This window comes from Nelumbo nucifera, chromosome 5, assembly GCF_055504915.1.
Source record: "Nelumbo nucifera cultivar China Antique chromosome 5, China Antique-T2T, whole genome shotgun sequence".
Taxonomy (NCBI): domain Eukaryota; kingdom Viridiplantae; phylum Streptophyta; class Magnoliopsida; order Proteales; family Nelumbonaceae; genus Nelumbo; species Nelumbo nucifera.
In genome coordinates this window covers 42340713-42409879 of record NC_142653.1, presented here as the reverse complement: position 1 = coordinate 42409879, position 69167 = coordinate 42340713, and the positions used below count along the sequence as shown (strand labels likewise).

The following is a 69167-nucleotide window of genomic DNA, read 5'->3' as shown; positions in this document are numbered from 1 at the left end:
CAAGGAATCCACCCATATTTACTTCCTTTGGTTGGAACTTGGAACAAAGAGGAGGTTGAAATATCTCTAAAAACAATATGCTTATAAAAGTGCAGTCTCTAAAAGAATTAGTGTCAATTTATTGGTAAGTCTCTAAGAGCATTAGTTTCAAGTATCATATGGGTTAGTTTAACTATTGGTAAGGTATGGATATAGACAAAAGATATGGAAACATTGGGATACATTAGGGAATGCATACAAATCACATAAATACATTAATAACATTAAATCTAAAACAGAATTATCTATGAATAAGTTTTTTTACAAGTATCTATCAATAAGTATTTCTTTTCTTTTTTTGATAAATAAGCATGAATTAGGTTTAAACACATGAGAAATACACACTTTAGTAGGTTATATGAAAAGAAGTATTACAATCAACAATACTAGGACTCTAGAAGATGGACATATCAACAATAATTATGACTCTATTTCAACTTTTATAATTATAATTTTCAATTTTTATCAAAATTTTGGGAAACTTTATTTACTTAGTGTTTTTATATAAATAATAACTCTATCTTTTCAAATAATAAATATATATGTTTTTATTTTTAACATATAATCATAAAATAAAACATATAAATCATTCAAGGTAGATAAAGTAAATTATTTTTATAATTTTCAGTTTTTACTATTTTTTTGGAGAAAATTAAATCATAAATTACTTATTTAAGTTTTTATAATTATATTTTCCAATTTTTATTAATTTTATTGGAAAAAATTATTTAATTAGTTTTTTATATAAATAATAATTCTACTTTTTCAAATAATAAATTATTTTTATAATTTTCAATTTTTATTAAAATTTTAAGAAAAAATAAATCTTAAATTATTTAAGAACAAAAGCTTTAGAACACGTCTAAAACAAAAGACAATGAAACATAAGAATTATGTAGGAGAGCAATGTGTCTCTTATTACCCGGTTCCCGAAAAGAAACTTACAAGGGATTTATATAGCCTAGCCTTAAAGTCCTAACCTATTAAGGAAAAGACTAAATCCTACTTAGTTAAGGAAAACCGAAAACCCTCCAAATCCTACCAAGCTACTTACCTAGCTAAGGGAAAACAAATAATTAGAGAAATCAACTAATTCTATTCAAATAAATATCAAAAGGAAGAAATTCAAACAACCATAGTAAGTATGTCTACATCATTCCCCTCCACTTTGGAAGAACTCGGCCTCGAGTGCTCATCAAACTCCGGGTACAGTGGCTCCTCAGAAACAAATCAATGACATTGAATGTGCTGTGTATGCTCATGCCCTCTTGTCACAAGTGTTCCCTTTGTCGTGCCGTCAAGTGCCATCCATCGTGGTTATAGTCGCCACTTTAGTGTCCAAGTGTGTGTCATGGGTGGACTATGCATGTACTTTTGTACGAGGGGATTGTCAATGGCATTCTTGTAATTACTTAGTATGATTTTTCATCATTTTGATGTATTTTTATGTCACTCCCCTAAAAGCTTAACGTACTCTTTGAGGGAAGGTAGGTAGTCAAGTGAATCAAGAGCATGTAAAGTTAAGCATGAGATCCCCTTGACACTGATCTATGTGCTTATGTTTACCATCCATTAATGCAATACAATTTGCCTTTTGTCTAATTCGTGTGCCATCTTTGTTGCCTTTTTCTTGTGTTGTTGCTTATTGCTTAGGCTTACTTGTTGCATTCGAGTGCCGCACGGGGCCCCAACGACTAGTCCCGTGACAGTTGGTATCAGAGCAGGAGCTCCTACAAGCACATTGGACCCTGTCAACCGCCCCAAATTCAATACAATGAAGAGCAACCGTGACATTGCCGATGACATACTACACGAGCCACACCAAGCCCATGACACCAATGATGCTCCACTCAACGAACCAACCAGGACACAAGTCCTGAAGGGCCGCACAACTAAAGCTAGCAAGTGTGACAAATCGGTCGACCAGCTAGCTAGCATGGACATGCACATTCTATGTTGCGAGGCAACAATAGGTGAGACTCGAGATCAGGTCGACGAACTCCATCTTAACATGGAGACTGTAGAGAATGTTGTGGTGGAGCTGGAGAGCCGCTTCAACAGAGCCCTCCGAGACGTCCACAACACCTTGTAGCAGTCACAAACTAGCTCTTCCCAAAGCAGCCTTCAAGGCATGATGGACAACTTCCAAGAGCAATTGGATGAGATGAGGGCTGAGCTGACAAACACGAAAAGAGCTATGGCCAATTCCACCGATTCTTCATCCGCTCCATCAACCCATATCAAGGTGCGCCAACCAACTCCATACTCTGGTGCTCGTGATGCTCGGGAGCTTGAAAACTTCTTGTGGCAACTTGATCAGTACTTCTCCGCAATTGGCATCCATGATGACCAAACTCAGGTACATACAACCGCCATGTATTTAAATGATATTGCAATGTTATGGTGGAGTAGATGTTGCCAGGACATTGAATGTGGCACTCAGACCCTCAACACCTGGGCCGATTTCAAGAGAGATCAAGCGACAGTTCTTCCCCGAAAATGTTGAGTACTTGGCACGAAGAAAGTTGAAGAACTTGAAGCACCAAGACTCATTGCATGACTATGTCCAAGAGTTCTTAGCCCTGACCCTTGAGATCTCTGACATGTTTGACAAAGACCTTTTGTTCAACTTCATGGATGGTCTCAAACCATGGGCGGAGCTTGAACTACAACGGCGTGGGGTGAAGGACTTAGCAACAACCATGGCGGTGGACGAGCAACTAGTTGATCTAAGGAAGTCAGAAGAGGAAGACCACCAACCATATAGCCCACATACCAATAGCTTGAGTGGGGAAGATCAGAAATCAACCTCTACACAAGAGAAGCCAATGCCCATAACAAGCTCAACAATTACCAACAAGGGAAGAAGCCGCAAGGAGCCCAAAGCTATTAGGGCCACCAGTTCGCTAGGAGACCAACTGCTCCTCCTGCGCCTTGTTACCTTTGCAAAGGGGATCATTGGATGAGTGACTATCCAACACGGAAGAAACTCAATGCCCTCATTGCCAAACTCAGCGACAGTGGAGAGAGTGATGAGGAGAAACCCACAACGGCGCCAAGAGCAGGCGTCCTTCAACTCATCAATGCCATGGTTAAGAAAGAGGCCACATCCAAGTGGCCCACCAAAGCCCACAAGGGGCCGAAATATGTAGACATCACCCTCGATGGGAGGCCGACCCAAGCCTTGGTGGACACTAGGGCCACCCACAACTTCATCTTGCTTGCGGAGGCAAAGTGACTCGACTTGACCACCACCAAACAAACAGGGTGGATCAGGGCTGTCAACTCAGGGGCCAAAGCAGTAGAAGGCATGGCTCGTAGAGTAGAACTCCAAGTTGGGTCATGAAAAAGACCCATCAATCTATTTATGGTACCTTTGGATGATTTTCAGGTTGTCTTGGGAATGGAGTTTCTCGCACAGGCGAAAGCAGCTCTCATGCCACACATAGACAGTCTGCTCATCTTGGATGAGTGTTCTCCTTGCATGGTTCCAGTGACAACAGACTTGGAGGTACATGGGAAGCAACTTTCGGCCCTACAATACTATAAGGAAGCAGATATCCACGAAGCCAGCATCGTGCCTACAAGGAAGACCCCGTCTCAATCATCTCACATCAGCACTGGGATGGGTTGGGAAGTCATCACTAGGAAGAAGTTTCCCCCAAAACCGTTCCAACATCAGTGCTAACATCGACATCAATAGCAGTGCCAGTACCAATGTCAACAGCAGCACCAGCGCCGACATCAACATCAACAACGACACCAACATCAACGCCACGAGCCGATAACACAGAAGACTCCTGGAAGACTCAAGTTGTCTCCAGCCACAACCAGTTCCACTATGACAATCAACGAGGAGAGCGAATACCACCAAATCCACTTAGGTAACCTATCCGGCACCACATTGATCAAGCAAACCCTCATAGGAGCCTTGTGAGGAGCAATCCTTGGGGGAAAATCATCAGGGGGAACAATACCCAAAAAATCCAAACTTTCATTTTGACCTAGTCCTGGCCACAAACTTTCCTACCGCCAAAGCAAAACATCCAAAATCCTACCTTGAAGCAGCCAGGTAAGGACTTAACATAGGGACTAGCCATAGGTTTTCCCACCATCAAGAACACCCTAAAGACTTCCACCCAACTTCATGCTCGGGCCTTAGAAGAGACCAGGTTCGTGGAGCAGCTGAAGAACCCTCCTTCATCAACAGCAGATCTGAGCCTCAAGTAGAAGCCAGTCTTCGAGGATGATGACTAAATTGAGTGGGGGAGACAGTCACAAGTATTCTCTTCGTTGCATCATCAAGTGCCATCCATCGTGCCTACAACCGCCACTCCAGTGTCCAAGTGTGTATCATGGGTGGGCTATGCATATACTTTTGTATGGGGGGATTGCCAATGGCATTCTTGTAATTACTTAGTATGATTTTTCATCCTTTTGATGTATCTTTATGTCACTCCCCCAAAAGTTTAATGTACTCTTTGAGGGGAGGTAGGTAGTCGAGTGAATAAAGAGCATGTAAAGGTTAAGCATAAGATCCCCTCGATACTAAACAGTGTGCTTATACTTGTCATCCATTAATGCAATACAATTTGCCTTTTGTATAATTCGTGTGCCATCTTTGTTGCCTTTTTCTTGGGTTGTTGCTTGTTGCTTAGGCTTACTCGTCGCATTCGAGTGCCGCACGAGGCCCCAACGACTAGCCCCGTGACACTCTGGCAAGTCAATGATATAGACATTGACGCATTGTCATTAGTCCGCCTCAAAATCTTTCTGGCCCCTAACACCGAGGTTGTAAATTATTATACAAGTCATTGGGAAGCCGTTCTTTGCATGGTTTTCAAAACCGGACTGGACCAGATGGTCGGACCAGAAAAATCGGGAACTAGTCATCTAACCGGTTCCATTTTTCCCCAAACCCGCTTTTTTCCCCAAAACCGCTGAAACGATTTTGACCGTTTTTCAAACTTTTTAATTTTTTTTGTCAGAACGGGCCGGCCATTTGAGTCGAATGATCGGACTATTCAAACCAGTAACCGGACCCCTGACCGGTTCAGTTTTAAAAACCATGGTTCTTTGCTTAAGAACACCTAACCATATCGCCTTCCTCGAAGACTTGTTTGCGGCGATGCTTGTCCTTCCACTGCTTGTACTTGGCGTTAGATTCTTCCAACTTTTGTTTCACCTCATCATGCTCAAACTGTATGTACTTTGCCATGTTCAGCTGTGACGTTCAAACTACGAACCTTAGGTAGTTTAAGCAAATCTAAGGCATGTTTAGGAGCCTTAGTGTATACAATCGAGAATCGGGACCTCTCTATGCTACAGGGACAGCATTGTTCAAACACGCCCTACTACTTTTAGTATTGGAGAATGATCTTCAGAATATTCATGGAATTCATCATTCAACATGTTTATACAGAGGGTAATCGGTTAGTTGATGCTTTTGCTAATCTAGCGTGCGATTTGTAGTCGTCAACTTTTTTTTCATTCAATCCTATCTATTCCACCTCATGTTCATTAGAGTTTCTATAGATGAATATTATGGTCTCCCTTACCTTCGTATTTTTTGATTTCCTCGTTTTCCGTCTTTTTGTTTCTATTGTATATATTTATAAGCCAGGAACTTGGTGTATAGCTTTTTCGACGGGTAAGGTTTTTATGTCCTCCTCATAGGTCCTATTCTCTTCATATCTTTAAAAAATTTATAATGGCCACCCCCCGGGAGTAAATTTTGGGATTAAAAAAAAAATAAATAAATAAAATTTTATAATTTAATTTTTAATTTTTATTTAAGTTGAAAACAATCCAAAAGTGGTCAAATATAAATATCATCAAATTAGGCATGGATACACTTTTGTATCAGTACACATTAGACCTTATACACCAATACGTGCAATAAAGCTTGTACTTCAGGTTGGCTCAATTTCTCTAATTCTTCTTGCCAAATATTCTTATTTCCTAAACTTAAGGGTTTTGCTTCTACCTAAACTTAAGGGTTGAAGTAAACTCAAGTGGCGTTTGATAAATTTGAAAATTTAGATCTAAAAAGTTCAAAAGATATTAAATGTGTTTGAAATCTAAAAAGAGGCATAGTTGCTTTTCTACTTTTTAGAAAATCTAAATCCATAAGTTTGTTTGTGTTGGATCAACCCTTTACCATCTGAAATTTACTAATTTTACTATTTTACCCCTAAAACATACAATTTGTAAATGTTGAATTCAATTTACATTATCTCATAAAAAATAATTTTTAACCTCAAAATAATATTGAAACAATACAAATAAAAAATAATAAATTAATAATTACTAATTAATAAATGAAACGGTTAAAATTAAAAAATAATTATTGATTATAAAAATATTAAAATAATTAATAATTTACACAAATAAAAATTAAAATAATTTTTAAAAATTAATGAAATAATTAAAAATTACTAGTTAATAAAAAATAATTAATAACTAATAAATAACACAAGTAAATTTAATAAAAAATATTAAAATAATTAATAATTAATAATTAATAAAAGCATTATTATTATTATTCACCGAATCACCACTGCTGCATGTTGTAGCGACAGTGGCGGTGGTGGGAAGACAAAGGAGGGAGAGAGAGAGAGAGAGAGAGAGAAGACAAGGGGAGAGAGAGAGACGCCACTGGGGAGAGAGAGAGAGAAGACAGCGGCGGTGGCGGTGGTGGGAAGATAAGGGAGGGAGGGAGAGAGAGAGAGAGAGAGTGGACAGAGTGAGAGAGAGAGCAAGAGCGAGAGAAGACATGGAGAGAGCCACCGTTGCAAGAGCTACCACTACAACTTGCAACAGCGGTGGCGGGAATACAGGGCGAAGAGAAGATAGAGCGAGAGAGAGAGAGAGAGGATAGAGAGAGAGAGGATAGAGAGAGAGAGAGAGCAAGAGCGAGAGAAGACATGGAGAGAGCCACCGTTGCAAGAGCTGCCACTACAACTTGCAACAGTGGTGGCGGGAATATAGGGCGAAGAGAAAGATAGAGCGAGAGAGAGAGAGAGAGAGAGAGAGAGAGAGAGAGAGAGAGAGAGAGCCGCTACTGCAACTTGTAGTGACAGTGGCAGGAAGACAGGGTAGAGAGAGAGACCAAGAGAGAGAGAGAGGGATATTTTGGACATTGGGCCAACTTTGAAATGAGTCTGAACACATTAAGAGCCAACCCAAAGTCTATGATTTTCATTTGAAAATCAATTTCAGACCCAGTTTAAGAGGTACAACCAAACAAGAGGTGAGGTTTAAAATTTAGTATTTTCAGATTCAAACCTCTAAAAAGTGCAATCAAATGCCACCTCAGTTAGGTTTTGAAAAGTTTTTCCTTTAAACTTAATATTATTAAGTCCTCATTTGTTTTTTGGGAAGTAGGGGCAAGTAAGTTGATAGGTCCCATGGAAAAGAAATAAACCCATACTCATTTTTTTGTATTGGTGAATCTTATGGAAAAGAATGATGCCTAAGCAACTCATTTACCTAGGAAATGCTTTTTTCAGACTTGTGTAGGTTATTTACCCATGTGCACTCAAAATCGCTAATACATGATGGGACAACATTGTCCCTTCAATAATGTTATTTTTTCTAGATAAATCAGTCATTGTACGCCTTTACTTAGGAAACACTTAACCAGATAAGTGCATTTACCTAGGTAAATCATTTAACGAAACACAAATGAGGCCTAAGAATAAAAAACTTAAACCTCCCTTAAGGTTTCTCCTAAATACAAAAACCTCCCTCTCTTTTTAAATTGGACTAACACCTCCCCTATTGGGTGATGTCATCTGACAATTAAAGAAATGCAAGATTTCAATCAGTGTGAGTTGTTTTCTATTTACAACATCTCAAGAGTGGTGGGCATGTCTAATGAGAAATAGATATCTCCCACTCTACAACAACCTCAAGAACATCGTTAAAAGCTCTTTGTGGCCTGTTTGTTTTTTTTGGATTTTGGGAGGAGAAATGTCCAATGGGATTGCCCATTGAACAAGATACCAATGTTCTTTTTTTAGATTTATTTGGGGACCAAGGAAATTTATTTTCTTTGGGTATCACTTACTCCTTAATAATGGCTTTTTATGGCTAAAATGGTTATTGTCTTATCTACCTGAGAAATAAAAGAACATGGGTAAATGCATTTATCCGGATAAGTAAATGGTTCTCACCAATCTAAAAGGACTCGAGGTCCCACACACATAGCTGATGTATGGAATATGCCAAATGAAGAATGCATTGTTCAATTGAATATTGATCATCAACTAGTAAGTAATGAAGCGTGCACTCTTACTCGATTCATAGGTAGCATGGTGAGGATATCAACCTTTGCACTCATTAATTAGTTAAATTGGCATTAAATGCCAAATAAAAACAAGGTTGATATATGGAAAACAATAGAGGTATGTATTATTTGAATTTTTTTTATTTCATTTAATTCTTTATTAGATTGGTGAAATGTGATGTTATGCCTTATTGAAAAGACAAAGAAATTGATCATAAGTAATATGGGTGAAAAGTGGAGGCAATGGAAGTGTGAATTAAAAGTTAAGGGTTACGATCAAAATAAGACAAAGAAATGATTAAAAGAATATATGATCCCTCGGGTAGGTAAAGATCAATGGCATGACATTGTTCACCACTGGTTATCTTAGAAAGGAAATATACGATTAAATGTTGATAATAATGATTAATTATTATAATTGCTATTATTAGAAGTTATGTAAATAATGATCTCCGGATGAGTATTTTCTAATTTTTGTTTCCTTTGTTATAGAGAATTTGTTTAATAAACAAAGAAAGTCATGTGAAATTGGAAGAGCCTTATTGTATGGAAACAAAGTTCATTCAAGAGAATGCGATTTTGTGTTTTCTTTAGAAGTAATGTTTTGCTTAATAAAAATAAGTTTTATGGGTATTTTGGTGTTACTAGTTAATGAAATATATGTGATTGTAGACTGAGGAAGCCAACGGAGTACTGCCTTCACGTGCACAAATATACATTAACCATCGTACATGTAAAGATGGGATCATTGTGAATGAGAAGATAGTTGAAATAGTGGTATGTATTTCAATTGAATAAATAAAATTTGAATGATGAGATCATATAATTGACTTAGATATATCTTATTATAATATGATTGGAAGAGCCTCAACACAAACAAATGACATAAGCAGAATGGACATAGGTTAACACCCCCTTAAGTTTATAGTTTTAGGTATTGTTTTAATTATAATCTTTAGATTTTGCACTTTTTGACCACACATACTAGATCTGTTTGATTGACCTAGTGTGGCATAAAATGTAGCCAACTCAACCTCCTATTTGCAACAAAAAAGTGGGCTAGGACTTGGGTCTTTCTCATATTACTTTTGTATTTAGTTTTAATTAGTGTCGCAGTCGTATGATTACTTTTGTATTTATTTTTGAGAGCCGTTTTTTAGGGTGGCCTTTCTATATGGTTATTGGTTGTACATGGAGCATACTTGATATTTACTTGTACTTTTTGCCAAAATTAAAATAATACATTACCTCTTTCTCAAAAGAAAAAAAAAATCCAATTCCTGAATGATAGTCACCCAATCCCCCTCAAGGATGAGTGATCAAGGTTCAATGCAGAAAGCCTCAATATAGACTTAAACAAGTCTTACTTGAATGCATTTTTTTACAATATAGACATAGGTTTTGCTATCTCTTCACATTCCAACAAGACTTTAGAAATTTGTAGTTAAACCTCCTATATTATTGTTGGACTTTCCCTAAATTCTCATTCAATAAAACTATTTTCTTAGCATGGGTTACATCTAGACTTGTTCATGGGCCGGGTAGCCTGATGGGCCGGCCCAACCTAGCTCGATCTAAGTCTGTCTTGAACAAGATTTCAGGCCCACGGGCTCGGGCCTAAAATATCAGGCCTAACTTTTTTCGGGCTGGTCTCAGGCTTTCTCAAAAAATCCCAGCCCAAGTCCGAGCCCGACTTGATAATGTATTATATTAATAAAAATATATTTTATATAATAAAAATGCATATATACAATATATTTTCTTCTCTTTTTTCAAGTAATAATGAGACTTTTTATTATTTTTTTAGGTTTTGAGGTCTTTTAGTATAAATAAAACAACTTTTAATTGATTTAAAAAGGAAAAATCTTTTTTTTTTCCAAATTTTTAGTCGGGCTTAGGCTCGGGCTTTGAGCTTTATACTTGGACCGGGCTTGGGCTCAAGACCTAGGCCCAATGGTCAAGCCGGGCTCGGGCTCGGGCCTAAACATTTTCTGTTAATGTAAAGGCAAAGCCCCAACCCTTGAACAAGTCTAGTTACATCCAAAGATATTATATTGGTGTAATTCAAGATGGGTGACTAAAAGAAGAGAAAACTCAAAAGAAGATTCAAGGTGGGAGAAGTCCAAAATTTTTCAAATAGGATAGGAAACCCATGTAATGTTTGATTTGCTTGAGATTAGTACTAATTTTGATTATTATGACAATATGATGATCAGAATTCTATTAACTTGTTAAAAGTCATCAATAAATGTGATCCTAATTTGTTTTTTCATGCTTGTCGCTCCAAGATCTTACCATCAAAGGTTCTTTTATTTTCCAAGTAATTCAACAATAACCATTTTAGCCAAAAAGTCATTACTAAAAGGGGCAATTTTGTCCCATCTATGTATTGACAACTTCACCCAGGTGGAAAAGTTATTTATCCACCTGGAAAATGGGTATTTGATTTTCAAGGAAAATAAATTTTTCATGAACCCCACATAAAATCTGAAAAAAAAAAGAATATGAGCATCTTAGTAAAAAAAAAACCCAAATCCCATTAACCAATTTTTCTCACTCTCAAAATCTAATAAACAAACAGGCCCTCAATGGTTGTTGTTGAATGGAAGTTTGGTTTAAATAGGTAATTTTACATTTCCGTTAAAGAGGAATAGTGTTAAGTGAGAGGCAGAAAGAAGCTATAGGGGTGCTTTAAGTAATATACAAACTAGAGGATAGGTTTTAGTAAAAATGATCAAATAAAGGGTGTGTCTTAAGTAAATTATCCATTTTGATTATAGGACTTGGTTTGGGTTAGAGGAGTGAGGAGATAGGACCAGTGGTTGCCGTGGTTCTGATTTGCCATGTGGCCATCCCTTTAAACACAGTAGACCTCAACTCAGGTAACACTAATAACCTACAGGTGCAGCTTGGGTAGGTCCAACCCAAGCCTGGACCAATCCAGCCCACTATAATACATGCATGCATAATAATATAGAGTATTTTAGTTAGTAATGAACCAATTACATTAATTAGTTTATTTGCTTATGTAATCTTAAAATAGAATTTAATTTTTCTATCAAATAAACTTTCTAATATAATAAATGGAGCATTGAATTCCTAAAGTCTCTTGCAATTAATGACATTTGAAGTATACTCGATTAAGCAAAAATAGCGAATTTATACCTTGGGTATTCCCTAGATGACCTCTCAGCCCTTTTTGACAATATAACATGACAATCTAGACCATTCCTCATATGTAGGATGATTTGGAGTTGGATGGTTGGGCTAACCGTCTCAACTTTCAACTGTTTTCTTCTTTACCATAAATGGATTGTGACTCCTAAATTGGGTATTATAATAATTAATAATTACGACTAAATCCATTTTCATGTCCTAAACTGAGACATCACAGAATCTAATCATAATGAAAAATTAAAAAGAAAAGAATTTTGTTTCTCTAAAGGGTCCCAACTATGAGAAGACATTTCGCTCACATCAGATTGGAATCTAATAAACCTTCTCAACCCTGTATTGCCAATGACAACAATCCACCGGATAAAAACCCCTCCATCATGTGAGGAGCCCCTCACTGATACGTGGCACTCAGGAATACCACATGAAGCCAGAAACCACAGCACAGCAGAATACATTTCTGGCTTTTTCTGCTACATGAGTTAAAACTTTATCGGCATCTTCGTAATTCATCCAAATTAAAGTGGCAATTTCATAGTTATAGCCCATCCAAGGAGCAACTACCGAGCAAGTATAATTTGAAATCTCCATCTCACAAACGGGTGGGAAAGAATTATTCTCTAGATAAGAGGAGAGAGAGAGAAGGGAAGGGTATTTAAATCCTTCTAGACCATTTGATCCTCTCTCTCTCTCTCTCTCTCTAAGCTCAACTTTTGAAGTTCTGATTACTTTCCAGTTTCCCCTGCAAAATAACGAAGTCTGAGCTTTTAGGGATTTCAGGAACAACATACTTTGGCTTATCTGTTCGTATTCGTCTCTCAAAACCCTAAATTTTCGTTTCTTGCAAGTCCAAGATGAGCAGCCAAGTAGCTCCTCCTCCGAGGAGAACCAGCCTGAATCTAAGACGCGGTCCTTCGACCTTGAAGAAATCGGTCCCTGTTGAGAACGGAAACAGTAATGGAACCCAAGTGAAGCCCACCTCTCCTAGCCACTCGTAATTTCAACTACTCTTTTTTCTACTCTGCAACTTCTTTCTTGCTTTGTTTTTGATTGCTCTAATATGATTTCATTGTTTGGGTGGAGGTGTAGGTCTGTTGGTGGGGAGAGGACGGTGAAGAAGCTGAGGTTGTCGAAAGCACTAACGATTCCCGAGGGAACGACTGTTTCTGAGGCATGCCGGAGAATGGCGTCTCGGCGTATCAACGCTGCTCTGATTACTGATTCGAATGCTTTGCTCTCAGGAATTATTACGGACAAGGTTTGGCGAGCACTTTATGTGTATTGTTTGGGTATGATGATTCGTTTCTTCTTTTATTGAATGTATTTGTCTGGATTCAGGACATTGCAACTCGAGTTATAGCTGAAGGGTTGAGGCCAGAGCAAACAATAGTTTCAAAAATTATGACAAGGAACCCAGTGTTTGTCACTTCGGATACGATAGCAATCGAGGCTCTGCAGAAGATGGTCCAGGGTTAGTTTTATTTACTTTATTTGCTTCTTTACTTGTGTCTTTGTACTTATTTAAATGGGTTTAGAGTTAAAGTTGATTCTTACAAGTAAAAGAATATGTAAAGAGAACACTTGGTACAACATGCGCTTGAAATGAAACCAAGTAGTTGACTAATTGTTCTCTGTAAATTCAGAATGGTGGTAACTTAGAGGGCTTATGGAGGCTAAATTTTAAGGAACTTTATAACCGTTTTTAGGTTATTATAACGTTTCTCTGTTCCACGGGGCGGAATGAAATGCTATTGGTGAAATTTGAAAACTTTAATATATTTTCTTTCCCTTTCCTAAACTGTGTTTCTGTTGTAACTTTTATTGCTTACATTTATGGTAGAGTGGATTTCTTTCCTTTTTTTTTATGCATAACAGGTTTGAATTCCCTTTGCGTAGTACAGTATCAAGAAGATTTATTTCATAAAAAAATATCAAGAAGATTTAGTAAGAATTAAATGATAAGAGTACAAGGAGACAAGGAAAGCAACTATTAAACCAAGATACCAGATAGACTAGAGGAAAACATCTTTTCACCAGAATCCACAAAAAATCCCTTAGTGCTAGCCTGAGAAGGTTGATCCCTGTTACACCTCTAATGCCCAACCCTCTGTAGATAAAGAATCAGCTATACAATTAACTGATCTTATTTTTTTTTTTTTTTTGAAAAAGGTAGGGTAAATTTATTAATAGAAATCAGAACCATACAAAGGGCCTCCAGAAGGGAGCAAAGACTGAGAACAGCCTCTCAGTTTACATTACAATTCAAATATACTAACAGATCTTAACTGAGACCCCAAGACCCTAGGCTGTATGCCTTTTACACTGGCAGTCCAGGACACTATCTTTCGCACTGCACCAGACACAAGACAACCTGCCTCCTTTTTCTTATTCTGAAAGATTCTTCTGTTTCTCTCTGCCCATATGGAACTGATAATAGCTGCAGGGACAGCCCACCACACACTTCTAGCCAGCTTAGAAAGGCAAAAGCCTAACAAATCCCAACTCCTTAGCAGATCTGAAACCTGTTTTGGCATGACCCAGGAAATACCTTCCGAAGAGAGAAAATGGTTCCAAATTCCAGCCGTGAAAGGGCAATGGATGAAGAGATGATTGTTGTCCTCCTCCGCTTTCACACATAGCTCACACAACATATTTTGAATCAGAATTCCTCTTTTTTTTCAAATTCTGTTTAGTTAGATTTTTGTCCAATACCACCACCCACAGCAGCACATTCACTTTGAGAGGAGGAATCTGAGTCCAAATTCTAGTAGCAGGAAAGTTATCCAGTCCTCCACTAGCAGCTAATCTTTTGGCTAAAGAGCTTACAGTGAATATTCCATCAGCATTCCACTTTCAAATCCAAGCATCCTCTTCCAATGGGTTCAGAACTTGACTAGAGAGCAAGTCCAACAGGTTCACCACTTGTTCCACTTCCCAATCTTGGAAAGGTCTTCTGAACTTAGGGCTCCATACAATACTATTCCCCATCAGCTTACAACAATCTGCCACCATAACATCCTGATTCTCTGCAAGTTGAAACAAGTAAAGGAACAGCTCTTCAAGGGACCTATTGTTACACCAATTGTCTTTCCAAAATTTCAAGCGAAGGCCTGAACCCAACTTAAGGGACAAGCCACTTTGAACCAGATGGTAGATTTCCATAATTTTCTTCCAAAGAGAGCAACCCGAGGAAGGAAAGTTCAAGGTTGTTGTCCAATCCCCTCCATCTGTTTTATACTTGTCTGCCATTAAAGACCTCCACCAGCTAGTTCTTTCTCTAGTGAATCTCCAATTCCATTTACTCATTAGAGCTTTATTAAAGTCCTCAGACTTCTCACCCCTAAGCCACCTCTTTCTTTCGGAGTACACACCTGTTTCCAACTGACTAAGCGTATTTTCTTTTTCTCCTCCCAGCCCTTCCAAAGAAAATTTCTTTGGAGCCTTTCTATTTTGTTTGCCACTTTGGTAGGGATAGGGAAGAGAGAGAGGAAATAGGAGGGGAGGTTAGACAGAGAACTCTTTAGAAGAGTGATTCTATCCCCTAAAGAGAGGTATTTGGCTTTCCAGGATGCTAATTTTCTTTCCAATCTTTTCACCACCAGATCCCAAGTTAGAGGAGGAAGAGCATTTAGCCCCCAAGGGGAACCCTAAATACATTGTTTGAAGGTACCCAATCTGACAAGCAAGAGCTTCAGCTAGCACTTCAAGATTCTCAACCTTCCCCATAGGGATTACTCTACTCTTGACCCAGCTAACTTTTAAACATGTTACCACTTCAAACCAACTTAACACCCCAAGCATGATTTCTAGTTGACCTAGATCTGCATCAATAAAACACAATGTGTCATCTGCAAATTGGAGTAACTGCACTTTCCCCCCTGGAACTGATTCAAACCCTTTCCATAAGCCTTCTTCACTTTTTTTTTGTTTTTTTTTGATCAATAACAGTACTTTTATTAAAAGAGATAAGAAGATACAACTAGAAAGGAGGGGTAAAATGTCTTAACCCTCCCTTTCAAACCTGAAAAACATATTACAGAATAACCCAAAACAAAATAGATCTTCCCACCCCCTGTTTAGCCAAGGAGTCAGCCGTGGAGTTGGTACTCCTCTTAGCCCATTGAAACCTTATAGTCATGTTCTGAATTAGTTGCTTGATTTTCTTTCTTTCATTTGAGAACTTCCATATGCTGGACTCTTCCCTTTGCAACCATCTAACAGTCAGTTGGGAGTCACCTTCCACCAACTTGCTAATATTCAATTGCTTAGCCCTTTTGACTCCTTCTACAACTGCTAGGATTTTAGCTCTCAGAGAATCCCCCCAACCTATAGGTCCTGAGAACATAGCAATAATTCACCCTTTTTTGTTCCTGAAAATACCACCTATGCCTGAAGGGCCTGGATTTCCTTCACTACTACCATCAAAGTTCAATTTGATGAAACCCAAGTTTGGTGGAGTCCAAACAGGTCTGATATCACTAGACATAGGAGCTGACCGAGCCACTTCTTCCCATTTTCTAATGATGTCTCCTACTGAAAAGGCTTTAAAAAGCTTCAAAGACTTGATCCATTGAGCCACCCTGACATATACAAGTTCTATGAGGGCTTCCCTGCTTTTCTCTTTTTCATGAAATAATCTTTGATTTCTTTCTTCCCAGATGGTCCAGCAAACAACAGCTCTAGCGCACCTCCACAAAATTTTACCTCTCTTCTTTAGACCCCTCATTGGAGTGGAGCTAAACAAGCTTTGCACACTTGAAGGGGAGGGCCACCTGCAACCAAATAAAGAATAGAACCAACACCAAATATCTGAAACAAAAGGGCAAGAGACAAGCAAGTGATAACAGCTTTCACCATTCTTCTTACATAGGATGCACCAGTGTGGGGATAAACACCAATTAGGCCTTTTCTTTTGAAGTAGGTCACAAGTGTTACACTTTTCTAGGATATCTTCCTAGCAAAAAGCACCTACCCTAGGAGGGATGGGGCTACCCCAAACTTCCCGAACTGGAAAAGGAGGCCCAGGTACTGGACTAGACCATGTCAATGCTTTAAAGAATGAGGAGTAGGAGAAGATACCCGAGGGAACAAGAGACCACACCCTGGAGTCCACAATGGAAGGTTCAAGGACTACCTCATCCAAGATTTTAAGCAGATTCGAAATGGGTTCCAACTCAGAATCTCTGAGAGCCCTTCCGAGACCCAAGTTCCAACCAGTAGCGGAATTAGACAAGTTAGCAAATGTTGCTACTGGTTCATTTTTAAACCTAGACAAAGCAAACAAAGAGGGAAACTGCTCTTTCAAGGGAAAATCCCCCACCCAAGTGTGTTCCCAAAAAAATACAAACAAACCAGAACCAAGATCATACCTGATAAATGGAAGAAAAAACTGCAAGACAACATGAATCGACTTCCAAGGGGAGGCTCTTGAAGCCCTAGATGATAGTCCCAGATCCTAGCCATCTGCCTCTTGCCCATGAATACTTAGGATTATTTTAGCCCACAAAGTTTCTTTTTCTTTGGACCATCTCCATAACTATTTCCCTAAAAGAGCTTCATTCTTCTTTCGCAGATTTCCCAACCCCAGTCCCCCTTCACTTTTAGGTCTTGTAACTGGATCCCACCTAACTCATGGTCCTTTCTCTCCTCCCCAGGTTCCCATAAAAAGTCCCTCATTAATTTTTCCAACTCCCTACAAAGTCCTTCTGGAATTCTGAACACCGACAAGAAATATATTGGAAGGTTTGCCAAAGTTGACTTAATCAGTGTTATCCTGCTCCCCGGAGACAAGTAGTTCTTCTTCCAGGAAGCTAGCCTTTTAGTGAACCTGTCAATCACCGGATTCCAAAAGCTCCTTTCTCTGGGATTGTCTCCCAAAGGAAGCCCTAAGTACTTCAGTGGCCAATGAGCTATCTCACATCCTAACACTCAAGCCCTTTCCTCCACCTCTCCCTCACTCATATTAATACCAATCACACAACTCTTACCCAGATTTGCCTTGAGGTTGGTCATTTGTTCAAACACCCTAATCGCCATCTTCATATTGCACACCCAGCTAATCTCCTCTCCATCACAAAACAGAATTGTGTCATCTGCAAATTATAGGTGAGTGATTGGAACCCTATCCCTCCCCACTCTCCAACCACTTATCAAATTTCTGGAGTCTGCTCTCTCAATAAGCCTCCCTAGCACTTCAGTAATTAGGGTAAAGAGAAAAGGGGAGAGAGGGTCCCCTTGCCTAATATCCTGCACAGTTGGAAAGTGATCTGCCACCTTACCATTTACTAACACAGAATAATGGCAAGTCCTAATGCACCCTTTAATCCACTTGCACCACCTCTGCCCAAAACCACAAGACTCTAGCACTTCCAACAACAGAGACCAATCAACCAGATCATATGCCTTTTCCAAGTCCAACTTACACATTAGCCCTTTCTCACCTCTACTTTTGTAGTCTTCCACACTCTCATTTGCAATTAAGATTTGGTCCACAATTTGTCTATTCGTTACAAAGGCACCTTGGTTATTGGAGATGATTGAGGGGAGCACCTCTCTAATTCTTTTAGATAACACCTTAGCAATGATCTTGTAGAGGCTGTTAACCAAACTGATGGGTCTGAACTCTTTAGGATGAGAAGCCCCAACCTTCTTCGGTATTAAAGCAACAAAAGTAGAATTCAGGCCTGGGTTTATCACACCTCTTTCAAAGAATTCCAAGAACACTGCTTGAATGTCGGCCTTAATTATCTCTCAACAATCTTGATAAAAGGCCATCGTGAAGCCATTAGGGCTCAGGTTTTTGGATCTATCCATAGAGAAAATGGCTTCTCTGATTTCTTCCAAGTCAAACTCTCTTTCCAGCCACAACATCAACTCATTAGGGAGCTTAGGCCAATCCAACCCTTCAATCCTTAATCTCTTCTGCAAAGGCTTTCTAAAAATGGATTTAAACTGTTCCACAAAAGCCCCGACAATCTCTTGCTGTTGTGTTAAAACTGTCCCATCAACAACCAGCTTAGATATGGTGTTCTTCTTTCTTCTGCCATTGGCTATTGCATGGAAAAATTTTGTATTCCTATCTCCTTCCTTCACCCATTTGTGTCTAGATTTTTGTCTCCAACTTGATGTCATCGAGGCTCTTCTTTAACTCCCACCTCATTTCTTTATTCCGGTCCCTAAAACATCCTCTTTCTTCCTTAGCATCTAACTCCTCTATTTTACTTATCAACTGCTGCTTCTTCTCTTCTAGCCTACCAAAGTGGAGAGCATTCCATTCCTTAATTTTGACCTTGAGCTCTTTCAGCTTCCAATGGAATTTCATCCCTTCCCAATTGACTTTCGGGTTACTTTCATTCCACCAAGTTTTCATTTTGTCTTTGAAGTCCGGGTGAAGTAGCCACATATTTTCAAACCTGAAGGGAGAGGGCCCACTACCACCACTATCAGACTTACCAATCATTATTGGCCAATGATCAGAAGTAACTCTGGGTAGAGCCCTTGACACCAAATCTCCCCAATGCTCCTCCCAGTCTGTGGTGAACAAGAATCTATCTAATTTGGAACAGATAGGTTCAACTTGGAGATTAGACCAAGTGAAGCTATTATGAGAAAGGTTCAATTCCTTTAACTCAAAAGCATTAATGAACTCATTGAACTTCCTCATGCTGGTAGTGCTCCTTTGTCTCACCTTATTGCTCTCTTCAATGAACCTTATCACATTGAAATCCCCTCCCACACACCACGCCCCCTCCCACAGACCTCTAATATCTCCCAGTTCCTCCCAAAGCTCTTTCCTTTGTTTGTAATCATTGGGACCATAAACATTGGTAAGGACCCACTCAAATCCATCTGACACCTGCTTAAATTTGATAGAAATTGAGAATCTTCCCACTAATTCTTCCACTCCCTCCACTACTTCATCATTCCACAAAGTAATTAACCCTCCAGATGAGCCCCAGGAGGGGCTCATAACCCACCTCAGTCCATTCACTCTCCACACACTTCTAGCCCACCTTTTGTCAAAAGTCATAAGTTTAGATTCTTGAATTAAAACAATGTCTGGATTTTCTTTCTTTAAAACCTCCTTTATTAAAGCTCTTTTCCTTACACCCCCCAATCCTCTCACATTCCAGCTTATAATCTTCATTCCTTCCACAACTCTGCCTAGCCCCACTCCCTTTCCTTCTAGTAACGTCCTTTTCTTCCCCTCCCTTTCCTCACTCTAGCCTCTGTGCTCACGTTCACTTCCAACTTTAATTTCTCAGCTTTGCCTAGCCTTCTCTTCCTCCTATTCCCACCATCTTTTACAGCCCGTAAGTACCCTTTCAGCTCGTTTAGGTTTCTCACCTTACAACCTAACTTTTCTACAAATTCAGCTAATGACTCCACTTCTTCCTCTCCCTTCTCTTCCTTTTCCCCCCCTACCTCACTCATCCTAATCCCCTCCTTCTCCTTCTCCTCCTCCATCTTACCACTGTTCTCCTTAGTTTCTCCTTTGGTTAATTCATTTGGATCTGCTTCCCCACCTTCCCCACCTTCTCACCCCCCTCCTGTAACTCCCCAACCTCCTCAGTATCAGCCTCTGGACCTTGAGTATTTAGCAAAGGGGCACGACTGGGATCTGAAAGACAAGCATCACAGGCAGAGCATACATTAGTATCTAAAATCGAAACCACGTCCATACCTGGGACTGAAGGAGAAGGAGAAGAGACAACCAACTGGGTTAGTCCATTCACTCTTCGTGTAGGGCTTATCTGGTCGGCACCTAGGCTAACTTCATCCTTGTTCATACTTCCAAGGCTCTGTCGTTCATCCCCGTCTGTGCCGTCTCTGCTCGAATTATGATGAGCAACCGAAGTCCTCTTGCAGGTCCCTTGCCTTAAGTTACTCTCCTGGTTTGGTTCTCCCTTACTTGGTGTTAGATTTTCCCCCTCATCTTCTAAGCCATGCTCGACAACGTTCAACCCTCCGCACCCAGTGGAGGATTTATGCAAGAGAGGATCCTCTGCGACGTGCTCTGAGAAAAGGATATCAGTATTCAGGGCATCTTCCAACTCTCCTTGACGATCTTCCCACTGAAGTTCAGCTTCAACATCTGAGTCTGACATCTCCTCTGAACTTTCGCAACTTACCCATCCGTCGTCCTCGTCTTCACAGTCTTCCTTACTCTCCCTGGAGTACCTCGGGTTTGGCCTTTCTCGTTCTGATCCATCCTGGTTGCCTTCTCTGTGTTTTGTCACCGGTAACCAGCCCAGCTTCCTCTTCGATAAGCTTTGGTTGCCTGAAGAAAAAAATCGGTTCCCAGGGGTCGAGCCACGTGAAGAAGAAGATAGACCAATATTCTTGTCTATCAACGGCTGAGTAGAGATTCGACTCACGTGACCACTTAAGTGGTCACATGGGTCCATAAGCTGATTGTGGCCCTTAAGCTCGGTGAGAACTGCCTGACCCGGAAATGGACCAGTTGGTTCAGAGAGTGTGGTGCGTAGCTTGAACTTAGTCTTGAGCAGAACCCCCCCTCCCTGGTCTGACCTGGTTACCCCTTTGACCAAGTCCACATAGGACAAAACAGCGGTAGAGTTGTTTTTGGTTTTCAAAAAAATTTGAATACTTTTCTGCAAATGCCTCTTTGCTTTTGGCCTTCGACTTACTTTTCAGCTTCCTCATTCAGAGCAACCTTCCCTCCAGCGGCTGTCACATGTCCAGACTTCCTTCGCTCAAACCTGCCAACTGTAACCCATCTTGCCACGTCATCATCTCCCTCAAGCTTCGACCTCCCCAGCCACTGCAACGTTTCAACTTCCGAACTCACCCAGACTTTATACCAATAGCCTTCTGCACATATTTGTACTACCCTTGGAACTTCCTCACGCTTCATTCCAGCAACTCTCAAGTGTGCTGCCCTCAAATCTGTGGTCTTATACGACAGAAGAACACCGCCCATCGCCTGCACCAGATTCTCCAAGGTTAATTTTTGCCAGAGATGAAAGGGTAAACCCAGCAGCTTTAGTTTAAAGCTTCCATCTACAGCAGCAACCTTATTTGAAAGAGGACACCAGTTTTCAATTCTTACAGGACCTTCACTCGTTTCCAACATAGTGAAATCCATCAACAACTCACCCACATCAAGGACTGCTTTCCTATCGTTGAAAGGAATAAGGATGACCGTTTGGTTCAATCCAAGCTTCGTTGTCACCTCTTCTAGCAGCCCCTTCCAGTCCTTCACCTTCTCCCTTGCAGATAAGATGTATTTCTTTTCCCAGTTTTCTTTCTCCCCATCCAATGCAACTCTTGGTTCTGGGATAGTAAAAGCCACAGTTGGCTTTCCTTGGGTTCCCACTGTGTCTTCTAAGCCCAGCCTCTCTAGTCTCTTTCTTCTTTCTGTCATCTCTTCTTTCTTACTCTGTCCGCCAACTACTCTCTCTGTTTGTACCTTCACTGCCTTTGATTCCTTACTGACTAATCTCCAGTGTAGAGCATTAGCCACCGCTGTCCATCCCTGCTGCCGAACACCTTCAGGGATAACTAATATCTGTCTCTTCCTTTTGTCGAACTTCTCTTCCAAGGTAACAAACCAACCACTAGAGTTCTTCCTTCTCTCAATTGCCTGCCTTAGCGTACCTTTCCACCTTTCACTCCAGCTCACCTGGCCAGTGGCACCATCTAGGAAACTCTGAAACCACGGAACGGCATCTCCCACTAACAGAGCTGTTCCTTTCTTTCCTTCTCTGATCTTAATCGTAAGCTCCTTTTGGTAAAATGTCTCCTCCAGCAACAGTTCCTTTCATTCTATTCTCAACACTTCTCTCCACTTACTGGCTGGTGAGAAACCTTCATGTCCTTCGAACGCCATTCTCAACAAGGATCTTGTCAACACCTCCATTATACAAATGAACAAAGAGGGACAACACCTCCATTATACAAAGAGGGACAACACTTCTATTATACAAATGAACAACAGAGGGGAAAGGGGGTCCCCTTGTCTGAGACCTCTAGAGCTTTTAAAGAAGTCAGCTGACTCTCCATTGATTAGCACCGCAAATTTGGGGGAAGAAACACAGACTTTAATCCAGTTCCTCCATTTTTGGCCAAAATTCATCTTTTCCAATACCAAATCCAAAAACTTCCAATTAGCATGGTCGTAGGCTTTTTCCAGATCTATCTTATAAATCAGCCCTGATTTACCTTCCCTTCTCCTTGATTCTATCAATTCATTTGCCACCAGGACACTGTCTCACATCTGTCTTCCCGGCACAAATGCAAATTGATTCTTTGCAATTAAAGAATTCAGCACTGATTTCATTTTTTCTGCAAGAACCTTAGCCAGAATTTTATAGAAGCTATTTAATAGACTGATGGGCCTGAAGTCTTTAATGTTGGTTGCTCCTTCCACTTTAGGTATTAAGGAGATGAACATGGAATTTAGGCTTCTTTCTAGAGCTGCATTTTGATGGAAGTCTTGAAACACTTTCATTAAATCCTCTTTCACCACAGCACTTCTTATAGAAAAGGCTTGTAAGACCATCCGGCCTTAGAGTTTTATCTACTTCCATTTTCTTAATCACATGCTATATTTCAGCCTCAGTAAAGGGGGCTTCCAATTCTCTGTTGAGAATCAGAAATCTTCTTAAACTCCAGACTTGTAGGAAAAGGTCTTCTAGTCCAAACTTCCTGGAATAATTCTGCAAAGTATTTGGTGGCAATGAACTTCATTTCAGCCCCATCCTCTCCCACTAACTCCTCAAACTCCAGCCTCTCAAGTTGCTTATATCTAATTCTTGCATTTGCCATTTTATGAAAAAAGCTGGAGTTCCTGTCCCCCTCAAGCCATTTGACCTTGGCCCTTTGCCTCCACTTAATTTCATCTCTGACAGATAACCTGTCAATGGACACCTTTGCTTCCACTCTTCTCTTTCTATCTTCCTCAATTAGAGGACCAGATTCCTCAGTCGTATCCAGCTCCTTAATCACTTAAAGGCATCTCTTTTTCTCTGATTCTGATGTCCCACGGTACTCTAGTCTCCAAGACTTCAGGGTTTCTTTAACTACTTTGATTTTCTTAGCAAATTTGAATGAACTCGTACCTTCTAGCTGCATTTCAGTCCATTTAGAGCTCAACAAGGGAACCAACCCCTCCTCTTCAAACCACATATTTTCCATTTTAAAGGGTTTTTTTTTACGGAGTTTGCATTCCACACACCAACTGGATAGGAGCATGATCCGAAATAGGTCTTGGGAGGGCCACTTGCTTTATGAGACTAAATGCATTTTCCCAATCTGAAGATATGAGAAATCTAACTTGACCAATGCCAGGGTTTCTTGGTTATTGGTCCAAGTATATTGAGCCCCCAACAAAGGGAGATCAATCAGATCAAATCCATCCACAAAGTTAGCAAATCTTTGCATGTCCCTTGTCTGCCTATTTCCACCCTTTCTTTCCTCCAAGAATCTAACCACATTAAAATCACCCCCTATTACCCATGGAATAGAGTGCACCCCTTTTGCTTCAGCCAGGCCTTCCCACAACCTATCCCTCTCCGCACTAACTGTGGGCCCATAAATATTAGTGAATTGCCCTTGAAAGCATCCCTCAAACTCCAAGGTTATTGTTACCGTAAAAGCCCCCACATGTGAAGAGACAAGCTTACACTTTGATATGTCCCATACCGTTAGGATACCCCTGCACTTCCTCTCGCCAATTTACTGACCCACCTTAACTGACCATCCCCCCACACACTTCTGATTACATCTGCTTCCACTGCATCCAATTTGGTTTCTTGGAAGAATGCCACATCCGATTTCCATCTTTTAAGTAGATCGCAGATCACCATCCTTCTCCTACCTGACCCTAACCCCCTCACATTCCACGAAAGAATTTTTATATCCATAAAACAAATTAGAGAAACCCCCACCCTTTCAATGATCTTTCTTCTCCCCTCCCCCTCTTATAGATCCCTCTCCCTTTCCCACTTTGTCATTTAATCCCCAAGCCAACCTCATCATTTCCCTACTTTTTTTTTCACTCCATTTCCACCTTTTTCTGCATTCAGCTTGAACTTCTCCTCTAACCATCGCCTTTCAATCTTTTCTAAATACTTCACCGTTTCTTCCTCCATACCCTCAATAGACACCCCCAAGAATTTACCCAGTCCCAGAATCTTGGAATTCACTCACGCCGAAGTAATTTCTGCCCCTTTACCCTTATCTCCCTCTTTCCCAATCCCTCCCTTTCCACCTCAAATTTTTTGTCCACACCCTCATCCCTGTCTCTTTCCATAGTTCCCCCCTCCCCACTTCTAAGGAACATACCTAGTAATCACCAGCTTGAGGACTGACGAACATCTGAGAAGCTTGGACTTCCTGACCACGTATCATTGCCAGTGGTGTTACTTTCGCCAATTCTACCTCAGGCACTTGGATATTCGCCAAGATTATAGCACCATCTTCTCCAATACCACACGATGCCGGAGGATTCATCATCGACTTATCTTGTCCAACTAGATGTGGCATCTGCATTCGGCTTCTTTGTGTCGGCGAATCTCTTTCCACTAAGCCCTGAGAACGGCTTCTGCTACTTTCAAGTGGTGGGGGAGGATGCATTTGGAGCCAATTTGGGCCGGTCAGAGCCGATGCACTAGCCTCAATCTGAGTTTTCTAGGCCAGGCCCAAACTCAGGTTACTCCAAGCTCTGGTGGGTTGGGCCCGCCCTGAACTGGTCCCACTTTGGGTTCTTGAAGGTGATGGAACTTCCCTGACTACCCTTTCATTCTCTCCAACCATTGCCATTCCCACTCCAGCTGTTGTCTTTTTTGACTGCAATGAGCCCCCAATTGGCAATAGGTTCAACTCCTGAAGGCATTCCATCAGAGTCTCTTTGACCCAATTTTTTGAAAGTCCCGCCAACTTTGTTCTTCCTTTGAATTTTATTTTGGTTTTCTACAGAGATCTCCATTTGACGGTTGTCTCAAGTGGGATCAAATTCCGGATCCACCCTTTCAGCCTGACCGGACTGAATCTGAGTCGTCTGAGATTTCGGCTGTAAATTCGTCTCTCTCCCCTTCCGTCTTCTCCTTCTCCGACAACACCCTCCCTCCGCAACTTTCCTCTTCATCGTCCATTAAGACCAGAGCTCTACTTGCCGACGAATCTTCCCTCTCTTCCTATAGCCCCCGACCCCTCGGTTCTCTCCCCCTCTCCCTTCTAGTCACCCTCGGACCCCTCTCCATCCAAATCCACACCAGGAAAGATAGATCTCCTGTCACAATCTCCACTTTTTCCGGGATCACACCCCTTGCCTTCACCTTCATTCTAACCCATTCACGGGTCTTAATTTCTTCCGAAGAATCGTCTATCCCGACGAAGCCCCCACAGATATTTCCAATACCTTCTATTACACTCGGACACCACAGGGGTAGCGGTAGCCCGAAAACCTTTATCCACAATTCTTTTGGCTCACTGAGAGACCCCACCTTCTCTGGACTGTAGTTTAACATCGTTTTCTCCCACCACTCCAATACAAGTCTATTTTGTCCCCATGCCCAAGGGCCGTTCTGAATAACCCATTCCGCCTCTTCTTTAGACGGGAAGATGAACATAAACAGATCTTCAACAAGTTTTTTCACCCTCACCTCACCCACCTTACTCCAGCACCTTGTCGCCCAGGCCACCACTTCATCTACCGAACACTTCCTATCAAAATAGCCCACTAGTCATCCTTGCAGGAAGATCCTTCTCGCCCTTACCCCCTCCTTCGCCGTTTCTAACCACACCCTCTCCCCTTCGACCTTTGAATAGTTTCTCCAAAGCTCGACCAGACACCTGCCATTGCCATCTTGTACGAAAAATTCCTTTTGAAACCGGCACCCCTTCTCCTTGCGTTTAACCACATCTCCGCTCTCCACCTTCTTCCCATACCTTTCCCAAACTGAATCCTTTCCATCTATAAGCAACTCTCCAAGAAAACATCGTTTTCCACCGGCAATCACCTTCTGCAACCATTTTGTTTGCTACTCTTCTTCATCGTCGCCAACCGTCGATACCTCTCACCTTCGACTCCACCCACCGACACCTCTCGCCTTCATCACTGACACCTCTTTCGCCTTCAACACTGATGCCTCACACTCCTAAATCGCTTCGTCACCTCTCACCGCTGCCTTCACCTTCGCCTCTCTTCGTCAACTATCTCTTTCTCCATCACCTCTCACCGTCGATAGCCACCATCACCTCTCACTGTTGTCAATCGCCGCCTTCTCCGTTGCCTCTCACCGTTGCCTCTCGTCGTCACTCCTCTTACAGTTGCCTCTCACTGTCGCCTCTTGCCGTCACCCCTTTTATAGTCGCCTCTCCTCTTACAGTCACCTCTCACTGTCGCCCCTCGCTGTCACCCCTCTTACAATTAACTGATCTTTGTGTTGATTTGAGCAAGCTTTTCCACTCTTTAGGCTAAGGATCTATCCTCAGTAATAGAACAATGCAGAAATCAAGGGCCTTCTCCTCCATTTAGAACCCACCCTATCTCCACACGGGAGTTAACTTGAACTTCTTTTCTGGTGAAGCCTAAAATTCAAAATAACTTTAATCTTGGAGTAGAGTAATTAAATGATCTGAGCTTGAAGAATCAACTGTATCTTTAGGTCTCAAAGAAACCCACAATCCTTGTACCCTCTAAAAACACAAATCACTCTTAAAGGCCATGGATTCTCCTTGGAACGACAATCAAAAGTCAATTCAACTTTTCTTTGCTTTGTGTGTGTGTGTGGGGGTGGGGGGGGGCACCAAATGGAAATTTGGAATGCTGATAAAAAAAGAAATTTGAAATAATTTTTGAATGCCTAGATTTTTGTTTAATGGTAACTAATGGATAGAACAAAAAACCTTGAATAACATTCTTGCAGGTGATTTTCCGTTATGATAATAAAAGTGCTTCTTTTGAAGCCAAATCTGTATTTGGATGTGAGAGAATTATTTGTGTTACAAGATTAATGTAGCTGACCTTGAATAGTTGAGATAACACCTGGTGATGTTGATGTCTATTTGTATTCTGTTACATTTTTCGTAATGTGTTCATTAAGGTTTCTGCTCTCAACCATACCTAGACATTGATTAGAATACTTGTTTTCAACATGTTACAAGATACAAACTCAAAAATGCACAGCCAGATAAGATAACATTGGAAAGTAAAACATCCATATCTTGCATATTTTAACTAATGGATAAAGAAGTTGATCTTGTTATTGCCAACTTAAGTTTTAGATGGAACTCATGGAAGCCACATACAGTAAACGAATCCTAATATCATACTTAAAAACTTAAGTTTTAGACATGAATGACATGACCAGGATTAAGCTCAAATAAGTTCAGACATTATTACTGTGGTCTAATGAAGTGTAACTGAAAATGTGAAAATTTATATTTGCCTTATCTATACTTACATTTGGTTGAGCCACTTTAGGAATGTAACCCTGTGGTATCAAGATAAAATTGGTAAATCTGTTTATGTTATGTATATGTCTCAGAAGTCCAGCTTATGTATAAAAAGCTTTAGTTGTTCAATAATTTTGTGGAATATTAGTGATTGCTAACTCATTGATGGTTTCTTATTGCTCTTTCTTAAAAAGTTACTGAGTTTTAAACAGTTGAACTTTACATTGTGTTCCCCACTTTTTTGCTGCTAAGTGCTAGGTGCTAACTTATTATTTCTATAGGAGATCTGGAGGCATGTCTAAGGATCTTATATGCTAATAAACTTTATGCTGGCAGATAATTTTGAAAGCATTAAGCCTTTAACTCCCCCTACATATGTTGTCATTATGTGAAACTATATTGTGTGCTATTACCTGGTAAGATGCTGAGGTTATTGCCTAGAATTCAGCTGAAAGATTTCCATGGTGGCACTGGGTTCTTGTTGCCTATGATATGATTGTATGAAACAATATTATGTGCTATTATTTGCAGATTGAGATGATGTGGTTATTAGCTTTCCTTTTAGTCAGTGGTAGGTTTGCAACTCAGGCAGGTTGGGGTTGGGTTTAAGGCCAACCTAGGCGGCTAGGCCCATCCTTAAGACATGGACTTCAGGCCTGGGCCTGGCCCAACCAACAGTCAAATACTGAATTGGTAGTGCAAACCTAAGTTAAAATCAATCCAACTGTGGCTGGGATCAGGTGGACCCAGTTTGATCATATACATATTTTTAATATACTCTATAGAGCATATATCTTGTAAATTATAGATTTATATTATACATATACCAATCAAAAAATGATGGTATATACACGGAATAAATATATTATAGGAAGTTGGTTAGTCTCCAGCTATCTGAGTCCTCAACTTTATCCTAACTCAAATTGAGGTCAAGCTCACTTTTCAGGCCAAGTGTGCTCCTAATCCTGAAAATACAAGCCCAAAGTACAAGAACATTGTGTTGGGAAGGGTTAGGCTCGCCCAAGTTTCAACCCTATGCAGAGGCCTTAGTTTTTGTTGAATTTCAAGTTTTCTTTGAGTATTGGCTTCCTTCTGGAAGAAAGTTTTTCCGTCACATGTTTTTCTTATTTCATAGAAGTCAATGCGGTTATTGTGTGTTAATGACATAGACTATTTTTAATTTTTGGTATTCATTTTTTTGGCTTAGAATATATGTTTATGCAGTAGAAATTGATCTTGTTTTTCATTGTATTTATTTCCTTTTTATTTCCAGGTAAATTCAGGCACCTCCCTGTTGTAGAAAATGGCGAAGTTATTGCAATGTTGGATATTACAAAGTGTCTATATGATGCTATATCTAGAATGGAGAAGGCTGCAGAACAAGGCAGTGCCATTGCCGCTGCTGTGGAAGGGGTGGAACGTCAGTATGGAAGTGCTTTTTCTGGTTAGTAATCTACTTATCAAGGATCACTTTCCTGAAACTCCTTCTGTTTGCTGTTGTTTGTGTGAACGTGTTTCTTGATCTTTTGCTTTGTCAACAGTGTGAAGAGAGCTCTAAGATGGTCTTTTATTATTATTATTTTTAATTTTTAATAAAATAGGCATGTGAACATAAAAATTCTAATATAATCATTATCTTGCTTGAGAATAACTATATTTGAAATCACAGTCATGTCTTGAAGGCTTTGAACATAAACATTCTTGATACTTTGCTTTGTCAACAGTGTGAAGAGAGCTCTAAGGTGGTCTTTCATTTTTATTTTTAATTTTTAATTAAATATGCATGTAAAGATAAAAGTTCTAATATAATCATATCTTGACGGCTTTAATTCCTATGAATTCGATCAATGTTTTCAACTTCATGGCCTAATGGGAATGAGTGCCCATTGATATATGAATGTGTGTGGTAGAGACTGAAAGTTCTAATATATGAATATTTTCAACTTCAATTCTCTTTTCCATTTTGTTTCTAGAATACAATAATTTATGCTTTAGGTCAATATTATATTTCACTATTTTGACATTTACAGTGGAAAACCAATAGATTTCAATTACTTGTTTATATATTTTGCAGCTCCATATGCTTTCTTAGAAACCCTCAGGGAGCGGATGTTCAAGCCTTCATTGGCAACCATTATCACTGAAAATACAAAGTAATTTTTTCCTTTGGCCTGCCTATTTTATGGTTTCCCATTTGTGTCTTTGTGTTTGGAATTGATTTTTTGTTACAAATTTCTTTAATTGATCCCATTTGCAGGGTTGCAATAGTATCTCCATCAGATCCTGTTTATGTTGCTGCAAAAAAGATGCGAGATTTACGAGTTAATTCAGTGATTATTGCAACAGGAAGCAAGCCTAATGGGATACTGACGTATTAGCATTTCCCATTTCATATTTTTAATTTTATGATATTGTTTACTTCATGTGTGTGCCAATGCATTATACTTAGTAGCCTACCTTGTATTGGTTACTGATATGGATGTCGTTTTAACATCACTGCAGTTCCAAAGACGTTCTCATGCGAGTTGTAGCTCAAAATCTGTCACCTGAGTTGACGCTGGTGGAAAAGGTCTCTATCTAAATTCCTACCACAAAGTTTTTACTTATCTAGAAAATGACATTCATCTTTGTGAGTCCCGTGTTACTGGAACATATTAATTTTGAAGTCATCTCCTCTTCCCCTCTATCTTAGGACATCTTATAATTAATCATAACTATCTCATTATGGATTCTTTCTGTCTTTAATACCTATTTTTTCTTAGTATTATTAAAAGGGTCCCAAGTTCATGTATACCACTTCCATTTATAGTGTAACATCCATTTCTGATAACTTATCCATCATGTATCCTTTTCATATTTGGATAAATGTAGTTGTAGGTGTTCAAGACTGCTATCAGTCTTGATCACTAAGAAGTTCCAGATTCGATGAGAAGAGAAAGTGAAGAAGAAGTAGAAGAAAGAGTGGTGAGAGAGCAGTAGAACACAGATTTTGAGGAGAAGAATAGAATGTCAATATTCTGCCGCCGCCACTTTAATTTAATATATATATGTTATGCTAGTTACATGAAAGGACATATCTGCCCTTGGTGTTTACATCATAACTGCTAACACATAACAAACAATATAAAACTGAAAAATAAATAGCAACTAGGAATAACAGAATAACAAATTGACCACAACTGTGACTAGATACATTCTACCCTACGGACAGAGTAGGACCACAGTTGTGGGGTCCACATCAATGTTCTCTACACTCCCCCTCAAGTTGGGAGTATATGTTCATCATTCTCAACTTGGATAGATCCGCTTCTAGCTTCTTTCTTGATACGGCTTTAGTGAGGATGTTTGCTAGTTGCATACTGGATGTGATGTAAGGGAGGCATACTTCTTGAGATGAGACCCTCTCTCGTACAAAGTGGCGGTCAACTTCAATGTGTTTGGTTCTGTCATGCTGTACTGGATTATATGCTATATTAATGGCGGCTTGATTATCATAGTACAACATCAGGGGCTTCTCATACTCAATACCCAACTCCTCAAGTAGAGATCTTAGCCATAGGATTTCAGCCACTCCGTTGGCCATGGACCTGTATTCTGCTTCAGCACTTGATCGGGAGGCAACACTTTGTTTCTTACTTCTCCAGGAGACAAGATTTCCTCCCACAAGGGCATAATATCTTGAGGTAGACCTTCTGTCATCAACACTCCCAGCCCAATCAACATCCGTATAGACCTCCACCTTCATGTGATTGTTGTTCTTGAATAGTATACCCCTACCTGGGCATCTCTTCAAGTAGGCTAAGATTTTTTCTGCCGCAAGAAGATGTGTGGTTCTAGGAGAATGCATGTACTAACTGACAACACTAACAGCATAAGTAATATCTGGCCGAGTGAGGCAGAGATATAGGAGCTTTCCTTCCAATTGCTGGAACATAACTTTGTCTTCAAGAAGCTCCCCACTCTCGGCACTAATCCTGTGGTTCTGTTCAATTGGTGTATCTGCAGGCTTGACACCTAATTTTCTAGTTTCTGCCAACAGGTCTAGGACATATTTCCTCTGAGAAATAAAGATCCCTTGTTTGGATCTAGCCACCTCAATACCCAAAAAATACCGGAGTACACCAAGGTCCTTCACCTCAAATTCTTAATGAAGAAGCTGTTTAAGAGACTCAATCTCATGGCTATCATTCCCTGTGACCACAATATCATCAACATATACTGCCAGTAATGTCAAAGAGGACTCCACCCTCTTGATGAATAGGGGGTATGATCTGACTGGGCCTGTACATAACCAAACTTCACAAGAGCTAGTTTGAATCTATCGAACCAAGCTCTAGGTGACTGTTTCAAACCATACAAAGCCTTGTTGAGCCGACAGACCTTCTTACCTATTTCTGCATTATAAAATCCAGGAGGCAAACGCATGTAAACTTCTTCCTGCAAATCTCCATTCAGAAAGGCATTTTTCACGTCCATTTGGTATAAAGGCCAAGTGTGACTTGCTGCAAGGGACACTAGGACTCGAATAGTAGTCATCTTGGCTACCAGTGCAAAGGTCTCCAAGTAATCTATGCCATAAGTCTGTGTAAACCCTCTTGCAACTAACCGAGCTTTATACCTCTCAATAGATCCATTTGCATTATGCTTCACCGCAAATACCCATCTGCATCCAACTGGTTTCTTTCCTTTGGGCAAATCAACTACCTCCCAGGTGTTGTTTTTCAACAGGGCATCCATCTCAACTTGCATTGCATCTTTCCATTCAGGGAAGGATAGGGCTTCTTGCACTGTTCTTGGAATAGGGACATTGAAAATGGAACTAAGGTAGGACCTGTAGGTAGGAGATAGGCGATTATAGGATAAAAAATGGGAAATACAGTGGGCTGTGGATGTGGTACAATGTCGTTTCCCTTTACGGACTGCAATCGGAAGGTCAAGATCATCTGTAGGGGAAGTCTCTGTGGGCTCTGGGACTGTAGTATCTAGACCTGGAGTTGTAGATGAGATTGGAGCTGGCCTAGACTACTGATGATCATGATCAACCTGTCTGCACCGCTTGTGATAAACCCGCAACTCCCGATCCCTCTGACCACCCTCACCATTGCAGCTCTCCCTCAACTCCTAATCCCTTTGACTACCCTCACCATTGCAGCTCTCATCACCCAATGGAATAGGTAAAGGAACTGCCCCACTCTCACTGCTCTCCCCTTGAAGACAAGAACTCAAACCCCCACTCTCACTGCTCTCCCCCTGAGGGGAAACCCGAGGATAATAGGGTGTCCCCTCAAAGAAAGTGACATCCATGGAGACAAACTTCCTCCCGGAGACAGGATCATAGCAGCAATAACCCTTTTGAGTTTGTGCATAACCAAGGAAGATGCATTTGGAGGCTTTGGGTTCAAACTTGGAGTGATGGGGTCCGAGAAGCTGAACAAAGCAAGTACAACTGAATGTCTTAAGAAGAATATAAAACAAGTCCTCACGTGGGTGTAGGAGGGAAAAAGGAGATCGCATATCAAGGACCCTGGAAGGAACTCGATTAATAAGGTATACCGCCGTGAGGATAGCATCACCCCAAAAGCGAATAGGAACATTGGAAGTAAACATGAGGCTTCTAGCCACTTCCAAAATGTGCCTATTCTTCCTTTCGGCAACTCCATTCTGCTGAGGTGTATGAGGGCAAGAGCTCTGGTGGATAACCCTATGATGAAGATAAGATGTCAATGATTTAGAAAAGTATTCCTTTGTGTTATCAGATCTGAGAACTTTGATCTTGGCATCAAACTGGGTTAGGATCATTTGGTGAAAATTTTGGGTCAGGGAAGGTACCTCATCTCGTGAACGCATGAGATAAACCCAAGAAAAACGGGTATGGTCATCAACAAATAACAAAAAATATCTGTACCCACCCATGAAAGGGATATGATAAGGCCCCCAAACGTCAGTATGCACAATATCAAAAGAATTATCACTCCTTTTATTACTCAATAAATAAGGCTTTCTACAATGCTTAGCAAACTCACAACTCTCACACTGTAACTGAGACAACTCAATAGACTCAAATAAAGCAGGAAACGGACTCTGTAAAGATCGAAAAGACAAATGACCTAATCGGTTATGCCAAAGCATAACCGGACTCACACTCTAAGAAACAAAAGACATCTTCTCAACTGACTCTCCCTGACAGAACTGCTCCACGAGCAGATAGATCCCATTCGCCTCACGGCCAGTCCCAATCACCTTCTGCGTCTCCAAGTCCTGAAAAACACATCGGTCAGGGAAGAAGGTTACTGAGCAGTTCATATGCTTGGTAATACTACTGACTGAAAGAAGGTTAGTATCAAGCTTGGGAGCATGCAAGACAGATGATAGGGAGATAGTATTTGAAAGCTTGATGTCACCCTTCCCAAAAATAGGAACCAGGGAGCCATCAGCAATAGATACCTTATCCCTACCAGAAGACAAATGGTAAGTAGTAAACAATGAAGGCAAGCTAGTCATGTGATCAGATGCACCCGAGTCTATTACCCAACAAGGTTCAGTAGTACCTGGAGTTGAGGCATGATAGGCTGAAGCTCGAGTACCTGAATGGGCGAAGGCAGATGTGGCAGGGGCTGATGGAGGCTGCGGTGGTTGAGCTGAATTTCCAACTTCCTTTTCTAGCTGTATTAGGGCAGCCCGAACTGCAGCTAAGGTCTCCAAAGATGTTCCTTTTATGCCAGATGAGGATGCTGAATCAGTGTTCACGGCTACATGAGCAGTGCCCTTCTTGTTTCTCAACTTCGTAGGAACTAAGTGAGGATGCAGTTTCCAACATGTCTCTTTTGTATGTTTGGGCTTTTTACAATGTTCACATACCACATCCTTCTTGTCTTCCTTCCTCCTGTCCTTTTTTGAATCACCCCCTGATTTGGGTGTAACCGCTACAAAGGCTGATGTGGGTGGCTGAGGTTGCATCATAACCTTCATTCTGGTCTCTTCACTGTGTACAAATGAGTATGCCTGAGAGAGAGTCACATTGTCTCTAATCAAAATCTGTTGCCGGACAATATCATAATCTGAATTTAAGCCTACCAGAAACTCAAATACCCGGTTTGTCTCAACCTGCTTTCTATATATCTGTGCATCTCTAGGACTCTCCCACTCAAGAGTCTCTAAGTGATCAATCTCACGCCACAGGGACTGCAAGGTAGAGAAATATACTGAAACCGGTCTCTCTCCTTGTCTAAGATTCTTCACTTCACATTTCAATTCATATGCTCTGGCAACATTAAGGGGTTGGGAATAAGTTTCTTTCATAACATCCCATATCTCCTTAACTATCTTTGCCCACAAATAATTCCGGCTAATATGAGGCTGCATAGAATTACACAGCCATGTCATAACCAAGTAGTTTTCTTGCATCCACTTGGTATATGTCGGGTCTCCCTTGGGAGGTTCTTTCATGTCTCCCAAGAGGTACCTTAATTTACCTCTTCCATCAATAGCCATCATGGCTGATTGGGCCCATTCCAAATAGTTTGATCCATCAAACTTTACGGTTGTAATCTGACCACCCATCTCAGAAACATTACCATAACTGATGTTCCCAAGGCTGCCTTCTGCCTGATTTTTAAACTCCATTTCTGTCAAGTCTCAAAACAGCACTTGAACTACCAATCTCAATCAAAACAGTATAGGCTTGATCTGTATTCTCAGTGTATGTGCACAAAACTGAGATAGTTCTGATCTGAAACCAACTAGCCAACACAGCAGTAGCTGTCCGTAGAGCTCTAACCCCCTAGGACTCTGAGAACAACTTAAAAAAAATGTGATATGCTTGCAGTAGGGTTTAATCAGTCCTTAAGTAAGCAATTCAGTTGCACAACCCAAACAGAACTGTATAGATAGGCTTGCAGTAGGGTTAATAAGAAACCCTAGAATCTGATTAGACCTACCAATAAACTTAAGGGTAGCTCTAGGTAGATCACAGGGTTCAGTCAAACACTAGGGCTTGCCGCAAGATCACTTTCAAACCCTAGAGTAGAGAGAAACACAGTTGAGACAGTTCGGTCCAGGGTTTGCTGTAAAACCCTAGTGAATCGAAGAGAGAAAAACCTAGAATGGTTCGGCCTTCCCCTCCAGATAGGTCCAACCTATCTTCTCTGATAGAACTTCTCTTAGAAAGTAAACAACTTACAAGGAAAAATTGTTCGCTGCCTTCTAGGGTTACCCGAACCCTAGTCTTCTCTGATCCTTCCTGACCACCACCACTCTGCAACCCTAGCAAGTTTCCAATAGCTGCTAGCACCTCTGGCGATCTCCAAGAATCAGTCTGCGAACTCCTCCTTTTCAGCTTCCAGTCCTAGGAGATTCTCATGTGGTCGGCTGGTATTAGGCTCACATGAGAAACCCTAACTTGGCTCTGATACTATGTAGGTGTTCAAGACTGCTATCAGTCTTGATCACTAAGAAGTTTCAGATTCGATGAGAAGAGAAAGTGAAGAAGAAGTAGAAGAAAGAGTGGTGAGAGAGCAGTAGAACGCAGATTTTGAGGAGAAGAACAGAATGTCAATATTCTGCCGCCGCCACTTTAATTTAATATATATATGTTATGCTAGTTACATGAAAGGACATATCTGCCCTTGGTGTTTACATCATAACTGCTAACACATAACAAACAATATAAAACTGAAAAATAAATAGCAACTAGGAATAACAGAATAACAAATTGACCACAGCTGTGACTAGATACATTCTACCCTACGGACGGAGTGGGACCACAGCTGTGGGGCCCACATCAATGTTCTTTACAGTAGTTTAATGGTGTGAAGAGTGCTTATTCAATGTTTGTATTATGCCGCCCATATTGTGACACTTGTAAGCCGTTTTTCCTTCTTAGGCCATTACCCAATGTTGTTCTCAACAATCTGGGATCTTGGGAGGGGTGAACTGGATGCAGACATAACATTTGGCCTTTTTTTTGCACAAAGTGGTTGTACTTGTACTTGAACCTGCATTCTTATGCCTGTCATCCCAAGTTTTACCATTAAACCAAGCAATAGCCCCTATGCAACCAAGGAATCTGAGATTAATAATTTAGTTTTTTCTATTATGCGACCAAAGGATAGGATTCTTATTCTGGTTCATTGGATATTGGGTGCTGTTGGTGTCATCACGTTTTGGTTTTTGAAATTTAGTGTTGTATTTGTATCCTGTTTGGTAGTTTCTCTTATTCTATTTTTGGGGCTACAGTTCCCTCATATGACTCGCATTATGGAATTTTTGTTGTATATCAAAAAACAATTATTATGTTGGACTAAATGATTCTATTTTTTTCTATGAATTTATGGACACAGTAAGGCAAGGGCATAAACACACATTTGGTATGTTTATTACCCACAAACTGCATGCATGTTTACAACATATGAACTTTTTAATCTACTTAATAAATCCTTGCTAACCATACCTGGTTGGGGACAACTTATAAACTTCCTATTGGAAAAAAGTTGCAGCGTTAGAAATTGGGCTTCTTGCCTCATATTTGGAAGTCTATTTCATTTCAGTCTGGGTAATTTTAAGAAACAATACTAAATTTGTCCAGTTTGCGACTTAGCTCCTCCACTGAACCAATCAGGACTTGGCAGGGCAGTCAACTGAAGTCTGCCAGAAGAAGGAATGTGACTATCAAGTGAAATATTTTCCCTTGAGTTGAATTTCAGATCTTTTGGGGATTTTTATAAGTAGTTTTCAAGAAGGTAAGGTAGAGTTTGCAGATCATATACTGTTAATGATTATTTGTAAACACTTCTATTGAAAAGAAGAGGATTGTTTGTAAACATTTTCTATAGTCTATATTAAGAATAAACAGTGCTTATGAAATGGTTCAAGTTGAAGGTTTAGCTTCATTTTGTTTTATACTAAATCACTTACATGGTTCATTTACAGAACCAGCTTTCTTAACCACTTTATCAATGAATTGAATGCTTAACTTTCTATATATCATATGGGGGATGTACTGGTTTCTGGATTATTTTATTAATAAATTACATAATTACATTTCACTGTAGCACTATCTGCCATTAGAAGCCATTGCTTGGTGTCATGGTAAAAACCTTGTGCTGACAAGCATGAGTAAAAGGGCTTGTATCTGAAAGCAGTCACTTAATGCTCAAATTCTGAAAATTAGGACCACATCCAATCCACTCCTCCCAAAAACCCCAAATAACAAGGGCAGCATTGAGTAATTACCATTTTATTAGCAGTATTCGTCATTAATGAGAATATCTAAATTGTGTTGTTTAATGTTTTTTACTTGTGAATTTATCATGCTCCTCTTGACTGTGATTGGATGCTAATGCTTACATGTTATACCTGTATTTTATTTATGCAATCTCACTGTTTAGGTTATCTGTTAGATATATTTCTGTTTGCTTAAGTACCTTCACCCCTACAAACAATATTGCATGTTTACAATTCAAGACCATAGTTGTTTTTCAAAAATGAAGGTTTCCTCAACTAGGATATCTTGATCTTATTTATTGTTTCGTTCGAAGATTATGACAGTGGCCCCCGACTGTGCAACACTAGAGACAACAATCCTTGATGCATTGCATATGATGCATGATGGGAAGTTTCTACATCTTCCTGTTCTCGATAAAGGTAAGCTAGAATTTCCTGGATTAGTAAGGAATTACATATAATCAAATTTTGATTTCAGTTTCTATGCAGATGGATGTATTGCTGCTTGCCTGGACGTCCTGCAGATAACTCATGCAGCAATTTCCATGGTAAAGAGTCATTTCTTCTGATGTAGTATGTTTCATAGCTATGGACTTTGTGAGATCAAGATCTGTAATAGTATCTAGTATCCTTTCCTAGATGTCTTTTCAAAGATGGAATTCCTTGAACAGGGGTGAGAATAATCTGGTCTAATGCATGTTTCAAAGGTTCGTAAATTTTTTCTAAAGTTTTCTGAATCCCTCTTTCTTTCATGACTCCTTGTGTTCATCTTTAGAGACTTCAATTAATGCAAATACACAGGTTCTCTTATGAGATATAAGTGGGAGGTCCAGATAAATGACACTGTTTTCAAATCGAGACTTTTTTTTTTATGGCAAAAGAATTTTGTTGAAACAAAAAAAGTACAGAGAACAGTGGCTATGAAAATGTGAACACAAATTGTTGGAAAATTTGGTTCGACTTGATTTAGGGAGGTTTTTTCTCAACTCCAGTAGGTGAACTAGAGGCCATTCTATTTGGATTTTTTTTTTCTTTTAAACTTTCGCAAATACTAAACATTTCACTACTAGAAGCAAGTTCATGCATGGAATGTCACAGATTTCTATGTTCAGATTTTTTTTGTTTTGATAATCATGTTCAGGTTTTACCGTTAAAGTTTTATTCATATGCTACAGTTCTTGGTTTATTGAAAATTTACATAATTGTTCTGAACAGCCTGATAAAGTAATAATTATTTTGAATAGCACAATTGTTAAAGCATAGAGAGTGAAAGAGATGTTTTTCTGATTTCAAATATGCTTTGAGTGTGAAGAGACTGATGGAGGTTTATTCATGGATGGCAGGCTCTTCAGAAGAGTAGCATATAGTTTTTTGAAATACCAAAAATCAGAAAGCATCAAATGAAGCTTTTGGTCTTTCCATGCTAAAAATAGTCTTACCAGCTGTTTTTAACAGCTTGGTAGAGCATATGGCTTACCAAACTGTCTTGGTCTTTACATACAAGACACTAAAAGGCTTAGTGTATCTTCTCATTGACTACACCGTAAAAACTTGCCAAACACTGGCTTTAGTTGTTACATCAGACAGACCCTAATGGCACCTTCTTTCTACTTTTTTTTTTCTCATTCTTCTTTCTCCTATACCCCATAACATGATCTACCACTCCTACAAATTATTACATGTGTTGTGGTTATATAGATGATGATTCTAGAGAGTCTCGATATGATTCCAACACACAGTCCAAACAGTCATTGCATCTGTAAAGATTCTGTACGTCAGGACTGTGTTGGGACTTTGTGTTGGCACTGGATCCGAATTTGATTCCAGAAATTGGAATCAAAATGGTTGAGCTTACAGAAAATCATTGATTCCTTGTGGGGTTTTCTTCATGTTTTTTTGGGTGATTTCCAAAGTTGAGATGGAGCATGATGTTTATAGATGGACAAATCAAGTTGCAGATTTTTTCTTTTTTTTCGGGGGGGGGGGGGGGTGGGCTGGGGGGTGTAAAGAATCAAGTTGCATATTGATTTTAAGTCACTGACTCAATTTGAGAAGAGTAAAATACAAATATATACTGTCCAAAACCTTGGATACAATATTTCCAAGGTTTCACGTATTGTACGTATCCAAGGTTTGGACTATACGTATTTAGAAAGCGTATAAATGCAAATACATACAGTATAAATATATACAAAATATAAGGTTTTGGGTTCTATATATTTGTATTTGTACTCTTTTCAAACCGAGCCTTAAATAAATTTGGATTGAACAATTAGCATTAGGAATTATGGATATTTATTCATGGAATGTGTTAGCGTAGGGGTATTTCTGTCTTTATACCTAGATTAATGTTGCTGATCTGTAATGTTGTGTTGGAACAAGTGCTCTTAACTTAAGTAAGGGCACATAGGTCTTTTCAGTTATGTTTTAATAATATAAATACTTCCTGGCCGACTGGAAGAAGTCATGTTGACTCTTTCAGTTCAAACCAGAATTCTCTCTTCTCTCTTTCTCTCTCTCTTTCACCTTTCTTCTTCTACATAACTGATCTCAGACAGGAAGAACTCTAAGGCAGACCTGAATTCTAACAGAATGTTATACTGCCTCTTGTAGCATCCTTTCCCTTAAAAAAGCAACCCGTTAGGGCCTACAGTTAAGTGAATCCTATGCATATTCAAATATTTTTGCATTTTTTTTTTGTTTAAGATGAGAAACTTTTAGGGAAAATTCCGGATTAATACCATGTATTTTGGCATGGTCTTTCTGAAACACTTTTTGTATCTAGAAAACACATGGCTAACTGATATCTCTTGTTCTTCAGAGTACAATTTATTGTTATGCATGGGTTCCAATGTACTTTGTTGGTTCAATACAATAAATTTGTTCTTCATATAATTTGAGTGCACAAAAAGAGAATAACAAAAGAGAAAGATGCTAAATTCCATTTCACACTGGGGGAATGGTATGGATCAAACCTCATGGGAGATTAGACCATTGGTGAGATAGGCTCATTACCTACTTGAAAATCTCATTCAAACGGGTCCCTAGGAGTGTTAATATGTTGGCAGATTCGTTTGCTAGAGCTGGGATTGGAAAAGAAAATCTCATTCAAATGGGTCCCTAGAATGGGGTTGCCCTAGGGCTGGGCTATAATCTGTAAAAGGCTAAAAGCTGATTTCTTCTGTTTTGTTTTAAGATCCATTTTTGGAGAAATACCTTGTACTCTTGGCCTGTTCTCTCTTTGGTGAGCAGTTTGATATTTTCTATTAATGAAAGTCATCCAGTTATTTATCAAAAGAAAAAAATGGTATGGATCTCATACTTCTGAAAAATCAGTTACTAAGTTTCTGATTGATTTTCAAGGTTGAGGGGAGCTCTGGAGCTGTCAATGACATGGCAAGCACAATGATGCATAAGTTCTGGGATTCTGCACTTACCCTTGAGCCACCAGATGATGAGTATGACACCCAGAGGTATTATTTTTCCTGCCTTGTTTTTTCATATGTTGTGTCATGGTAACTCAGTGGTAATATTTCATCACTAATTCTGCTGCTCACTTTCTAGCAGTGAACTTTCTGCACTAATGGCATCCGAAGGTGGAGATCCTGGAAAATACTATCCATCTCTTGGTCTTGGGAATACTTTTGCCTTTAAATTGGAGGATACAAAGGGTCATATTCATAGATTTAATTCTGGTGAGCGTGGGATCTGATGTGGTATCAATGTGAGAACTAACAACCTGCCAGCTTTGTTACTGTTAGTCAGGTTAACAAGTTCCACTTGATTTTCTTTAGGTACAGAAAAATTGGATGAGCTTGTTTCTGCCATTGTACAGAGGATAGGGACTGAAAATGGTGAACACCCAGAGCTCTTGGTGAGTCTTCAGTGTATGTGTATGTAATAGTGTTTTTCTTTTTCCCCTTGGCTTCTACATGTTGTAACATTTTAGATTGGTCATTTCATTTGCCTTTTATAGTATGAAGATGATGAAGGCGACAAGGTTCTCCTTTCAACTGACAGTGATCTCATTGGAGCCGTGAGCCATGCCAGATCAATAGGGTTGAAGGTAATTAATTTTGCTTGTGCTGGAAAATGTTAGAAAATTAAACTATTCTTTTCCAAACTTAGACTATCTTTCAATCAATTGATTTCTAACGCCTTGTGAAGTTCATGAGGCCCAAAGAAAATGCTCAAAGTTTAAAGATAGCATTTTAATCATTAATTAAAATAGGGTTTTATCACATGGACGGTTATATGAAATTTACTATAAAATTTTGTTATAGACTTGTAAATTACTTAATTTCATTTAAAGCTAAGGGTTTCTTTCCTGAAGTTTATAGGAATAGAATTTAGAGTCTATTTTCCTTTTCTCCATAATTTCCTTAGACTTTAAATCCACAGTCTCCATGGTTCTATAGAATTAATGTTGGCTGCACTTGATTTCTTTATAATATGTACTACACAAAAGGCACATCTTAGGCCTCTTCTGTATATTTTAAATAATTTATTTATATAATGGATAAACCAAAATCTATGTTCTTCCTTTATATATAGATCCAAACCTTTATCCCAACTATATGGGTCAGCTACATTTTTTTTTTTGAGAGAGAGGTAAAGAATTTCATTAATATATGGGGTCAGCTACATGAATCCTGTTTGACCATCCATGTGTATATACATGTTTCCTTGGAAAAAATGAGATGAAGGTACTATCTCCTTGTCTCACACATTTGCCCTCTAATACATTGAATCAATCACTATGAACTTTTAGAGCTCCGATATCATCTCCTAGAAAATTTCTTACAGCTTTCAGAGTGTAAGTTAAATTTTCATATTTTAGATCATCATTGTCATCCATGCCTTATCCCAACTATATGGGGTCGGCTACATGAATCCTGTTTTGCCAATCTGGTCTATTTAAAACCATATCCACCACTAAATTATTAGTGTTTAGTCATTTCTTACCTATGTCCTTTTTGGTCTACTTGTAGCCCTTCTAGCCCCTTCAATTTGTAATCACTTCTTCTAGTTGGTGCTGTCGATGGTCTTCCATGCATGTGACCAAACCATCTTAGTCTACTTTCTCTCATTTTATCACCTATTGGGGCTACTCTTAGGTTCCTAAGGATGTCTCTAGTTTTTCTGCTCATCCATCTTAGCATTCGCATTTCTCCCACACTCATTTTCCGGACATGTTGTTTCTTGACTGCCCAACACTTTGCTCCATATGACATAGCTGGTGGCCATACAACTGTTTCATAGAATTTTCTTTTTAGTCTAAGCAGTCTTCGCCCATCACAAAAAAATCCAGATGCACCCCTCTGTTTTGCACATCCTACTCTAATTCTTTAGGTGACATCCTCTATCTCTCCCTTATTATGAATTATTGAACAAAGGTACAAAAAATGGTTGCATTGAGTTATCTCTTGGTCTCCAATCCGAAGTATATCCTGATTTTCGCTCTTATTAGTACTAAATTTACATGACATATGCTCTGTTTTAGTCCTACTTATTTTAAAACCTATTTCTAAGGCATTTGTCCATAAGCTTAATTTTGCTTTTAATCCTTCATTAATTTCATCAATTAAAACAATGTCCTCCACAAACAACATGCATCATGGAACTTCCTCCTGAATATGTTTAGTCAATTCATGTATGATCAGTGCAAATAGATCATACATGTTTTTTTGATCAAAAATAGATCATACATATTTTTTGATAAAAAATAGATCATACATATTGTTAGAATGCTCAAGTCAGGGGTATTTTGGTCATTCTGGTGTATCTTATTGAAAGTGAAATGTCTATTGTATTTGAGTTTAAGTTATGTGTTCCATCTTCTATGAGGGACAAAATTGTCTTTCTTGTAACTCAAGTTTTTTATGAAAAAAAGTCAAGTGGGTCGGCTAGGAGAGTGACTTTTGAACATCCTCTCTTCTAGTCTGACCGAACACTCTTCTCCTCTCCTTCTTCTTTCTCTTTTCTTTCTTCTTTCTTCTTCTCTACTTTGACCTAGAAACAACTAGGGTTTATTCACATGGTATCAGAGCATTAAGGTCTGGTGTTCGTTTTCTTGCTGCTGTCTTCTTCCTAGGTTCGCCGCCAGCTTCACAGTAGGTTTCATCATCCTACAGCTGATCTGATTGAAGACTCGATAAAGGGCTGAAAAGGAGTTGTCGTTTTGAGGGCCTGGAGGTGAGAATGCCTCTGGCCGGTGCTGTGGTGGTCGTTGAAGTGGTATACTAGACCCTCTATTCAGTGTACAAAGAGGGCTGGTCGTATACAGGTATGGACACTGCTGTCGTGTGTTCAGAAATGGACTGTGAATGCTGTTTTTTTTGTGTGCTTCGAAAGTTAGTTGTTGTGGTGCTGGGTGAAACTGATACACATATCAGTCATGTTTTTTTTGTGTTTTCTTGCTCACATGTGTGCTGAAAGAAGAGTGGTAGACTGCTGATGTCCACGACAACAGTGGTATGGTGTTGATTGTGTTGTGGTTGCTGACATATCTATGTTTTTAAATGCTTAAAAGTGAACCCCTAGACCTTGTGTGTAATCAGTTCTGCAGTATGCAAAACAAGTGTTCGATGAAATGACTGAGTAATTTCAGTAGTGGTGTGTTGGTGGTAAATGGTCTTGCAGTGTGCAGTCCAAGTGTTTGATGTGTTGACTGAATGATTTCAGCTTTAGAGAGTAGTGTGTAATGTGCAGTTGAAGATAGTGGGTTGGTGGTATTGTAAGTGAGATAAGTCTTGTGACAAGTGTGAGATTGTGGTGTATATTCAGAGGAGACATAATTGAGATGGCTTCAATTGTAGTTGGGAATGACAACAAAACATGCATCATGCTCTCTTCAGATTATCTAAGTGTTCAAATGACATCCATCAAGTTGAATGGTGAGAACTATGTACCATGGGCAAAATCTGTGGAGGTGTTCTTGAAGGCCAAGAGGAAAGTAAAACATGTGAGGGAGGAGAAACCTTCCTCTGATTCTCCTGGGTGATTGGGAACAAGATGATGCACAGATAATGACATGGCTTTGGAACAGCATGGAACCAAAGATTAGTGTGAACTTCATGTTCCTAGATATAGCCAAAGAGATCTGGGATCATGCTAAAAAGTTGTACTCTGGACAAGACAACACAACTAGGGTATATCAGTTATACCAAGAGTACTTCAATTTGAAGTAAGGAAGTCAAAGCTTAGAAGAGTATTATGCAAGCTTGAGAAACATCCGCAATGAGCTAAATGTGTATCACCCTCTAACATCAGATGTCCAAATCCAACAACAGTAACGTGAACAACTTGATGTGACTAGGTTTCTTGTGGGCTTGAAGGCTGAGTATGAGCCTGTTAGAGCACAGATATTGGGGGGATCAGCTCTCCCCTCACTTGAAGAAGTTTTTGCCCGTCTTAAGAGGACATCCATTGAGCCAGTGGAACATTCTTCCTTCTCTGATAGATCTGGTTTGGTAGTGACTAAAGGAAGTAGTCGTGGAAGTAGAAGTGGTGGTGGCAGCAGTGGTCCTCCAAGCAACCGTGGTGGACACATGTTTAACCGGGCCAGTGGCCGGACTGGAGGCCATGAGTCAGGGGGAGGCCGTGGAAAAGGAAGGGGTAATGCTCAGAGAAAATGTACACATTGTGGCTTAGAGGGGCACACAGTTAATTTTTGCTATGATTTGCGTGGTCCACCCAACACTTGGGCTAACCATGTTACATCTAAGAGTAGTAGCACAATTACTGAAAGCCAGCAAACTACACCAACCCCCTCCACACCCACTTGTGCTTCCGGGTAGGAAATGGTGAGTGTACCACGGGCAATATATGAGCAGTTCCTTCAAACATTTCAGCAAAACACAACTACACTTGCCCATTCAGGTATGACTTGTTTAGCTTCCAAAGCCTCACCTTGGATCATTGATTCTGGCGCCTCAAACCATATGTCTGGGACTCTTAATGTATTTTCTTCCCTTTCTCACACCTCCACATCTCAGACAGTTACACTTGCTAATGGTTCTACATCTCCTATTTGTGGTGTTGGTAATGTTGATCTCTCCTCATTGTCTTTAGCATTTGTTTTATATGTTCCTAAGTTCCCTTTTAACCTTATGTCTGTTAGTAGATTAACCAAGTCCCTTAATTGTTCTGTAACCTTCTATCCTTCTTCTTGTGTGTTTCAGGATCTCAAGACGGGGACGAAGATTGGTGGAGGCTCTCCAGTGGCTTTTCAGTCATCTCTTATTCCTCTCCAATGGCACTGCAGACTTGGCCATCCCTCTCTCAAGACTTTGAAGCTGCTAGTTCCTTCCTTGAGTCATCTTTCATCATTAGATTGTGAGTCATGTCAGTTGGGAAAACATCATCGAGTCTCATTTAGTCCAAGAACTGATAGTCGTGTCTCAAGTCCTTTTGCTTTAGTTCATTCTGATGTATGGGGTCCAGTTAAAGTGGTGTCACACAATGGGTTTAAGTATTTTGTAATCTTTGTTGATGACTTTTCAATGATGACATGGATCTATCTTATGAAAGACCGTAGTGAATTGTTCTCTATTTTTCAGAAATTTCATGCTGAAATACGCACTCAGTTTGGTGTTCATATGAAAATACTTCGCTCCGATAATGCCAAAGAATACATCTCCTCATCATTTCAGCAATACCTAGAACATCATGGAATAATTCATCAAACTTCTTGTGCCTACACCCCGCAACAAAACGGTGTAGCTGAACAGAAAAATAGACATCTTCTTGAAACTGCTCGGTCCTTGATGATCAATATGCATGTCCCAAAGCACTTTTGGAGTGATGCTGTTTTTACATCCTGTTTTTTAATAAATCGGATGCCCATGTCAATTCTTGGAAGTCAATCCCCTTTCTTCGTGTTGTTCCCCACTTTGTCTCCCTTTCCTCTCACCCAAGAGTCTTTGGCTGTGTTTGTTTGTTCAACACTTGGGGCCTGGAGTAGACAAGCTAGATGCTCGGGCTACGAAGTGTATTTTTCCTGGCTACTCAAGGACTCAGAAAGGGTACAAGTGTTATAACCCTAAGTTTCATAAGTCGTTTGTGTGCCCTGATGTCACCTTCTTTGAGTCGGTTCCTTTTTTCTCCAATGTCGGGGTCTCTTCTTCTCCCTCTGTGGTTCCTCTTCTTGTTTCGGTTGTGGACCCCCTTCTCGTAGCTCCCACTCCTACTGCAGATGCACATCATATGCCAGTTACTACAGAGAGGCCGCCAATTACTCAAGTGTATACTCGCAGAAGTGCTTCGGCTCCTCCACTTCAGCACCCGCCGACAGATCCTGCTAGTGCTCCTTCTCCCTCAGATCTTCATCTCCCTATTCCTTTGCGGAAGGTAAACGTACTTGTACTTCTCATCCCATTTCAGACTATGTTTCCACTGCTCACCTTTCTGCTTCTCATTGTAAGTTTATATCATTAGTCTCATCGGTTCCCATTCCCAAGACTGTACAGGAAGCCCTTGCCTCTCCAGGGTGGCGGCAAGCCATGGAAGAAGAACTCTCTGCTTTACAACATAATCATACGTGGGAACTCACCACCCTTCCTCCTGGTAAGTACACTGTTGGGTGTAAATGGGTCTATATAGTGAAGCATCTTCCTGATGGCAGCGTGGAACGATTGAAGGCACGATTAGTGGCCAAGGGCTATTCTCAGTTATATGGTGTAGACTATATGGAGACATTCTCTCTTGTGGCTAAAATTGGTTCAGTTCGGGTGTTGATCTCATTGGCTACTATGTATGATTGGCCTCTCCTACAACTTGACATTAAAAATGCCTTCCTACATGGTGATCTTGTTGAGGAGGTGTATATGGAGAAACCACCAGGGTTTGTTGCTCAGGGGGAGGCTGGTAAGGTGCGCAGGCTCAAAAAGGCAATCTATGGACTGAAACAATCTCCTCGTGCATGGTTCGGCAGGTTCAGTGAAGTGGTGAAGGCCTTTGGGATGAAACAGTGTCAGGTTGATCATTCCATGTTTTGCTATAACTCAAAAAATGGAAAAATCTTGCTAGTCGTGTATGTGGATGATATTGTCATAACTGGAAGTGACAGCAATGGAATTGTCAGGTTGAAAAAATTCTTACAGGACCACTTCAATACGAAAGATCTGGGGAAGCTAAAGTATTTCTTAGGAATAGAAGTTGTGAGGTCAAAACAGGGGATCAACCTATGTCAGAGGAAATATGCTCTTGATCTACTTGAAGAAACATGGTTGTTAGGTGTTAAACCAGCAGAGACTCCTATGGAACTCAATGCCAAGTTAAGTGTGGATGCAGGTGAAAAGTTTGATGATCCTGGAAGATACAGAAGGTTGGTGGGAAAGTTGAAATACCTGACCATTACCCGACCAGATATATCATTTGCTGCGAGTGTGGTGAGTCAGTTTATGCAACATCCCCGAGTTCCACACTGGGAAGCTGTTCTGAGAATTGTTAGGTACCTAAAGGGTGCTCCAAGTTGTGGTTTGTTATACCAAAAAGGAGGACCTCTTGAGATAGTAGGGTACACAGATGCTGATTGGGCTGGCTCTATATCAGACAGGAGGTCAACCACAGGGTATTGTACCTTCCTAAGTGGCAATCTTGTAACTTGGAAGAGCAAGAAGCAAACAGTGGTGGCAAGAAGTAGTGCGGAAGCAGAGTACAGGGCTATGGTCCATACCACATGTGAACTAGTATGGCTGAAGAACCTACTACAGGAGATGGGTTTCTCAATTGACAAACCCATGAAACTATACTGTGATAACCAAGCTGCTGTTCACATCTCATCCAATCCTGTCTTCCATGAAAGAACTAAACATATTGAGGTGGATTGTCACTTTGTGAGAGAGAAAGTGACAAGTGGGGTAATAACTACATCTCATGTGAGTTCGAGAAATCAATGGGCAGATATCTTCACAAAAGGATTGTCTCGGGGAAGAATAGATTACATTTGTAACAAGCTGGGACTATATGATATATACTCTCCAGCTTGAGGGGGAGTGTTAGAATACTCGAGTCAGGGGTATTTTGGTCATTCTGGTGTATCTTATTGAAAGTGAAATCTCTATTGTATCTGAGTTTAAGTTATGTGTCCCATCTTCTATGAGGGATAAAATTGTCTTTCTTGTAACTCAAGTTTTTCATGAATAAAAAATCAAGTGGGTCGGTTAGGAGAGTGACTTTTGAACATCCTCTCTTCTAGTCTGGCCGAACACTCTTCTCCTCTCCTTCTTCTTTCTCTTTTCTTTCTTCTTTCTTCTTCTCTACTTTGACCTAGAAACAACTAGGGTTTATTCACACATATTAGTCAATTCCTATTGTAACTAGAAAATTTGAAGTTTGTACCACTGATGTTCTAATATTGATGTTTGCCCCCTCATACATATCCTTAATTAGGTATATATATGTTTTGAACCCCTTTCTTTTTTCAAGACCCACCATATTATTATCATTGTCTTTGCCTAATTCTGCTAAGTGCAATATAACATTTAGATTATCAGGAGAGCACAATCCATGTGTCTTTGTCATAAATATTCAGTGTGAATCTATGTGGATTGTGGGTGTACAGCAGCAATCTTGGCTGTATCCTTCTATTTACCCCAAAGTACCCATGTCTGCACTTCGGACACTTTGGACAAGATTTGGGTTCCAGATACTCCCTTCTAGTGGTAAAAATGTTGGGATCAAAATATTCAATTCTTAGACATGTACTAACACCTGACACCGGTATCAGAACCTATAATTGTACTTTGTACAGCATGGATCATTGTAAAGTCTGGGATCCATGCATGCTTTCCATAGGCTTCAACTACAACCGGTAGTTGTTCATGGAGATTTGAATATTTGTTGGTTTTCTACCTTGGGTTCTTGGATTTGGATATTCATTATTTTTCTATAATGAGGTGCTTATATTCCATTTCAGGTCCTAAGGTTGCATATCAACGATGATGCAAGAAAGAACACAATGGAGTCATCATCAGCATTGGCTACAACCACTGTTCAGAAACCTGGTTTGTTATCTTTTCAGTCAGGGCTTGTGGCAGGTGTAGCTGTACTGGCAGGAATCAGCGTTCTGGTTTACCTCAAACGCTCTAATTTGTGATGCTGTCAATCTTGTTCTCCACTTTTCCTTAACGTACAAGAAAAGAATGAGAGATCACTCCAATTTTAACATGTACAAGTATAGAAATTGAACATCTAAACCAAAGGCCTTCCTGAAGATGTTCCTCTAATAGCTTAGAAAAACTTGAGAAGTACACTGGTAGTCTCTGTTTCTCAGTGGCAACAACCAAGATAGGTGGAGATGTTCGATAATAATACTGGGAAAGAAGAGAAGCTAGGCTTCTGGGGGCTTGGGAGACGAGACTTGGAAATTTATTATCAATGTTTTAATAATGTAACCTGGTTATGCATATTGCATGCAACAGAGAAATCAAAAGAAATGATACTGTTGGTTGATAACTGTCTGCAGATTATGCAAAATGATATGGCAATATTATGGGCATGAGAATTTCAGTGTTCTGAACCCATTTACTAGTTAGCTGTTGGCAATTGATTCTCCTCCTTCCTTTCTATCTTCTTCCAGTCAAGTGCTACGATTCTTCTGAACCCATTTACTAGAAGTTGCAAAATAGCCAGATGTTGCTTTTGTTACTATAGAACCCTGAGGCTGTTTAAATTGGGGTGGTAAACTGGAAACAGAAGATGGTAGAATTTTGATCTTCCAATTTTGATTTTAATGGGACACAGCCATGAATTTATTCCGGGTTACCTCAGCCCCAGGGGACCATAGTGCAATCACAATCAAAAGAGGTTTGGCCATTTGGTCCATGGGATGGGATGCCAATGGATTGGGTTTCATTATCTGTCGCTGTATGGTTGGATATGCCAATTGGGATTTGAAACTAGGTTGACGTGTTAAGGACAACCACAATCCCATTCTGCTCCAGGATCCAACAATTCTGATGAGTACGTTTGTTGACGATAAAACTGTATGTCATGCGTGGGCTAACAGCCTAACAGGTCTACCTTTCTCGGTGTGCCGGGATGGCAATTTACACCCTACCTGGTGCCCTACCTTACTCTGGGCTGAGCTGTGTTCGGTTGCAGTGTAATTTTATTTGTACTAGTACAAATGCATGGGAATGTAAATTCTTGTTTAATTTTGTTTTGGATTTTACTTTATTCTGCTTCATGTCTTAATTTATTTCATTTTTACAAACAAAATAAACTAAAATTTGAAACAAAAATAGGTCAGAATTTACACTCAAATCATTTGCACTGCCATGATTTTGTATCAGTGCAAATTTATTTGTATTAAAACATAGAAATACTAGGTATTTTCACTCTCTAGCAAATGGCAGGAGAAGGAAGAACTTTATCTCCAAATTAGTAGTAGATGGAGTTGAGTTAGTACAGCAAGAGGAGATTGCCAGGACTTGTGTGGAACACTTTAAATCTATTCTAAGAAGGCCTGTGAGTAGAAGGGTGTGGATAGAAGGTTTGGATTGGCCAGATGTAGGGGTGGAGAACAGGAGAATGATGGAAAGAAACTTTAATATAGAAGAGATCAAGGAGGTTGTGTTCTCTATGGATAGAACAAAAGCTCCAAGGCCGGATGGATTTACAATGGCTTTTTATTAGGATTGTTGGGATATCTTGAAAAATGATCTCTTGCGGGTGTTTGAGGAGTTTTTCAAGAGAGGAATTGTCAATCCGGGTGTAAACTCTACTTTTATAGCCTTAATTCTAAAAAAGAAAGATGCATCCCACCCAAAGGATTTTAGGCCAATAAGTTTGGTTAATAGTTTGTATAAGATCATTGCAAAATTGTTGTCTTTGATGCTGAAGAAGGTACTGTCAGATATCATTGCACACTATCAAGGAGCTTTTGTGAGTGGAAGACAAATTACATACCAGATTTTAATTGCTAATGAGAGTGTGGAGAACTTTAAGAGGGATAAGAAGAAGGGAGTGGTTTGTAAACTGGACCTGGAAAAAGCTTATGACTTGGTGGACTGGGAGTTCTTGAGGAAAGTTTTAACTAAATTCGGGTTTGGGGCTAGATGGTGTAAGTGGATCATGGGCTGTGTCCGGAATTGTCATTATTCAGTGCTAGTGAATGGGACAGTGATAGATTTCTTTCCAGCTAGTAGGGGTATAAGACAAGGAGACCCCCTTTCTCCTTTCTTGTTCATTTTAATTGCGGAGGTTTTGGGGAAACTGATTCACAAAGCAGATTCTAAGGGGCTCATTAGAGGCTAGAGGGTTGGGAGGGTGGAAACCCCCCTCACTCACTTACAGTTTGCTGATGACACGATTCTGTTTTGTGAAGGTGGTAATGTGAGGTTTATCAGGAATTTCAGTGATACAACTGTTTGAGCAAATGTCCAATTTGAAGGTTAACATTGGGAAAAGTTGTGTAGTGGGGGTGAATTTGGAGGAGCGAGAGATCAGGGAGAGTGCTAAAGTGTTGGGGTGTGAAGTTTCGGGATGGCCTCTGAACTACTTAGGATTACCATTAGGTGATAATCCCAAGAGAGAGAGTTTCTAGAACCCAGTGATGGAAAGGTTTGAAAAAAGATTGGTATCCTAGAAAAAGAACTACCTCTCTCTTGGTGGGAGAATTACACTAATTAAGGCCATGCTTGCTAACTTACCCATCTTTTTCATATCGGTGTTTAAAATCCCAGTAAAGATTGCTAACAGATTAGAGAAGATAATGAGAGATTTCCTGTGGGAGCCAGGAGAAGAGAAGAGGGATCATAAAGTTAGCTGGGAAATAGTGTGTAGGAGTAAGTCGTGTGGTGGCTTGGGGCTTGGGAGTATTAGGAGAAGGAATATGACTTTGCTGGGGAAGTGGTTGTGGATGTTTCCTTTGGAGAATGAGAAGCTATGGGCTAGAATAGTGGCAAGTATTCATGGGCTGAAGCACAATGGATGGGACGCTGGAATCAGACCTAGGATCACAAGCAATTCTCCTTGGAAAGCCATTCATGACTTGCTACCAGTTTTCATTCCTAATATCAGGTATGACTTGAATTCCGGTAACTCCATAAAGTTTTGGGAACAAACCTAGGTGGGGAGCGCCCCTCTAAAGGATCAATTTCCGTCTTTATATGCCCTTTCTGATTTGAAAAATGTGCCGATCTCGTCTTTCACCACCCCGTCCTCTTCCATTTCTGGGATTGGGTGGAACTTGGGTCTAAGAAGGGATTTGAGGGACTCAGACTTCGACTGTATTTCGAGCCTTCTTGCACTTCTTGATAACGTTGTCTTAAACCTCACTAGGGCAGATTCTAGAATTTGGACACCTACCCCCAATGGCATTTTCTCTTGTGCTTCGTTCTTCAAAGTCTTAAGTCAGTCCACCAGTCCTACATTGTCCCTTTTCCCTGTTGGTGAGGTTTGGTGCAGAGCTATACCTCCTAGGGTTGGTAGTTTTTGTTGGGAAGCCTATCTGGAAAGAATCAACACTGGTGATCTACTCGAAAAGAAGAGACCCAATACTTGCTTGTCACCTCAGTGGTGTGTTCTGTGTAAAGCAAATGGGGAGACTGGTTTTCACCTAATGGTATCTTGCCACTTTGCAAGGTCATTGTGGGATTGGGCTTTCTCCTTATTTGGATGCAGCTGGAATTCCTCATCAGACATGCAGGCCTTTTCTCCCATTCCTTTTTCAGGTGGTGGTTAAAAAGGGGAAGGACAATGTGGAGAGGACTAAGGGCTGCAGTATGTTGGACACTGTGGGAAGAAAGAAACTCCAGGATATTCTCAGAAACTCAGAGAGGGCCAGTAGATCTGAGGGCTATCATACACTTTAGGGCGGTACAGTGGCTGAAATCTTTGGAAATATTCACAGATTACACTGTGTATGACATGTTGAGGAAGTGGGGTGAAATTGCAAATTGCACGCAGACCAAGTCAGTAATGAGTGTGGCTTGGACCCCCCCGCCTAGTGGATTCATGAAATTAAACTTTGATGGATGCAGTAGGGGAAACCTGGGACAATCGGGGATCGGGGGTGTTTTTAGAGATGATAATGGGGTCATCTCTGCTATGTTCTCAGGCCCAATTGGAGTGGGTGACTCCCTTAGAATTGAGATATGCGCAATTATGGAAGGAGCCCGGAAAGCTAAGGAATTGAACATCAGGAAACTTATAATTGAAGGGGATTCAAAAGTGGTGATATGTGGCTGACTAAAGATTAAAATGATTTATGGAAGTATAATAATGAGAAGAGGAAATTCAAATGGCTGGTGCGGGAGATGGAAGTTAAGACATGTTGGATTAAAAGATCAGCTAATTCCTTAGCTGACGGGTTAGCAAAACAAGGGGCAGAAAGGGATTCTTTGTTTTGGGCTAAGCTGTAATGGTAGTGTCTTTATATCTTTGTATTTTTTCCTTTCTTGAAGTTCTTTGTGACTTTTGGAAGATAAGTGTGTTTGTCTTCCACTTGTAAATTTTCTACTGATGAATTAATGAAAGTATTATTGATCAAAAAAAAAAAATATAACCTTAAAAATATATTTTTAAGTAGTTCAAACCCACTTCCGGACCACTTCTACTGACCAGGACTGTCATCTGGACTTGGCCCCATATGTTAGTCAGGTTGAGTTTGTTATTACTTATTAGACCAAATTTAAATATAAATTTTATGTTTAAAATCAGAACAAACCTTATATAAAAATTATAAAATTGTAAATCAACATATCCGGGCAAAGTCGAGTGCCTAAGGTCTTCAACATAAGGCCCAGACCACATATGGGTTGGTTTGAAGTGGGACTGGGCTCAACCAAACTTATTATATTAAATATTTATATGCTGTCCCAAAACATTTTGATTTGGACGGCCAAGCAATGCAAGCTGGGTTGGATTTGACCATGCCTAGCTCAAGGTCTCAAATTGAAGCTCACATGATCAAATTATCTTTCAATCAAGGTAAACTTCAAAACATCCAAGAATCAAATCCTGGGCCGGGTACCTGATACCATGGGCATCTTGGAAGCTCAGGTCCGGATTGACCTGCACATCGGGCAGACCGGTTGGACCTGAAATTTAGTATCAGACCTAATCCTATAAAGGTCTGGGGTGGGGGAGTGGGGATCAGGCTTTCTGGTTCCGGAGCTGAATATATTACATTCTGGGCCAGGCCAAACCTATCGGGCTTAGAAACGTTGAGCCAAATCCTGACCTATGTGGGCCCAAACTAGGCGAAATGATCACTCCTAACCAAAAGAATTCAATCACCGAGGACATCATCCAATTCACTCGGGATTTCCTATTCACCTTTCTTATCCATTCTCTACCCGTGGTGAATTGGAGCCACACATCTCTATTACAAATTGAGAGATGTGGGTAGGAAAAGTGAGTAGGAAATCTGGGCTCCATCCAGTTACCAGTATATCTCAAGTTGAAAATTGAGATCTGATTAAGCCCCTGTTTGGGAGTCTTTAGATAAGGTCTCCTCCTGGTCGTATCAGATTAAGCCCCTATTTGGGAGTTTTTATGAGGCAAGGTGCCAACCAGCTGGTTGGTAAGGCCTTCTGCTGGTCTTACGGGAAACTTGGGATTAAATCCCACCTGCACCTGGGTTGGCAGGGTTATGGAAAAAACATATTTACGAGTGTTTGGTGAAAAAGCACTTCTTTCAAATGGGTGGTATACGGACGAATGAGCTTATGGTTGTGTAACTAGAATCATCATGTATGAAATGTTAAGGTCGTTGCAGGGGCAATTGGCTGCTCCTCCATCACTGTCGCAGAAACGAGAGCGGCTCTCGAAGCCCACAAGTTGATTCTTTCACTAAGACCAGAAAGGTTATCGTTGAAGGAGATTCAAGGATCACCACTGAATCCCTCGGAGGTTTCGCACACACCATCTATAGATGTCAAGTGATGATAGGAGAATGCAAAATTGCTGCAAAATCAGGTTGTAGGATTGAATATAGACACATCCGTCGCAAAGGTAGTCACGACTGATTGGTTGGCAAATGAGGGACACAAAAGATGGTTCTTAGGCTCTTATGTTGATGTGTGGGAGTTCAATATGATCTTACTAGTTGGGCCCTGTTCGTTTTTCAGTGAATTATTTATCTAGGTAAATGCACTTATTTGGGTAAGTGTTTCTCAAGAAAGATTCACCTGGGTAAGCGCATTTACCTATGTTATTTTATTTTCTATGTAAATAAGGCAATGACCATTTTAACCATAAAAATCCATTATTAAAAGGGGTATTTTTGTCACATTCAAATGGCGGTAATTCCCCCCCCCCCCCGGGTATCTCAGGAAAATAAAATTTTCCTAATCCCCATATAAATCTGAAAAAAGAATATGGGTTTTTTGGTCAATGGGAATCAAAATTTCATTGACCAACTTTCTCTTCTCTCAAAATCCAAAAAAAGAACACCCGTTGATGTTTTTTGAACCTCCCATTTTGTTATAAAAAAAAATTACATAGGGGCCAAGATAGTCCGGAAACACAGTACACACTTTTTCAAAAGCACTTGAAAAAAGCAAAATTTTTGAACTTGTTTAAAATGTGGACTTATTTCTTGAAAGCACTTATTCAGGCTGATTTCTAAATGGATAGAAGTGCTTATTGGTGTAATTTCAGCCTAAAATAAGCATTTTTTCAATATGTGATGAAAAATAAGCATTCCCAAACAGGAGATAAATCATATAAGCTAGGAAGGAGATCAAGTTTCCATCTGCCTAGTAAGCATGGGCCATGATGTTGAGGGATAGCATTATTGACAGTACCTCTCAAGCTGTCTAGGACCTTCCCCTTATAGGTTGTGTTTGGTCTGTTAGAAAATAATTAGAAACAGAGCTGAGGGAAACATTTTAAGGAATTTCACAAAAATTAAGAGATTTACCTCAGCTGTTTTCTATCAAATAAAACATAGCCTTACTACCTCCTACCAAGGAGAAAAAAATAAAAATACAACAAGTAGTTTAATTTTCTTAATCTTCCTATATATTTCCAACAAGTAGTTTAATTTTCTTCTTTTCAGATAAGTAGATCGCATCCAGCCACTTTAAAGATAAAGAATTGCTAAGATACACTGACCTTCAACATTTTGCTTCTGTTTTTAATTTTTTTTTTCTGATAAACCAAACACAGCCTATGTTGCTCAAATTGGTTACGGCTGTCAAAAGTGTATCATGCTATGCCAGGGTAGGCTGACCTTCAAATAGAGGCAGCCCTGATTAAAGGAATCTGTTACAAGCAAAATAGGGTCAAGGTGAGAGTTCAATCTTTTAATTGAGAAACCCAATTCAATGATATAAAAACCAGTTTGTAAGTTTGTTTGTTTTGCAAATTTTCTCCTGTTTATAGGTTTCTGACATAACAAGTAGAAAAATAAAAGGTGATGAATATCAGACAGACCTGCCAATGCCATCAAGTGTGGCTGGTTCTGGAACCACCTACCCATTACTACTAGTACTAGTGGAAGCCATGGAGCTTGCTCCATTAATTAAAGAAACATCGACTCACTGTCCTTCCCAACTCGCTTTATGCCTCAAGTTGATCCTAAGAAGCTTTCCAAATAAAGCGTAAAAAAGTAAGAACATGATAATGTTACTACAGACTGCAGAAAGATTTTAATTAATCCCGGGTACTCTTTCAATAAGATCTTGCTTATGTCTGATCATGAATTCTCTCCAAATTAACGGTGGTTATACCTATTTTTCATCATTTCAAGTGACTGGTGTGATAGGTAGTGATGCAGACCAGAAATAAAACTTTAAGCTGAAGCTTATCCAGGCCATCCACCTAATGAAAGGGTAGCTGGAGGTTAAACTTCTTTTTCACCATTAATGATCATCTTAACTTGAAGTTCAAGCAGAACCAGATTTCACAAGTCAAATAAAAGAATAAAAAAGAGAGAGAGAGAAAAAAACGAGAACAAATAAGCTGTAAATGTCACCAGGTACAAGAAACAGATCGAATTGATTGTGTTTTTTCTCTTTCTGATCAGGAGGGAATGCATCTTGCATCCATCCAACAAAGTATATTAAAAATGTGAGGTGGGGGTGGGGTGGGGGGGATGTTAGATTTCTTTTTAGCCAATAAATGGTCGTACACATCACCAAAAAATAATAAATGTTGATCGTTTATAGTGTAGAGAGGAAGGTAATTGTATGGTGCAGAGAATTGCCATCAATTAATGGTTTTGTATTGATGGGTCTGCAGCTTCATGACCGAGTTGGGTGAAGGCTAGCTAGCTCTGAGTAAGGCCAATTGTCCTCATCCATCTGGTGGTGGAAAGATTGGGCTAGCTATCAGCATCAACCCGTCATATGGTTTGTTTTAATTAGAGAGGACCCTTAGATCGAGATCGATTAAATCTAAACGAAAAACTCAATTCACTTGGGCTAGGGGCCTAGGATTAATGTTTATGCTGCCCACTAGATGGGGGACTAGTAGTGTTCACTTGTTAAAGTCTAAAGTCTATGTCATCCCTCATTTTCATCAATTAATGACGAGATTTTTCCCTTGGTGGTGGTGGGTGGTCATTGAGAGAGTTGTTTGTTTTTGTATTAATTAGTTTGTACACGCATTGAAGGGAGTTCGGATCTCCTTGGGCTTTTGGGCAAGCAATGAGAATTCAACAAAATTCACAATCGGTCAAATCAAATTCAAGAGTAAGAGTGAGTGGTTGCGAGAATATCTCTTTTGAATTTTGTCTTTTCCACTATGTGACTTTGGTATGTTTCATGCAACATCCTTTTTAACACCTTTTCAAATGTGGCCCAATGACATTTTAATCCCTTGGCTATTTCTTAAATTTAGAAATTGTACCACACATCACTTTTTAATGGTCTAAGGCCAAGTTTGGGAGTGGCTATTTGAAATATAAGTGTTTATTCTAATAAGTATTTATGAGTGTTTGGTGAAAAAGCGTTTACTTTAAATAGGAGTAGTATAGGCATTCTTAAAATGGCGTGGTGGCCCAAGATAGGCTAGAAAGGAAATAAGCATTTATTGAATAAGCACTTAAAAATAAGCCTAAAATTTGGGATTCTCAAATAAACACATTCTTAGAATAAACAGTTATTTTAGGTTTATTTCCCAAATGTAAATAAGTGCTTATTAGATGGTCCCAACCCATTAAGCACTCCCAAACTTAGCCTAAGTCTATTTCAATAAAAAGCAGAGTCTATTATTATCTATTATTTCATTTGTCATTATTAATTATTATTATGAATTAATTAATTATTATTATTATTATTAATGGTTATTATTGTTATTAATTATTACTATTGAATATTATTAATTAATTATTAATTGTTTAATCATTTTCACATATTTTACAAATTATTTCGTTTATTTATTTATTTCTTTCACTTCGCATTTTCTCAGAGTAATTATTACCAATCATTGTACTACCAAGATAAGATTGTTAGTTTTTATTTCTCAGAAAGTATTCAAATTTCATAACAATATTTAGATATTAGAAAAAGAAAAATATTACAACTTTTTGTAGTACTTATGTCAAAGGTAATTTGCTTTTCAAAGTTTAGAGATCAGTGCAACCAAATGACACCTTAGAGCTTGTTTGGGATGGATTTTGCAGTGATTGATGAGTTACGTTGACTGAAATGCTTATGAGAAGCTACCTACCTAGCTTCTCCAAAAAGTCATTTTTCCGCTCATGTAAGTCTTCTTCTGACTTTCTGGATTTTTACCAAGCACAGTTTTATATCTTTTTAGCGGGTTCCTTGGCTCATGCAACCCTAGAGGCCGCTAAATGAAAGCTGTTCCAAGCGGGCATTTAGCATATAATAAAATCTTAAGTTTGGGGATTCAAACCAAGGTTCAAAATTTCGATACAATATGGAGGGAAATTGTATAGTATCTTTTGGATCCTAATATGCCTGTTTATAGGTGTTTCGGGACCTACTCATTTTTAATGAAAAACACATGTATTTAACTCCCCAAAAACCAAATTTTGAAAAAAAAATAAAACTAAAAAACCCCATGTTTTCGTGTATATCTAAATATTGATACACCTCTGCCAATACACAGAAGCATATCATACTTTACACCATGATTCAAACTGATTAAAAAGAGTTTGGAAAACTTGAATTACTGATGAAGTAACACCTAGAGCCTTTAATAGCAAAAAGAACTTTGGGTACCAGAACTGATGATGTCATCATCAGAAGATGCTCTCAATACACGGCAGGGATGTGTTGTAGGGTGTTGTGAGGCGGAGAAGTAGAGATGTGAACTCCCAAAATTCGAGTACCAACAACTGAGGGTTGACTCGGTTAGTATGTTAACTGGTACACTCCATTCTTAATGTGGAATCCATTTCTGCAACCACTGATTTGGGAAAGAGGTTGGTGCGTGGCATTAACTACCAAAAAAAAACTAGAATGACTAATTACAGAGTTCCCTTGAGTATTGGACATTGTAAAACCGGTTGTAATAGTTAATGGCTAAATGATATGGATCCACAGATCTAACATTTAAGATCAGAGTTCCCTTGAGGAAACTTGTTCTTGATTAGGAATCTAGGGAGTGAATCTTGGGCCTATTCTTATCAAAACGTTGAGGGGGTTGAAGTTGGACCCCTTTGCTTGCATTGTTGGTTGCATGGTTAGCATTCATAGAAGCAGAAACCGGACCATAACTTAAGACTTAAGAGTTGTCCATTCTAATTTCATGATTCAGTAGTAGTGCACTTATCTCATCAAATGTGTACTCAACCGCATAGTGTGAATTTGGTTGTGAGAAACCCATCATAATTAATTTGGTCCAAGTCCTAGGAGGTCCTGAATAACGAGATTCAAAGCTGAAACTGGTCGTTCAGAGATGTTACTAGCTTTCAGCAGATGCAAATGCTCTAACATATAGGGGTGAAAGTCGGGATCCTAACATTTAGGCTTAAGGCCTGAGCCTAAACTAAGTCCGAGGTCAAGTCTGATTTTTTCAACCTGAGTTTAGCCTACATTGTAATTTGATGTATTCAGGTTGGGTTTAGGCCCGGGCCGGGCTCTGGTTGGTTAATGAATCCATTCTAAAATTATATATATATATATATAACCAACCAGAGCCCGGGCTACCTAAGGGCTAGGCCCAGGCTCGACCCGAAAAATAAAAAAATCCAACTTTTTGGACCCAAACCCAGCCCGAGTACTAAAAATTCAAACCAACCCATATAAAATTTCAGGCTGAGCTGGTTCGGTCTCATATTGGGCCCGCCCAAGTTGCAGCCCTACTAACATATACACCGCTCCCTTTTGGAGATGAAAAGGCTCATAGTAGAGCTGCATCATGCGGACATTGGACTTGGACCCCAATAAACACGCTTTATAGGGTATCTCAGAAGCCATCCAAGGAACTGATTATTTCTCCTTGTCAGCCTCCAAGGCATACCTGGGAGGGCAAGGAAACGAACCAGACACATAGCTTTGGAGTTCAAGATCTGCGTCCCACAAGCACCCCATATGCACATCTCAACGTGCATTGGGAACATCTCACGTACCCGTCATTGAGGAGATATTCCCAGTACATGATTGGGATGTACTGTGGGGCATGCTCTGTGGGGTGTAGATGTGAATTCCTAACCGTATAGCTTAGAACCATGAAATCCTGCAACAAACAAAGATCGCATAACAGGTAATTGTGGTAAGCTAACTTGACTGAAATAAACTGATTAACATTGATAGGAAGATTGCTGATGGTGCGCAATTTGGATGCTCCTAGCTATAGGGTAGCCTGGGCGCTTATCGCCAAGTAGGTCGCTCGAACCGCAAAGAAAGGGAGGTATTAGAGAACCCGGAGTGGCTAATCCGACAAGAGTAGCTCGGACACCTATCGCCAAGTAGGTCGCTCGAATTGCAAAGAAAGGGAGGTATCAGAGAACCCGGAGTGGCTAATCCGGCGAGGTCGCTCCGATGCTTAAGTCAGTAATAGTATATGCGAGCTGAGAGTTTGAGAACAAGGAGAGCTAGATTGCACTAAATTGCACGTACCTAGGTCCTGGGGGGTTGATGCCCTTATATAGTTGAGCTACCGTGGGTCACACGAAACGACTCTGAGACCCTCGATTCGCGTAGATGAGATCCGTTTCCGCTTTAGAAGGAGAGTAACGTACTAGTCAATGAAGTCTATCATTATTGTCCAATCTGGGCGGGGAGAGGATAAGGCCTGTCATTACGCGATGTGATCCCAAGAGATTCAGAGTCCGCTAAGAAGTTTCTGGAGTTGATTACGTGTCACTTTGGTACTCGGGTGCCGAACTAGCTTTGGTGCCGAGGTGGCTCTATGCTAAGGTGCCCGAACACCCACGTGTCCTTTACTTACTAGGTCGGGCCAAATCACCCCTCATCAATTGCCCCCCACTCCTCATGCCAGGGGTCCTAACCCTATGCGGGGAGTTCATGACGAGCCTAAGTGGATTTGGCACGATGTCTAGGTGGTACAGAGGGCGGACCTTCAATTGGACATGTATGACCGCTTGGCTCGACTAGGAAATGACCCAGATCGCGTATCAGGCACGTACGAACGTCACGCCGATTATAAACTCCGCGGACGTCAAAACGCGGGCTCAACTGATTTCAATCTCAGATGGCGTGCAACCGATTATCATAGGAGCCGTTGGATCATGCAAATCTTGGTCGTTGATCCTCGGATATGGTGGCTATAAATAGGGGCTGAAGGGCCCATTTTCCATGCCACAAACCGCGTGACTGAGCTCTTTGAGATCGCGTTCAAGTCTCCCAGCTTAGTGTCAACTATCCCCGTGTTCGAGGTCGTCTAGCTTTCTTCGGTCTTCTTTTGGTGAGTTCGTCTTTCCTTGTTTTCGATTATGTTGTTCATTCCCTTAGCATGTCTAGCCTTAGTATAGATAGTCTTTTAAGTGGGAGCGGTGAGTCCATTGGAGCCGAGGTGGGCACCTCAGTGTGGGCCGCGGAGTCTTGTCCTATCAAGGTGGGCACCTCGGCAAGAATGTGAAGCCTCCGACAGGTCAGCCTCCACTTCGCATCGAGGTCGATTGCCAGACAGTTTCGGCCCGTCTTCAATGATAGCGGGTAGGCTCTTGTCGTTAGTAGCTCGGTATAGGCTACCCAACAACTTAGTGTATAAAATTCCCTTAGGCAACTTTTCTTGGGATAACAGTCATGACGGGATCATGGTCTTCGAGGAGCAACTCGTAGCCGGAGATCGTCAAATGTTTTGACATCGCCATAAACCAGCTCCATCCAAACTCTATCCGCAACATCGTAGGTACCTTCTCCCTTTTCCATGATTATAACCAACCTCTAGACCTCGACGCCTTTTCCTCGATCCTTTCTATCAAGAAAAATTTAGTCTATGTTCTACCCGAGCCTAGGCGAAGCTATTACATGTCTCCTCACCCCGGGTACAAGTTGTTGCACGAACTCCCAAACAAAGTCCCAACCTGGAAGAGGTGTTCTTTTGTAGTTCGTAACACTAAGGGGTGGCCATTTCTAACTCACTAGAGGCATGGCATCTAGGACCCCAATGTTAAATTGGACCAAAAGACACAGGAGGAAGTCTGATCTTGGGCAAAGCTCGGGCTAAAGTTCGAGAACTTCATGACCGAAGAGAAGTTCATGCAAGCCGGGCTAAGTCCTCCCGGTAGGTCGTCATCACAACTATTATACTTGTTTTCCTTGTCTTGTTTTATATTGATCTTGTACTTACTCTGTTCATTGCCTTTTGTAGCTGCCATGTTTGACATCCCCGCCGACAAGCTCTTCGGGGACATGCAAAAGGGGAAGAAGAAGAAGAGGGCCTCCAAGAAGGATTGCCTCCATAAAGAGACCACCACCTTCGACATTGGCGCCACCGTCCCCGAGCACCCATCGGTTGCTAAGCAGCTGCCAGTGATCGACTTGGTCGAGGAGGACCAAGGTAAAGCATCCCCACCTCACTTGCTCGAGGAGACCACATCCTCCGAGCCCCAGCACGCTTAGGCGACCACCCCATCGAGTAGCAACACCTCAGCTCGGAGCATCTTGACTCTGAAATCCAGTCTCCTCAAAAGCAAGGACGCGGTCTTTGCCAAGGAGGTTGCTCGTTGGACTGACTTACCAATTGCTCAGCTTGAGACCAGAGCGGCAACTCACTGCATGGTGATACATACTCAGTCTTTGGGCCATATTATACTTAGATTTTGTTTCTTCTTTTGGTAGGTGAATTCTTCGATCCATGCCCTACACTACCAGTTCGAAGTGAACCTAAAACAAGTTCTCGAGGCCAAGGAGTCCTCCTGAAGTTCCCACCCCGAATTGAACCAAGCTCGCAACGAGATCAGCCAGCTGAAAAAAGATGCGCGAGCTAAGAAGGAATTGCTGACTCTGCTGATGGCGGATAAGGAGATGGAGGAGCGCAAGGCGACTCTTAAGAGAGAGAACGAGAATCTCGAGGCGTTGGTAAAGTAGCGGACTGATATTCTGCTCAGTGCAATGGAGGAGGCCAAGGTCAAGGCCGCCAAGGAGTACAAGTCTTTGACGGAACATCACGAGCTACTGGTCAAGGCCGGGACAACGGGCTATCACAAGGGTTTTAATCTTAGCAAATGGTTGACCCGGTGTGAATTCCCCCATCTCAACCTCAGTGCCATCACAACGTCGAAGATCACCAAGGAGATGGCCGTCGAAGCTGCTAAGGACCTAGACTCTGAGGAGAGTGACAACGACCTCCTCGGTGATGAGACAACAGAAGAGGGAGAGGGAGATGGTGTCGCTAAAGACCATATGGAGACCAATCAGCCTGCCGAGGCCTCTGTTGAGGATGGAGAACCCCGAGTTGACTGATATCACTTGCCTCTTTTCTTGGACCTCCCTGTACATACTCAATGTTCTGAGCCTCCGAGCTCGATTATATAGTTGTAATCTTTCTGTTTTTTTGTTGTTTTTTTTTTGCTATGTACCCAAAGTGCTTCATTAATGAAATACAACAGTTGCAAATTTTCTTGTGTGCAAAACTTTTTCTAAGTATAGATTACTCCCGAGCTGGCGAGCTAGAATCGAATAGGAATAATCCAACGTCATTCTATGCCGAGGTGAATAGACACTGTAGGGTATATGCCCGACCTATCTGTGCCCGGGCTACTTTGCTTTACCCATGCCAAAGCAACTAGGTCTTAGTGAGCCCATGCCGAAGAGGTGATTGGGTCTTAGTGAGCCCATGCCAAAGAGGCGACTGGGTCTTAGGCTGCCTATGCCGAAGAGGCAACTAGGACTTCTCTGCCCATGCCAAAGAGGCGACTAGGTCTTATATCGTGTCGAGGTCTCTTGCCATCTCGACACCATATCCCTTAGGCTTCTGGAAGTGACTTAGGGTCTTCTTTCCAGTTGGTCGTCCTTAGAATTAGCTCGGTGATCCTATGGACTTAGTCATTTTTCAGTTGCATTGGGGTTTCACAGATAGTATCTCCTTAGGTTGTCAATGTTCCAAGCTCAAGGTACTTGTTTTCTTTCCATGGTCTCAAGCTCATAGGTTCCTTCTTCGAACACTCGTCTCACTCGATATGGACCTTCCTAGTTTGGATCGAGCTTACCTATGCCGGGCTCAAGCACCATTATCTTACAAAGAACTAGGTCGCTGACTTGGAATAGTCGCTTCCTGAATCGGGCGTTATAATACCGAGCTACTCTTTATTGGTAAGCCGTGGTTCAGATGTGGGCCAGGTTGCACACTTCTTCAACCAAGTCTAAGTTAGTCCGGAGCTCACCATTGTTTGCCTCTTCATCGTATGCTTCGAGACGCAACGCCAGTACTTCAATCTCTGCCGAATCATGACTTCCATTCCATATGTGAGGTTGAAAGGTGTTTCTCCGGTTGTGGTCTTGATGGTAGTCCGGTAGGCCCAAAGGACACTGGGCAGCTCGTCCACCCACAATCGTTTAGCTCGCACAAGGTGAGCTTTCAGTATGCGGAGGATAGCCTTGTTCGTCACTTTGGCCTGTTCATTTACTTGAGGGTGTGCTACTGAAGTGAAATTTTACTGAATCCCCATCTCGGCACACCAGTTCTAGAATTTAATGTCCTCAAATTGCTTCCTGTTATCCGAGATCAAAGCTCTAGGTAGTTCGAAACCGCACACGATGTTTTTCTAAAAGAAATTTTGCACATTTCAGGTTGTGATGCTTACCAACGGTTCGGCTTTTACCCACTTCGTTAAGTAGTCCACTGCCACGACCAAGAACTTCCTCTTCTTGGTTGCCGACGGAAATGGACCAAGGATGTCAATTCCCCACTACACGAAGGGCCACAGGCTAGTCAAGTACTTCAGATTGGCAGCAGGCTGATGGAGGATGTTGGCATGCCTCTGACATCTGTCGCATTTCTTGACGAGCTCAAGTGTGTTTGCCTTCATAGTGGGCCAATAGTAGCCTTGCCTTAGTGCCTTTTGGGCGAGCGCTTTGCCCCCCCCCCCCCCAAGTGTCATCCGCATAACCCTTCATAGATATCGTGAAGTACGAACTCAGCTTTTGAGGGTCACAGGCAACGTAGGTAGGGGAGCATCAAGGACCTCCTATAAAGTCGTCTGTCTATAAGGACATACCAAGTTGATTGACACTCTACCCCTCGAGGTGCATTGCATTCTGCAAGTAGAGTCTTGTGGAGTAGATAATCAACGAGCAGGCCAATCCAACTCGGTTCCACTTACAACACGGGAGCGATCTCTTCTGCCCCCCCGAGAATGATGGGCCAAGGCAGGTTCTCTATGTACACAGTTTGCATGGTGTTGTCGCTGGTACTTGCTAGTCGTGACAAGGCATCAGCCTCAGCGTTCTTGGACCTCGGTATCTGCTTGATGAAACAAGAGCTGAAGCCTAGTAGGATCTCCCTAACTTTTGTTAAGTAGGCTTCCATAGTTGAGTCGTGTGCTTCGTAGTCACTATTGACTTGGTTAACTACCAGATGTGTGTTACTACACACGATGAGATGTTTTGTACCCATCTCCTTCGTTAAGTTTAGCCTGACAATTAGCACTTCATACTCCTTCCCACAGACGACGCCAATTGATGGTGCGCGATCTGGATGCTCCTAGCTGTAAGGAAACTCGGACGCATGTCACCAATTAGGTTACTCAAACTACAAAGAAAGGGAGGTATCAGAGAACCCAGGGTGGCTAACCCGGTGAGGTCGCTCCAATGCTTAAGTCAATAATAGTATATGCAAGTTGAGAGTTAGAGAACAAGGAGAGCTAGAATGCACTAAATCGCGCGTACCTGGGTCTTGGGGGGTTGATGCTCTTATATAGTTGAGCTACTGTGGGTCTCACAAAACGACTCTAGGATCCTCGGTCCGCATAGATAAGATCCATTTCTACTTTAGAAGGAGAGCAACGTACCAGTCAAAGAAGTCTATCATTATTGTCCGATCCAGACAAGGAGAGGATAAGGTCTGCTGTTACGCGGCGTAATCCCGGGAGATTTGAAGTCCAATGAGAAGCTTTTGGAGTTGATTACGTGTCTTTTCAGTACTCAGGTGCTGAATTGGCTTTGGTGCCGAGGTGCCCGAACACCCAGGCTCCCAAACTGCTAAGTTGTCATCCTGCTGACAGGTCGTGTCCATGTGTCCTTTACTTACTAGGTCGGGCCAAATCACCCCTCATCAATTGCCATTGACAATGGTTTGAGAAGATGACGTCATGGGCTTTGAAACCATCAAAGATAACGAAACACAGTTTGAAAAACTCCACAGCTAATTGATTTCGTGGAAGTTTAATCTTCTATTTATAATAATGTTTGAAATTTAAAAATTTATGCAGTTGATATGAGATTTGTACATATGATATAATACAACAGATAAGAGTTGAGTCTGAGGACTTGTGATTATGATGATTCATGAGTACTCTCGTTATCTTCAGTTATAATCGGAGTCCCACATGAGCGTCCTAGAGTAGATGGAAATGTAACACCACTAATAGGGGTTAACCTCCCAAGGCGACCATTTGAAAGTGTACTACTTTCCTTTGAATTTGAGCATGTGGAGGATTTCTCAACCAAGGATTAAAATATCAGTATCGAGTATTGTTAGATAGCTCGGATACAGATACGAATTGGATACATTAGGGAAATGCATACAAGTCATATAATTATGACAAAATCACTAAATCTAAAGCTGAACTAACTATGAACTAGGTATAAATACATGAGAAATTCACACTTTAATAGGTTACATGAAGAGATACATTATAATCAACAATACAGGAACTTTGGAAGATGTACACATCATACAATAATTATCATTCTATTTCAGATTTTATAATTATAATTGTCATTTTTTATTTATTTTTACGAGAATTTTCTATTTAGTATTATTATATAAATAATATATATTTTTAAAATAATATTTTTTTTTTATTTTTAACACACAATTGTTTATTTTACATATAATTTTAAAATAAAACATATTAACCATTTAAGGTAGATAAAATAAATTATTTTTATCATTTTCAGTTTTTATTAAAATTTTATAGTTATAATTTACAATTTTTATTAATTTTTGGGAAAAAATATTTATTAGTATTTTTATATAAATAATAACTATATCTTTTCAAATAATAAATATGTTTTCATTTTTAACATATAATTTATATGTAAAACAAAATATTTAAATCATTTAATATAAATAAAATAAATTAATTTTATAATTTTTCAATTTGTATTAAATTTTTGGGGAAAATTAAATCTTAAATCAAGGTTTGAATATGTCGTCAAATTAGGGTCCAATATGCCTTTGTATCAGGTTGTATCCACTGATACAGTGGCATATGATGCTAATATGCACAATTGGCAAGATACACATACAGTTGTAGCGTATCATGTGCCAGTGATCATGGATATGGATACGATGTGCCCCGTATTGGGTGCATTGTATCAATACTTTAATCCTTGTTCTCAACTAGACACAACACCTCTACCATTCTATCTTTTCATTCCTATTTAACATTAAATTCCTGCCCACAGGCTTTTGGTAGGCGTGCACTTGCTTCCCAAACCTCCGCAAACCATAGAAAGGATAA

The 69167-nt window shown here is 40.3% G+C and overlaps 1 protein-coding gene across 5 annotated transcripts; it reads left to right on the top strand.

Moving 5' to 3' along the window:
* The first annotated feature begins 12054 nt into the window (after positions 1 to 12054).
* Positions 12055 to 50669, top strand: LOC104587053 (CBS domain-containing protein CBSCBSPB3-like). Of its 5 annotated transcripts, none has more exons than XM_088886994.1 (14): positions 12055 to 12497; positions 12593 to 12761; positions 12842 to 12974; positions 29199 to 29369; positions 30000 to 30078; positions 30183 to 30296; positions 30428 to 30494; positions 38461 to 38566; positions 38636 to 38694; positions 41510 to 41619; positions 41714 to 41841; positions 41947 to 42020; positions 42123 to 42212; positions 50067 to 50669. In XM_088886994.1, the coding sequence occupies exons 1-14, from the start codon at positions 12358 to 12360 to the stop codon at positions 50244 to 50246; spliced, it is 1620 nt and encodes a 539-aa protein (XP_088743120.1). In that variant the 5' UTR covers positions 12055 to 12357; the 3' UTR covers positions 50247 to 50669. The 5 variants fall into 5 exon arrangements, with proteins under 5 accessions (XP_088743120.1, XP_019051506.1, XP_010242795.1 ...); XM_019195961.2 differs by having other exon boundaries at positions 41941 to 42020; XM_010244493.3 differs by having other exon boundaries at positions 41711 to 41841; positions 41941 to 42020.
* The last annotated feature ends 18498 nt before the right edge of the window (positions 50670 to 69167 follow it).

What these genes read in the sequence shown, in the direction of transcription:
- LOC104587053 (XM_010244493.3), top strand. Translation starts at nt 12,358, where the DNA reads ATGAGCAGCCAAGTAGCTCCTCCTCCGAGGAGAACCAGCCTGAATCTA. An exon ending in GATGAGTATGACACCCAGAG is followed by an intron (nt 41,620 to 41,710) that starts GTATTATTTTTC and finishes CTCACTTTCTAG; the next exon opens with CAGTGAACTTTCTGCACTAA. An exon ending in GTGAACACCCAGAGCTCTTG is followed by an intron (nt 42,021 to 42,122) that starts GTGAGTCTTCAG and finishes TGCCTTTTATAG; the next exon opens with TATGAAGATGATGAAGGCGA.